The 72089-nt window shown below is 46.8% G+C and overlaps 3 protein-coding genes across 3 annotated transcripts; 1 reads left to right on the top strand and 2 right to left on the bottom strand.

The window, feature by feature from the left end:
- The first annotated feature begins 24442 nt into the window (after nucleotides 1-24442).
- On the top strand, nucleotides 24443-27097 carry LOC135899449 (uncharacterized). The gene is made up of 2 exons (XM_065428701.2): nucleotides 24443-25405; nucleotides 25824-27097. Exons 1-2 carry the CDS (start codon nucleotides 24729-24731, stop codon nucleotides 26401-26403), a joined length of 1257 nt encoding a protein of 418 aa, XP_065284773.1. The 5' UTR covers nucleotides 24443-24728; the 3' UTR covers nucleotides 26404-27097.
- On the bottom strand, nucleotides 26432-28614 carry LOC135899450 (myb/SANT-like DNA-binding domain-containing protein 1). Its single transcript, XM_065428702.2, has 3 exons — nucleotides 28000-28614; nucleotides 27112-27274; nucleotides 26432-26752 (listed from the first exon to the last, which is right to left on the bottom strand). The coding sequence occupies exons 1-3, from the start codon at nucleotides 28242-28244 to the stop codon at nucleotides 26447-26449; spliced, it is 714 nt and encodes a 237-aa protein (XP_065284774.2). The 5' UTR covers nucleotides 28245-28614; the 3' UTR covers nucleotides 26432-26446.
- A 14192-nt stretch (nucleotides 28615-42806) lies between these two features.
- On the bottom strand, nucleotides 42807-45939 carry LOC135901839 (uncharacterized; the record flags this gene model as incomplete). Its single annotated transcript, XM_070522929.1, has 1 exon — nucleotides 42807-45939. A coding segment is annotated over exon 1 (2838 nt), but the record flags the coding sequence as incomplete, so codon positions are not given.
- Nucleotides 45940-72089: the final 26150 nt, after the last annotated feature.

The raw sequence follows: 72089 nt of genomic DNA, 5'->3' as shown, positions 1-72089 counted from the left end.
CAGACAACTTGGCCATCGGGTACATATGTGCATGTGACATTAAGTGTGTGAAACTGGGAATGTGACGCCAAGTATTTGAATACATTCTTGGCCAATCCTCCAGAACGATTGAGTCCCACTTGGTAGGTGCCAGAACAGAAAAGTGAACGCGAGGCAACGAGTGAAGAATTCGGAAACACGTTGTCTCGCTACATTGCTTCAATGCTAATCGCGTCGACTTCGACATCCACAGTGCTATGGGTTCTGGCAAAACCTCTCACTTTCTTTTCCTGCTTTTTCAAGTATGTGTCGTACTTCTCTATGCACGTACTTCTCGTCAACTTTTGATCGTCTCTTGACAAGCGTCATACATGGACTTGATCCTCGCGACACACACACGACACGCACTATGGTCGTACTATCCGCTTCTGCTGCAACTTTGCCTAAAACCAAACAAGCTTCACGAACCAGCTTCACGTCATTCAGATTCCGATTCCATTCAGATTCCTTGCGTCGGATCAGCGTGTTTGGTTTGTTTTCTGCACGTTACAGGCAAGCATAGCTGTAGGACACCCAGAAGGGGTACAGCAAAATGCGCCCATCACGAGGCGTCCACCTTCGTGCGAAATTTGAAATGCAAACGAGCCAGTGGTTTTCTGCGGAGGTGTCACTTATATACGTCTCACCACTATTTACGCAACCTATCAAAATTACGTTGATGTGACCCTAATTTCCCTTAATTATTACTGAATAGTTTCAATCAATGTAAGTACAATGAATCAAAATTAGGCTAAGTTAATATTAGGTACCATTAAAATTTTGATTAGGCTAACAAAATCAAGCTGTATTCGTTTAATTAGTCTCAGATTGCATAATTACGCTAAGTTATTGTCATTACCGTAGGTAACCTTATTGTAATTGATCTTCATTATGTTTCCTTACGCTTCTATAGATTTAAAGAGTATTATTTAGTTTGATTATTTCGCCGTAATTAATTTCCTTAGTCTTTCATTATTCCTAATTGCTCATAATATTCTCAAGTACTCACTCTTCAGTACTCTTCAGTATTCACTTTATACAGGGTAACCTTTCTTACGTTCTATGGAATTTTTAAAAATATCCCTTTGCAGAAAACATAATTTTAGTCCTTGAGCCATGGATTATTCAAAGAGGCGGCCGCCTACGGGCACGAGAAATCGCAACACGTATTGAACAAATTAACAAAGATCCACTAATTATATTTTGAATAATTTATTTACGGCACACACCGGATTATAGCCGGCGAGTTTACATGGTGTATCTATCCACTTAGAATGAATTCCCAGAATGCTGCCAGTTTGGAGAAACGCTCCATCGAACTTGGCGTGACAACGCAGAGTAATTGCCACATACTAATTAATTGGGAATTACTTAGCGGATTCGCATTAATTAGCTGAATATCTGTTTCGATTTCTCGGGCTGGAAATGTCCACCTCTTGGAGTAATCGAGCTTAAGAGGAAGCTTTAGCTCGGGTGCTCCTATCTAAATACATGTAAAAGGAGAATTCGCTTTTCTCGGCAACCACTGCACCAAATTTGACGAGGTTTGTTGCCTTTAAAAGAAAACCTTAAAATCTAGTGACTGTTGGTTTCTAATTTTCGATTTACGTCTTTAATTTTTATTAAAAATTTACAAAAATTGGAAATTTTCAAAAAAAGGGACTATCAACTTTACAACTGTGTAACTCAGAAACGAAAAATGATAATGCAATTCTGTGAAATGCGTATAATAGTACATCTAAAGCGGACAAAATTAATGTGCTATACATGAATTTCAAGAAATTTAGTAATGTGGATATACAGCTTTTGCAGAACGTTTGTAAACAACGTAACAAATTCACGTAAGGTATAAAATTACACATCAAATTTGTCCGCTTTCAATGGTCTAATGGATGCCGTTTACAGAACTGCGATATCTGTTTTTGATGCAGAGTTATGCGTTTGTAAACTTCGTTCTTCTATTTTTTTCGAACTTCCGAATTTTGGAAAATTCTTTGAACAAAATTCAAGACCTAAATCGAAATTACGCTTCCAACAGTCACTAGAAGTTAACTTTCTCTCTGAAGTGCAACAAATTTCATTAAAATCGGTCCAGGGGTTATCTCAGAAAAACGTTTTTGCGTTTTACATGTATTTGAATAGGCCGCGTCGGAGTTGGGCCCGAGCTAAAGCTTCCTCTTAAGGACAAGAATTACGCTATCTGCTACAGGCGATTCCTTTTTTTTTAGTATTCCGCAAAACTTAAAAAAAATGAAATGATCCCCCTGCATACACATAATCATAAATCTCAGAAGTCATACGCGGTCACAAGGCATTCTCGTGCATGCCTACGGAGCGCGTTGTGTCACGGCGTTACAGACGGACGGACAGATTTCCCGAGGGAAGCATTACAGCCCTACAGAATGCTCGCGCATCGAGACCTCACCAGAGGGCGCCCAATGCGAAATGAGTAAACGGGATCACGTGCTGTGTCCCGACCCGTAGGCTTATTGATGCCTAGTAACAACGTAGGCCACAACGAAGTCGTTCGCAATGACCGAGTCAAAACTTCCACGAGGGCGCGCGCCCACTACGCGCGACTACATACGGTACCCGCGCCGCTCCCGAACTCGTCCCGGTGGCTTAAAGGTTTCGACGATCGCGGAGCACAGCCACAGCTGGCGCGTTCAATACTTGCCCTCCGAGATCCGCCCGCGGCTGAGTTTTGCCTTTGAGGGCTCTGGTGCAGGAGGAAGCCTCATCATCATCAGCCTGGTTATGCCCACTGCAAGGCAAAGGCCTCTCCCATACTTGCCCAACTACCCCGGTCACTGTTGTGCTCATATAGGAGGTTGCGGCCAAGTACTGCACCAAGGTGGCCAATCCTACTCTGGTGAGGGAGTGCGTTACCGGTCCTGGTCACCGGGATCAGGCCACACTCCAGGCCTGTTTATGCAATTTTATCAACACGCGGATTTTTTTCCTTGTTTTTATTCCGATGGATAATTGCGCGGCACCGGGATTCGAACCACGGACCTCTCGCACACGAGGCGGGTGTTCTACCTCTACGCCACCGCTGCACCAGGAGGAAGCGGCGGAACATAATTACGGCCCACGCAACGTGGCAAGACCGAGAACGTCTTGGGAGAGATTTACGCGCGGAACGGTTTATAAATTGAAAAGCGTGGTGCTTAAAAGACCCTCCGTGAGACTGTGACGGTAGCCGCGCAGGAGTGGGGGAAGGTGCAGGGTAGGAGGAGGGGGGAGGGAATGCGAGGGAGGTGAGAAAAGAAATACCGCGGGGTCATTAACGTGTTGTATCTTAGCGCCCGCGTCGTTACGCTAACGACCTCGGCTTTTACAGCTGCCCTCAACAACGCCCGTGTCCGAAAGAATTATGACCGGCTCATTTCGCGCTTCGGCTGTTTCCTGTTGATTCGGCGCGATGAGAATTTCCGGGTTCCGCAAATTCATTTGGGCGCGTTTTTTTTTTGTATTGTTTTGTTTTGTTGTTTTTCGCGGGCAAGGAATTTAATGCGTGTAAATCAGGCGGAGGCCCTAAAGATTCCGCGAACAAAGGCACGTGCGTTTGCCGCAACTTGACTTTTTTTTTCTTTAGTGCGTTAGCAATAGCAGAGTCGAAGTAGAAAAAAGTGTATACGTGTGTAGTGAGGGTTATCGATCTCGTGGTGGTAGAGGTAGAGAAGGGATTGGAGAGCTTAGAAAAGCATATCTATCTATCTATCTATCTATCTATCTATCTATCTATCTATCTATCTATCTATCTATCTATCTATCTATCTATCTATCTATCTATCTATCTATCTATCTATCTATCTATCTATCTATCTATCTATCTATCTATCTATCTATCTATCTATCTATCTATCTATCTATCTATCTATCTATCTATCTATCTATCTATCTATCTATCTATCTATCTATCTATCTATCTATCTATCTATCTATCTATCTATCTATCTATCTATCTGCATGAGACAGACAGACAGACAGACAGACAGACAGACAGACAGACAGACAGACAGACACATAGATAGATAGATAGATAGATAGATAGATAGATAGATAGATAGATAGATAGATAGATAGATAGATAGATAGATAGATAGATAGATAGATAGATAGATAGATAGATAGATTTTTTCTTTTACTAAAGGAAACGAAGAGGAACGGCACGAATTATCGTGCCTTGTGACCGGGACGCCTCCGTCTTCTTCTGCAAGCTGGCCTCCGCGGCAGTATTTTATCAAGCAACTGTCGCTGGGCAGAAAATGAAAGATGCAATAGAACACCCTACTGGCACATATTACGAAAAGTAGAAGATTTTGATACAACTTCGAGACCCCTGTCAGGGGCCCAGATTAACAGAATCCTTTTTTCTTCGTTGAACTCACGGGCAATACAGCCCTAGTTGATGGCACATGCAGTATTGAACATGATCCCGTAGGGCAAACCTTCAACAACAAAAGAAATACTAATTAGTGCCGCGAGCCCGTCCCAATTAGGTATACAGTGCCCCTTCAGCCTTTAATTACTTTCAAGCTATTAGGTGTGAAAGATATATGAGGGCAATGTGCAATCTCCGGGAAGACTCGCTTCGGCGTCCGTCCGGCGGTAGGAAGTGGCCGTGCAAGGAGGCAGCCAATTAATTGTAACCTCCGGGAATGCTCGCCTATAGGGAGCGAACACGGCTGTAATTAATTCTCGGGTAGAAGTATATATATGTATATATATATATATATATATATATATATATATATATATATATATATATATATATATATATATATATATATATATATATATATATATATATATATATATATCGTTCCAAATGCTGCACTTCCGCTCTCTAGGCGAGCACTAGTATGGCGACGACGCAAAAAAGAGCTGCTATAAGGCATCTCGTCTGGCATCCTTATGCCAGCCTTGGGACCTGTATACACGGCTCAAGCGAGCTTACTCAAGCGAACTTTAGGTTTTGTTGACAGACAGACGGACAAGAAAGAAAGAAAGAAAGAAAGAAAGAAAGAAAGAAAGAAAGAAAGAAAGAAAGAAAGAAAGAAAGACAGACAGACAGACAGACAGACAGACAGACAGACAGACAGACAGACAGACAGACAGACAGACAGACAGACAGACAGACAGACAGACAGACAGACAGACAGATAGATAGATAGATAGATAGATAGATAGATAGATAGATAGATAGATAGATAGATAGATAGATAGATAGATAGATAGACAGACAGACAGACAGACAGACAGACAGACAGACAGACAGACAGACAGACAGACAGACAGACAGATAGATAGATAGATAGATAGATAGATAGATAGATAGATAGATAGATAGATAGATAGATAGATAGATAGATAGATAGATAGATAGATAGATAGACAGACAGACAGACAGACAGACAGACAGACAGACAGACAGACAGACAGACAGACAGACAGATAGATAGATAGATAGATAGATAGATAGATAGATAGATAGATAGATAGATAGATAGATAGATAGATAGATAGATAGATAGATAGATAGATAGATAGATAGATAGATAGATAGATAGATAGATAGATAGATAGACGGGCGGACGCAACCCTCTATAGTGGGGCGTGAAGTGTCCTCTTGGAGGGATCAGCAAAACGAAAACAAGATAAAAGCTTCGTTTCGCCAAGTGGACTTGTCTTTTTCAAGGCGCTTTTTTTTACCTTATTCTCGTTTTGCTCATGGCCTTGAATTTCAATCTCCCGCTTTAATTCCCCATGTTTTTATCTTGGAGGGAGGTGCATAGGTATTAATTTCTTGCTCAGACGGATTGAATCCGTTTCTACGCATGAAATCGCCAGGGAAGAGGGAGTTATCTAGATCTCCTGCGTATTAATCCCCACTTCGCAAACTGCTTCATAATACAGACAAAACATGGAGTAAGAAACGCGGCAAACACAACTAGCCGTACACTGCAAGCACCATAAAAGCAATAACCGGCTTCCTGCTGTAAGTGTATCTAACAAATTAAGCACGAGTCATAAGTTTCACGCGAGGTCTACGATCAATTGTTCCTGTCTGCACAGCCTGCTTCGGTCCGAGAAAAAAAGGTAATTTACGGTAGACTTAGGATATTTCCAACATTGCGTCGTTTGCTGCAATGAAAAGTTAACTTACCTTTCAATTTGTCAAAGAGAAAAGAAAGAAAGAAAGAAAGAAAGAAAGAAAGAAAGAAAGAAAGAAAGAGAGAAAGAAAGAAAGAAAGAAAGAAAGAAAGAAAGAAAGAAAGAAAGAAAGAAAGACTTGTTCTCTCACGCTGGGTTTTGTTTTCACGGTGACGTTCTTGAGACGCTCTTACTTTATCTTTCTCGCATTGTTTCTTTCAACGTCTGCACGAGCCTTGCCTCAACCCAGACTTTAATTACGTTCTTTCGTTTGTTGCAGTTAATTACGGTCGTTTCAATCTTTTCTTGTCCTCAGATATAAAAATTTCATATCTTTAGACGTTCGAGTCCAATTTCACCTCTGTGTGTCTTCCTGTTCGAGTCTTCCGACCTCTAGGAAGCTGGTAAAATTAGCTTTACGTAATAAGTGCTATATTGGACATTTAGGTGCAGCAAGTAGCACTCTATCGAGTTATGTAAAAAAAAAGTTTACTATTCGTGCTTTCAAAGTCACCACCTTCTCTTAATTCCGACTCTTATTTCTTCGTATTTCTTCCCGTTCTAATGTAAAGACCAGTCAAGTCAAAGCTGGCGAAATGAGCACGGCGTCACTTTAAGCTACGTACGTACCAAAGAAAACATGGGGAATGCCGGAGATGGAAATTCAAGACGACGAGCGATATGTGAACAAGACGAAAGCAGGAGTCAAGGTTTTGACAAGTGGACTTGTCTTTTTCAAGGCGACATATACTTAAAACGGGCGTTACGGAAATTAGTGATATGTCCCTGAACTAACAGTAGCTCATCTTACTAGTTCGCTGAAATTAGTAGCAATCTATCGCTTATCTTAAATGCAAGTGCGGACCCTCGCGAAAGACTTCGGCCACCCTAGCTGTAGGATGTGGCTCCAAAGTGACAGGCCGCGTGATGCAAGTGTCGCTGCGCCTGTCTGAATCGTTACTGAGTACATTTGGGCGGGGGCCGTGTTTTCTATCAGTTTTATATTCCAATATTCTGGGTATTCGTGAGAGCGAGAAAGAGTCAGCAGAAATTAGGGACAGTAAGGTTAAGCGTTGGGGAAACGGGGATATAGGGACGAAAAGAGAGAAAGAAGGAGAGACAAAAATCATCAGTACACGCTCACGTGAAGGCGACGATTGAGTCTAAAAATGGCCGCATAAACCTCTTGACCTCTTAAACCTCTTGAAATCATGATGATGATTTTTCCATGAGAAAATTTTGATGCGGAAATTCATAGGCATCCAATGAAGATTCGTGAAAGTTACTTGCCGCTCCGAAGATTTTTTCTGAAACGCGTTGCTGAGATGAACGAGGACTTTGGTAACACAGTGATTACAGGGCCGTCGTGGGCAGCTACGGCGAGTTCATCAGCATATTCATTTAGCACTAAACCTGTGTGGCCTGGCACGCACATCGAACGAACGACGCTTTACTGTCGCTAAGTATGGACAGCTGGGCTAGTTGGTTATGATTAGCATTATGAAACATCGTTCCAGCGCATGTGTTGTCTTTCTCTCCTCGTCCGTGTTCAATTGTGCGCTGGAACGATGTTTCATAATGCTTTACTGTCAATGAATTACGCTCAATAAACTGCCAGGTACTGGACAAGGAGCCAGCGGTATATTGGGTGCATGGTTGAGGGGGAAGGGTGCAGTCGTATAATGTTGTATAATTTGAAGTAAAATTTTGAAAAATGGTTAAATTATAGTTAAATGATCGTTAGAAATTGTGTGATGTTACAGAAAGAAAGATGTGGGTTGGATAAACAAGTGTTGAGTCTATCTTCTTTGCAGTGTGCGCAACTTCCGTTCTCGATTCCATAGTAATGCATGCTCTGAATTTGGAAATACATACATGGAAAGAGAGAAATGAACACTCAGCATCCCATCTCAAAGCAGGCCAGATATATTTTGCTGAAATCTATCGCTTTATGGAACTTTCCTTCTTCTAGCTCTATGGCCAATGGCTCACGCTAACGTTCTTTTCTTTTTCTTTTTTTCCTTTTGTTCACTGCGGTTCAACATTTCACTACCCAAACATATTTAATTCTGATAGTCGTGATGCATCATGATTATTTTCGTTTTTATCATGAATTACTATGGTGAGGTTGCGTTGTAGTCGGCGTATTGAGTTTGGAGAGCTTGTGAACACAGTCACATTATCTGTTCGTATCTGTTATCTATATCTGTTATCTGTTCGTTATCTGTTCACTAGGACAACGAACAGGCTCCTATCAAACGACGTATCGGGAGCGCGCCGTATGAGATTACCTTCAATCGTAAAGTTTCCTTGTACCATCTTTATATTCGGTGTTTGTGTAAATGAATTTTTAAGTGTCCCGAGTTGAGCAGGTTGCTGTGTTAATTAAAGGCTACTTGGCCTCCAGGCTCCAAGAGTCCCTTTGAAGGTAGTTCACGTGATTTTCTCTGAATATGTATTCACACACAGGCCAAGCGTATATATTGTGCGCGTGCGACTGGTCAAATAGAATCGAAGCTGCAGCATCTCAAGTAGGACCGGATCCGTTAGAGGCGCAGGTAACTGTATAAGGCAGACGACAGAGGTTTTAAGGAATATAGAAACGATTAAGGAGATGAAGGCAAGGAGCTAGACTTACAAGCGTTTATATGTTACCAATAGTTCAATCAGGCTAAGTGACTATTGGCCACCACTCCGTTTCAAAGGAGACGACAATGAATTATCGCCATCAGCATCGTCATTGGAAGCGCGAGAAATAAGGCCGGTGGCGCACGCGTATCGTACATGACACGTTTCGACGTTGGCAAAACGGTACGTCGCTATACGTTGATTCAATGCTAATTAACGTCGATTTATCGTGAAGTGGGTTCTGCCGCAATGGTTTCTTTCTTGTATTTGAAGTCTGCGAACATCGCATTTTGAGCACATCCTCAAAGGAATCAATCCTTGTGCTCCGAAATTCTTGAGAAAAAGAAAAAAAGGGTACACGGGCTCTGCAAGGCTACGCGCTCGCGTCGGTGTCCCCGCTAATCAGCTTTCGACGCCTTGACCCGCAATCGTGGACGACGGGCAGGCGTTCGCGCGGCACAAATTCGCTTCCCTGGCCTCTAATGGCCTCCGCATCTGTGGCCGAGGGCAATCGCCTGCAGCGAGGAAATGAGTCGTCTGCACAAAGAACTTCCTCCCTCGCTGAAATGGGGCAGAGAAGGGATATTAAGGGATGTGGCTCGGCGGTGCAGCTTTCGTGCCATACATACATACATACATACATACATACATACATACATACATACATACATACATACATACACACATACATACATACATACATACATACATACATACATACATACATACATACATACATACATACATACATACATACATACATACATACATACATACATACATACATACATACATACATACATACATACATACATACATACATACATACATTTCCGTTGAATAATGCGACGCGCGCGGGCGGAGCGGTAAGCGAAACGCCTTCGAGGAAACAGACGGCTTCCCGGCTCGAGCTCGGGAGAAATAATTATTAGTGACGTCTGCTCGTTCGCTAGCTGAAATGGGGCAGAGAAGGGATATTTAGGGATGTGCCTTGGCGGTGCAGCTTTCGTGCCATACATACATACATACATACATACATACATACATACATACATACATACATACATACATACATACATACATACATGCATACATACATACATACATACATACATACATACATACATACATACATACATACATACATACATGCATACAAACATACAAACATACATACATACATACATACATTTCCGTTGAATAATGCGACGCACGCAGGCGGAGCGGTAAGCGAAACGCCTTCGAGGAAACAGACGGCTTCCCGGCTCGAGCTCGGGAGAAATAATTATTAGTGACGTCTGCTCGCTCGCTCGCTCGGGGCTCCATGGGAGCGTGCAAGCGAGCGATGGAGCGGACGAGTTTACGGGCGAGGCGATCAGCGCGCCACCTTTCGACGCCGCCGTGCGTCTCTCCCGGGCCACGTTTACGGGCCTTTCATTCCCTGACGTGAATGGTCGCCGACGCGAGTCGCTGCGTTTCCCGGACGATTTCGTCGGAGTGCAAACTGAACCCGAAAGTGAGCGAAAGTGCGGTAAATTAATGCAGTTGGAAATGCGGAGGTTTGACGAGACTGAGTTAAGCGAGTTAGTGAGTTATTCGCTCAGTCAGTCAGTCTGTCGGTCAGTTAATAGCCAGTTAATTTTTTTTTCTTCAGCAGTTTGTTTGGTCTTAGTTTGTCGGTAAGTTATTCAGTCAGTTGGTTCATCTTTTTGTAGGTTGTAGTGAGTGCGTTGATTGTAAATGAATGCAGTTGGAAATGCGGAGGTTTGACGAGACTGAGTTAAGCGAGTTAGTGAGTTATTCGCTCAGTCAGTCAGTATGTCGGTCAGTTAATAGCCAGTTAATCCTTTTTTCTCTTCAGCAGTTTGCTTGGTCGCTCATTTGGTCGGTAAGTTATTCAGTCAGTTGGTTCATCTGTTTGTAGGTTGTAGTGAGTGAGTTGATTGTTTGGTTGGTTTTCGGTCGATAGTTTGGTCGGTTGGTCGGTCAGTCAGTCAGTAAGCCAATTAGTTAGCGATTAAGATAGTTGGTTGGTGAATAAGTTAGTTAGTCGTTGTGTCTGTCGCTCAGTCGGTAAGCATGTAATCAGCATGTCAGTCAGTCAGTTAGTTGTAAAGGGTGTTTCAGCGAACACTTTCAATTTTCGTTTAGAATGGCCTGTGGCAGATGGCACAATTGTAGTCCATGAGCTGCTGTACTAGAAGAGGCGCACATTACTTGCACAAAACATTGAAATACATAATTAAATAAATAACGAAAATGCTCTAATTAGGTTTCTGTTTAATTACCTTATGGTATACATTGCAATTTACAAATTCTAGTGGGTGAAACTGCAAAGTATTTCCAGTTGAAAAGAATTGTGTGCACGGCATCATATACGAGATATGCGTCGCCAAACTTGCGTTAAAATGCCCTGTCGTTCCTCTCACCTTTTTAACAAAACGTCGTTTTATGCATTGAGACACAAAAGTAACTGGAATGCCAGGATGTTTCTCCGCAAAGTTCGGGAATTAATATCTCGAAACTGGTTAGCTCATCAACTGGTTAGGTCATCCCGAGAATTCCTTCCAACTGGATCGGCGTTGCGAACTCCCCAGCTAGAATTTATAGATTACAATATGTGCCATAAGGTGATTAGTTCAAGAAATTGATTGTTGTTGTTTCTTTTTGTTGATTAGTCCATTATGCATTTCAATTTCTTTTCGTGCAAGTAAAGTGCACCCCTTCGAGTAGTCCAGCTCTTGAACTTTGCTGCCACACAGCCAATAAGAGATATTTTAAAAGTATTCCCTGAAACACCCGATATAGCTAGGATCGCTGGATGGTCGGTGATTCACCAAGTAAGTGAACTACTTTGTTGGCTGATTAGTAAGCTTGCTGTTAATGCGCGGACAGTTCAGCTTCATAAAAAGTACCGGAATGGTTCCACCGCCTCAATGTTGGCTACGGTGTATTTTTTCGTAAAGTGAAGGGATGTAAAAAAAATATATCACAATGAAATTAGGTTAGGATGGCCCATAAAGCTTCAGGCACAATTCTGGCTTTATTCACCTGTGCGACGGGAGCGTACTTTAAGCAGAGTATCGGCATTCAAGCACGGTTTTCGTGGGCTCTGCCACACCGGACGAAGTGCGGTTTCCGTGAGTACTTTATTCGTTGTGATTTTTTGGAAAGGCGTCAAGGCTTTCTTTTCGCTAATTCCAGCCGCTGTCCACGATAAATGTGCGGCAATCCCTACGTTGACTTCTTGTTGACTGCGATCAATGAAGTGTTGCTCTCTGTTGATGACAACTGTCAATGGAAACTAAAGAGATACTTTTGGCAGGATAGGGCTACGCTTTGGGCATCGGAGTGCAGTGAAAAAAACTGCAATGAAAAGTGCACTCATAGAAATTGCTCCTCTGCGTAGGAAAGTTTAGTTGTCAAAGGGCAAATAATTTTGAAAAGATAACCCCAATCTTCAGCAAGAAGTTTTAAGCATTTCTAAAACCATTTTTTAGGCAACAGTTTTTATACCGTAGTGCTCAGGAATAAAAAAAAAACATGTTCCTCACTGCTACGGAGGAACTAAGTCAATGTATGCTTTATTATAATGAATGAATGAACTTTATTCCCCTTTTAAGAGAGGGGAGGGGCCGAGGGGGAGGGAGGGAGGTCTATGTACTCCAGTACCAGCAGGCGTCCGTCACCGCATTATGCTGCTAGACGTCCGTCTACCAGTCGTGGTAGGCCTCCGCTACCTCCACTTTTACTCGCTTTTGAGAATTTAAAGCCAGACAAAGCTGTTTCCAATCGGTTTACATGGGAATGATGCGATGTGGTCGCCTGGTTACTGCCGACTGGGCTCAGATGCGTTTTTAGTCATAGAACTGAAGAGAACTGGAATTTAGAATTTATTAACAGGAATGACAAGCTGGGGAATTTAAGACAGCGTGTTTTCACCTTATACTCATATTCCACGGAGGGCGTGGGAAATGGGGGGAGACAAAATGGGGAATAAAAATACGAGAGAAATGGGATCAGAACCCAAGTTAAAAGGGCAAAAGAAATAGAAGGAAGGGATGATCAAAGGATGAAGGACTGGCGATAAAGTGAGAAGAAAAAGGGACCGAAGAGGGGATAAAGGAGGAGCAGATAAAGGAGGAGCAGATAAAAGAGGAGCAAAAGGCGGACCATATTGGAAAAAGTGGACGAGATGGAGTGAAGAAGGGAATAAATTAGGATAACTAACAAAACTGGGAAATGGGAATGTATTATAAGGAAATTGGGATGCGCAGGGTAGGGAGATGCGAGAAAATTAGAATGAAATCAGGATGAAAATGGGAGAAAGCGGAACAGAACTCGAACCACACATGGGAAAGAAAACGAAATGATGCGAAGGAAAAGCTGCGGCAACTTGCAATGAAACGGAAAACCGGAAGCGAGACATAAGGAAGCGGGTAAAAAGGTTTAGGTGCGTATAATGAGAGAAAAGGGAGTTGTGCGAGAATAAATCGAAGAGCAGAAGTGGATCAAGTGGGAAGAAACGAGGAACAGAGGATGAAGCAAAAGGGAAAAAATTAAGGGGAACATGGTCGAAAAGAGAGAGCGTAGTGAAAAAAGAAGAAAGCGGGGGAGAAAGGAAGAGGAACAGCGGAGAAAATTGACAGGTGCCCTTTGTGAAGAAATCGCGTTTCTTTTTCCGCGGGTAGTGGGTCGAGTACGAAAAAGATAAAAAACACGCGCATTGTTGAGAAGGTGCACGCCTGGATAGGGCGGGACACGGTAAATCCCCCATATTGAAAGGCGACGTTCGTGCGTGTGTAATATGAGACGCCAAAGTGGATTCGACGGTGACGATGTATACAAGCGTAGGAGGTGGTGACGTTGAGGTTCGACGGCCGTCGAAATCTAGCAATCTACGATGAGTTGCGCCACTTCATGCCTGCGGTTTTATTTCTCGCTTCACCGAACTTTGCAGGGCTGGCCTGCTTGAACACTGCGTTGCGAAGAGCTTGGCCGGGCTCGGGAAGATGGTTGAAACAAGTGACAAAAGCGCAAGACGGGCGCAGGCAGAAATGGAGCATAGCATGGAGAGATATTAAACGCGCGATGTTCAACGTATCGCTTACGCTATACTGAGTTTGATACCTCTAAGTTTAGAGCATGGTAAACGCTTACTCGAGCAGAACTTTTGGTACGCTTCAGAGAGTTTCCATTTATGGACAGTGTAAAAATGTAATTAATGTTTAAAGAATTATTTACTTAAAATACTCATAATTACGTTTCACCTAAAATTACGTTTCACTGTCTTTTTTTACGACGAATGCACTCTCCATAGCCAGCAATTAAGGCGGACAAACTCGTATATCTTTGTTTGATGTGGAACATTGTATTTAAGCATCACAAGGTTAAAGAAAGAACGCGCGGTAAAGCTAAATAAGCCTTCTGAGGAAGCAGAAGATTACGCGGGCTAGTAAAGATTATCGATCGATCACTTTCGCTGAAACGAATTACAACACGCTGCGTTGCTCGTTGCCAAAGCCCGCGGCAATCAACTGGATAAAAAAAATTGGCACGCGCCACTAGATCAGCGCTATTTCGACGTCGCACAGTTTCGTATAAGGCATTGACACTAAGCGCGTCGCTCGCGTGGGGCGTAGCGCTAAAGGTTACTTCACACTGAGAACGAAAGTATGCCTCCAAAGTTGCATATTTCTGTACTCGAATGCTCTTGTCCTTTCCGCAGCAGTGCCTGACAAGTCCATTGCGATGTCGCGGAAAACGGTGTCTTGAGGACACTTCGAGGATATGATGTTTGAGGCAAGCACAACAACACTGGCAACAGCGACGCGCAGCAGCCTTCTGCTCATTTATTCAGATGGCACCTCTTTAGTATTCAAGGACTGCGGCTCTGCCACCGTGCCCCAGAGCGCCTGTAGCAGACGACGCGCGTGGAATCTTGCAGAAGGCGTCAGGGCAGCTCGCGGACGTTAGGCGCCCAAACGATGACTTAATCTCCTCGAGTCTCGTCGAAGATGCAGTTCGCGTACGTCAAAGGTACTCGGAGAATCCGTTACAAACGCTTCGGATTGCCATGACGGTCGTTCTGTTGGACTTACTGCGCCGGCTGTACTCACAGATGCCACAGGCGAGGTGCGGATAAGTGGATTGGCGACTGCCGGCGAGGTTGGCACATATAGCGGAAGTTTTAAGGCCTGAACTGTACGGCGGAAGCTTTGCCCTAAAGTAGTTCCGTTTGCACGAGGTCGCTTTTAAACACTTCTGCAGTGAACGCCACTAGCTCACGTTTCACCGCCCAACACGACAAGGCCGTTTAAGGCAGGTCACCGCGCGTGCTATGCCCGTCGGCAGTGTGCAGGCAAAGAGCAAAGTTTTCGGAGGAGAAACTCCTTGACAGACGGGCTAAGAACGTGACCATTAGTATAGCCGCGAGCAAGGTTAGTTGAACCAAGGTTCTAGTAACGTCGGTCGCGATCCTGCATGCAGCCATCGTGTTTCCCTTTCCTTATTACTGCTTTTGTTTTATTTTGGTGGGAAGCTTTCCTTGCGTAGCAGCTGCTGTGGTCTGTTCCTGAGTAGGTGATATGTATGTATGTATGTATGTATGTATGTATGTATGTATGTATGTATGTATGTATGTATGTATGTATGTATGTATGTGTGTATGTGTGTATGTATGTATGTATGTATGTATGTATGTATGTATGTATGTATGTATGTATGTATGTATGTATGTATGTATGTATGTATGTATGTATGTATGTATGTATGTATGTATGTATGTATGTATGTATGTATGTATGTATGTATGTATGTATGTATGTATGTATGTATGTATGTATGTATGTATGTATGTATGTATGTATGTATGTATGTATGTATGTATGTATGTATGTGTGTGTGTATGTGTGTGTGTGTGTGTGTATGTATGTATGTATGTATGTATGTATGTATGTATGTATGTATGTATGTATGTATGTATGTATGTATGTATGTATGTATGTATTTGTTACGTTGCAGCAGTCACATATAAAGATGTATTTACAATGTCTTCAAATCAGACGACGATGCATAAACAGGATGGCCGTCGAGACCGATTCCACCTCTACACGTCAAATCATCTTCTGAATGGCGAGGTTTTGCCGTAGCATAACCCCCGCCTGTAAAGGCGCCGTCTCGACACTAACTATAAGGGATGTGAACTCGCGGCAAAGTAAGGCTTCAGCCGGGGCACACGCACAACCTCTGCGGGGACACGCGAGTCCAGCGGAGCGATCTCGTAGTTGACATCGGCAAGCTGACGCAATATCGTGTATAGGGCCCTGTGTAGCGCGGTAGCAGGTTTTCAGACAAGCCGACGCGGCGACATGGTCTCCGCAGGAGGACAACGGAGCTAGGAGAAAATGGAACGTCTCCTTTTGTTGGAGACGTTCTCCAGTCTGCTTCAAATAGACTGGATGACAGGCCATTTACGGAAGCGAAGATCTTGGGAGCCTGGCCTCACAGTTCATTAGCCCAGAAAGCAGTTCGAGCGCTTTTTCGCTACCTGAGGGCAACAGACTTGAGTGCCCGACTATGGACATCCTACACCTAAGTTCTCTCTCTCTCTCTTTCATTCCCCATTCCCCTCCCCACGCGTAGGGTATCAAACTGGACTCAGTCTGGTTAACCTCCCTGACTTTCTGTCTTCCCCCTCTCTCTCTCTCTCTCTCTCTCTCTCTTTCTCTCTGGAACGTCGCGATGTCTACTGTCGTGCCGGATCTTCAGCGTGGCCTGAGACTCAGTGAGGCGGGAGCGGGCAATCCGGCCTGCCGTGCGAGCCCGGGCGAAGACGACTTGAGCAAATTCAGTGAAAGTGTTCGTAGAGGAAGGAAGCAGTGTGTCAGAGGGCAAAGAAGGGTCGCGACCGAACAGAAGGTAAAACGGGCGAAAAGCCAGCGGTCTCGTGACGGGACGAGCTATAGGAGAAGGTCACGAAGGGTAACGTTGATGTCCCAATCACTGTGGCCGTCGGAAACGTATAGACAGCATCTGTGTCAGCGTACGATTGAACCGCTGCGTCAGTCCATTTGTCTGCGGGTGGTAGGCGGCGGAAAGCTCGTGCTCGGCAGAACAGGAGCGAAGTAGGTCTTTAACTACTTGGGACAAGAAGGTGCGGCCGCGATCAGTGAGGAGCTGCGGGGTTGCGTCGTGGTGGAGGACGACGTCATGTAAAAGGTAATCTGCCGCCTTAGTCGCGCAGCTTGTGCGCAAAGCTCGCGTGATAGCGTACCGGGTCGCGTAATCAGTGGCGAGAACGACCCACTCATTGCCAGATTGCAACATCGAAAAAGGGCCGAGCCGATGGAGACCGACGCGAAAGAATCGGTCTGAGGGCGCAACATGGATATATATATATATATATATATATATATATATATATATATATATATATATATATATATATATATATATAGAAACCGCATAGATATTGGAGCTCACTCCGGGCACATGACCACGTACAGTCGCGGACAGAATAAAATGGGCCACGGGTTCTCCGAAAACGTTCAATTCCCGAGCAGCCTGTAGCAGTAACCAGTAAAACTGCCCACGACAACGTTGTTAGCATATTCTAGTCGAGGTCCAAACTGCAAATACCAGATTGCGTTGTGAGGTTGCGGAAATATTCAGCTTATTCTTAGATTTCATGGTCCGTAATATTCTGTCCACGACTGCACATTGCCTCCGTTCATATACAAAACAAGTTTAGAGGTAGAATAGTCATCACGTTGTCATCGTCAGCCAGCAGACCACTGCAGGACGAAGGCCTCTCCCAGCGATCTCCAATTAACCCGGTCTGGCGCCAGCTGATTGCGTCTTATGGCTGCAGACTGCGAACATTGCACGAAAGTCCTTTCACTCAATAAAAGTCTCTCTCTCTTTCTCTCTCTGGACTGCGCTTCCCTTCCCTTGGCACCCATTACGTAACTTTAATAATCCGCTGGTTATCTGCCCCACGCATTACACGGGCTGCCAGCTCCATTTTTTTCTCGCTCTTAATGTCAGCTTGAACATCGGCTATCCCTGTTTGCTCTTTTATCCACGCCATCCTCTTCCCGTCTCTTAACGTTACGGCTAAAAAATTTTTTGTTTCGTTCCATCGCTCCTTGCGCAGTTCATAACTTCTCAAGCTTCTTTGCTAACCTCCAAGTTTCTGCCCCATATGCTAGCACCGGTAGAATGCGAACACAGCACTTTCGCAACACACTGTATCCGGTAACCAGAATAGACTGCAAAAGTGATTAACGTACTTTAGCGTGCCCCTAGGCATGAAGAGGTAAATCCCGTCCATCGCGACATATGAAAGCCCGCAAAGTGCTCTGAAACGACCAGACCGAATATGCCCTTAGTATAGGTGATCGTGTTGGACGTGCCTTTCCTACGCGAATGAGGCCACGTGATTTGGGCCCGCGACCTCTTGCTCGGGAGCAGGACGCAGTTGCCACTTTAGCCAACGGCGACAGGAAGGCCTGGGAGAAAAAAAATGACTTTGCAATACGACATGTGTGAAGTCCCTGACAAAGCTTTCTTTAGAAACTCTATGGAAAATATGTAGATGCTTCTCTGTGACATCAGCTGTCCTACTAGACCCTGTTAATGCAAGGGTACCGACCTACAAAATTTTCCCATCCAGCCGGAGCTGCGGAGACCGATGAACTGTAACGCTCTCATGTAGATACTGTACACAAATCTCATATTTCTCGTTCTCGATGAGAACAAGTCCTTCCCTTCAACAGCGTTCTCAGCGTGGATGAGTTGGACGACGGCATGAGCCAACTACCATTTAATTCATTCTCGACCCCAACCATTACAGCCCATAAATTTATGCCACGTGCTGAACAGAGACGCGCCATGACAACATCGCGATTTCCCCTATCATTTCCCAATGGAATGAATACGATTTGAATTTTAGATTCACGCTAGCTCCACGTCGACATTGCCATTTGTCAAAGAAGTAACTTCTGCCCCCTTCAGTTTGTCCGAAGGGAACAGGTCGGATTGTGCTGAATGCACAATAAAATCTATCGAAATTTTCGATTAATGCGAAACAATCAAAGAACAATCAAACATACAAAGAAGCGAGTAAATGTCATTAAGTGAATAAGTGTACTGCCTGCGTAAGAGCGGGCCAGTCGCGGGCGTCACCCACGATACCAGCCTCCGACGCGCACGCGTTTAAAAAAGAATTAAAAAAAAAACAACGAAATGAGCAAATATTTTAACCAGCCGCCACCACGTGCCGTGCCCAGAAATCCACCTTGAAAGGCAGAGCAGCACTGCTCGTAAAAATAAGATTACTTAAGCTATCTGTGCGAACTCAACAATTAAAGAAGCCAGAAAGAACAAAAAAAAGAAAAGAAAGTGGGCAGTAAAGCTGCAATCTGTCGAGCTAGTCTTCAGGAAGGCGACGGGCCCACGCCTTTGTGCATTGAGCCACGTGTGGCGAGAAAAAAAATAAAATATATGGAACGGGAGAAGCAGCCATTAGGCTTCTGAAGCATAGCAGGCAACGCGTGGCGAGAAAAAAAATTAAAATAAATAGAGCGGCAGAAACAGCCATTAGGCTTCTGAAGTATAGCAGGCTCGATGGCTGCATGAAGAATGAGGAAAACCGGCTTCCTGATACGCGCGAAGAGGAAACCGAATTAAAATGTGGCTTTATCAATTTGGGCGGGACGAAAGAAAGAAAAAATATGTGTGCGCGTTCCTTGCCTACGGTATGTATAAGCTAAGAGGAGACGAGAAACGAACCAAGAGAAAGATATGGTTCGACACCAAGGCTAGATGGACTGTAAGGACGTTGGCAGTTTCGCATCGGATAGCGCTCCTACAGGTCTGCATGCTGAGTGATTTTCGCCCCCCCCGGTAGCTTTCGCTTCGAAAAGACGTGTGCTGCGACTACACGCGGGTTTAGCCGAGTTCCACTTCCTAGTTTTGCCACCCGCCGCGGTTGCTCAGTGGCTATGGTGTCGGGCTGCTGAGCACGAAGGTCGCGGGATTGAATCCCGGCCACGGCGGCCGCATTTCGATGGGGGCGAAATGCGAAAACACCCGTGTACTTAGATTTAGGTGCACGTTAAGGAACCCCAGGTGGTCGAAATTTCCCGAGTCCTCCACTACGGCGTGCCTCACAATCAGATGGTGGTTTTGGCACGTTAAACCCCCTAATTTAATATTTTTTTGCTGGTTTTGTATGTGAATGCGAAAAAAAAACAGGAAAAGAAAGCGGTAATCATCTTGAGGAAACTCTGACGCTTCGACCCACGGGAACCGTGGGTATATAGTGCGCGTCGATTTGTCTAATCTTCCGGCCGGTGGTCTTCAAGCGCTCTCGCGTAGTTATGCGAGGCTTCATCCGTCCAAACGTAGCACCCGGCTGTATACCTCGAAGCTACAAAGGAAAGCCACGTGGTTCTCTCTCAAAGAAAGCTTCGAAGCTGAAGGGAAAATTCGTATCTGTCAGGGAGGGGGTTATCGAAACCGGTATCAATGTTCTTTCTCGCAAGGGGGGGGGGGGGGGGCGTCGCTCCATACCGTCTGGGCCAACCAAAAGGCTATAGCAGGCGGGAAGCTTTCTCAATTTCGGCGCAACCATGTTTTCTTATTCTTCTTTTTTAAATGCACGAATGCAAAAAAAACAAGTCTCTGCACACGTGCACTGGTCATTGCGAAGCTAGTACGCTGAATTCGTTGTCTGTTCCGAGAAACAGAGATAGGGATCGTCGTCAAACTGAAGCGTCTTACAAAAAACACTAGGGGGCAACTCTGGCGCTATGGTGGGTGCGGCTAATTGAACTACGATGGTGTAGCGAGCACCCCCCCCCCCTTTTTTTTTTACTTCAAACGGCTTTGAGAATCCGCCAGTCAATCATGTGTTAAAGAACCAATGGGCTTATGTTAAACGCATCGACGAACGACGATTGCATGTGTGCGGCCATGACTCATCGCAGGCAGTGCTGTATCCCATATTGAAGAGTGGTGCATTCAGCTGACATGGGCCTTACGATTGTAAAAATAATCATCCTAAAAAATAAAAGAACTGCCTATGCTTATAGAGCGAAAGAAGCCTCCTAGTTTTTTTTAATTATTATTATTTACACATACTCCAGACCGTGGTTGAGCCAAAAGCAGGAGTGAACAAGTGTGCACAGAATGCAACAAACGGCATGCAAAGCGTACAAGGTTGACAACATCAAGAATACTTAGATGTCAGTAAGTAGGAAGTACAAATTTTGGGTTGCCCAGTGATGCAATATCAGCATGTTACATACCAAGGTTGGTGTGCGTAATAGCATCGACAAAAGGTTGAACCGAAGAAGATCAGCTCGTTCCGATAGGCCAATGCGTTTGGAAATAAAAAAAATACCTATGAATACTTATGATAGTTAATGGTAGTTATGGTTAGTTTGACCATTTTTTTTTAGTGTGAGATTTTTACTGTGCCAAGTGAACTCCATGCAAGATGGTGTAAAGAAACAGAGTTACTTATCTCCAAGTGGCCATAATAGATCTCATAGATAAATTTCAGCCTTGATATAACTCTACGATGTGCTAGTGGTTTCGGCTTAGCCTTCATAATTAACTGGCCAACGCCTGTCCACTTTTGAATGATCTGAAAATACCAAGCGGACTGGTAATCGACGTATTCGTTCTAATTTGTCAGCTAAGCATTTCTGATACGGGCTCCGAATTATGTCAGCGTATTCTAAGGTGGGTCTTATAAGAGATTCGCGAGCTTTCAATTTGACAGATGGTGTTGTTCCAGGCTGTTCTTGTTTTTGTTTTGTTTTCAGTAGTGACAATTTACCTTGGGATTTGCGACAAATTTCATTAATATGGAGTTCCCTGCTTAAGGTGTCCCCATCAACGATGAGGGAACTCTACGTCAGAAGTAAGAAAATACCGATACCTCGGCTATACTATTACCTATAACTTAAGCTGGTCTATCCACATATCCGACATTTGTGGGACTGCCCTTCGTAAAAGATGTTATTTAAGATAGAAAACTAAGAAAGACTCCCCACAAGTGTTAACCTACTTGCATTTAACGCATGCAAGAAGCAAGCTGTGATAACGCATGCATAAGAAGCAAGCTGGAATACGCTTCCATTCTCTGTGGGACCCGCCTGTTAAGAAAGATGTCATTAGACTGTAACGCACTAATAGAAAGGGCGTTAGATTCATCTTTGGTAAGTACAAAGGAGAGGACTCACCATACCATTTAATGCAAACAGATTGCATCCAAACGGTGGAAGCTCGACCTAAAGTTAGTAGTCTTACATGTCTTCAAAATTATCAGGTAAAATTAATATAGTAACCCCTTGATATATGAAACCTCTTAGAAACCGATGAACTCGTAACTGACACAGCCGCTTTTTTCAAAACAAGTTTGTCGTAAGAATATCGAACAGTGATTAAGCCTCGTGTTTTCTTTTTTTTGCAAGTTCTAGAAGAGTAGAATTTTCTACCGCTGGATATTTTCAAGTTACCAACTTTGTATGTGCACTGAAATGTCACTTTTCTCAATAATTATGTTAATAGTAAGTGCTTGATAATAGTTAATTAGTAGTAATTATTAATCAATAATTCATATCTTACTGACCGCAGATCTCGTTTGCTACTGTTTATTTTTTTCGGTTTGAATCACTCGTAATCTGGCGGGGTGTAATCCCGCGAGCTCCTGCTCGAGTCAACTTCCGGGTTGCAGTATTTCGAAACAAAAATAAATAAACTTCATAAATGAAGCTCGTTTGCCTACGAGAGTTTAGACAAAATATGATTTTGATCGAGAAATTCAGAAAGACTAGCAACATTCGTAAAATTTACCAGAAGACAACGTTTGCGCGACATTCGCGAAATCGTAATAGGAAGTCCAAATTCGTGAACTTCACGAAACGTTCTGGAGTGTTGGTAGCGCGGCAAAACTCACCCACAGGCACATGCCTAAAAAAAATAACTTCATCTTGGCCCAGCTGGTTTTAGCCGAGTGACGTAACTGCCACACACACACAAAAAAACGCACACAATAAGCAAATGAAACACACGCGCTTCTGCACGGGTGGCATACCCAGCTGATTTATTTCAGGTGTCAACGCCGGAATAAATACACACAAAGGCGCATGCGCAGGAAGCATCATTCACGCGTACCGGGACGACCAGCTTTCAAAGAAACTAACCTAGCTCCGAGTTCTACAACTGCATTGATGCATCACTAATGCTAGCACATACTCAGGGGCCGAATTTGTTTATACCAGGCAGCAAAGCGCCCGCCCAGTGGAGGCAAGAGACATGGTAAGCTACGGCTTAAAGTGCAAGTGCACGCAAATTGGGAAGAAGAAAGAAAGGGGATCAGTCTGTGCTTTCAGTCAGCGGTGCATTCTGGGATTTACTTATGTTACCTTCAGAAGCGATGCAGGACGGCGGTATACCGTATATGATCGCCTGCTCATGCGTTCATTAAAGACGACAAAAATCAGAACGATTCATTCACGGCAAAGCAGCACCAAGGCGTGCCCAAGAGAAACTCATTGAAACTTAACACTAATCAACGACTAATCCATCCTGTCCACACAGCTACGAGCTGTAGCTGATGCTCATGATAAGCGCCGTAGTTTGCGAAAACAGTGAGGAACGAAAAACAAAAAGGGCGATTTTTCAAAGCGTTCGCTACGGCGTCGTTATAGGGTGGAAAAAGTGCGTCGGCCCGTTATCTGCCGGTTTATAATTTGTAGAAACCGATATGGTTGCGGGCACACAGAAACAGAGAGAAACAGAAATGTAACGGCAAACGTAGGGAGTTTTACCCGAAAGAGAATTTTTCAGTTTGCAACCCTACACTGGGGAAATTGAGACGGCGTCGAAGAGGGAAAGAGGGACGGAGAGAGAAAGCAAGCGCGTAAAATATAAATATAGGGACTGGAAGAACGCCTGGGGACAATCATGGTCTTTCCTTCTTTCTACAAGCCGTTCGATGTTATAGAACTTGAATAGCGCGCATTGACCCATCTCGAAGAACCGGCCGTGCTTTTCGGAGCACACATTCCTGGAATGCCGGGCCTGCGTGGGTGTTTTCGCAACCGTAGAAGTCGGTCAAGGAACAGAGAGAACGGTGGGGCGGTTATGGATAATCTATTTGGCTAGCTCTTTCTTTCTACATTTTGTTTTACTTTTTGTGTGCCGCTACGAAATGCGAAAATGCGTGCAAGCTTTGCTACAATAGATATCCCCACTAGGCGGTGTATAAAACACTGCCTGGGTTCTTGGAGGAACAAATATTGGCGTTAGCTTCGAGCATCGTTGCGTATAGGGCATGCCGGCCAACTTTGGCCAAGCTGCTAAGACAAATAGACAACTTAAAGTATACGTTGCAAGATACGGCTGTAAGACCTCGAATTCTTGGTCGTCAGGCCTTTGACGACCGAGCACCGAAAGTCTTACAATCGTCTTTTCCACCTTGTTTCTGAAAAAAACACCTCCGCCGCGGTATACACTGTAAGATAATTTATACCTCTGTCACACAAGCACGCAAAAACTCTTTTACCTAAGCGGTCCTTTACCGAGTTGAAAGACCTCTAATTAAAAGGAGTTGCGCTGCAGACACACGGCGCGGGCGATCTCCTTTTATCGTTTCCTTCCGAACACGCTATGGAAAGCATGGCGCTAGATTCTGAAACAAAACCAGTTAGAATAAACCAACGTATTTCAATATAGAAATTAGAAACGTACTATAATATGCTTGTTTTAGTGAATTTAGATACAGTTTATTCGAAAAGGTTAAATTAAAGAAGATTTAATAAGGTAGCTTCAAGAGTCTTCGCAGAAGTAGCAAATTTTACATGTTCGTCTAGCAACCTTGGGCCACTGTTTACATCGGAGTCAACATGGAGGTCGAGAATATGGGGGACTGCACGGACACGAAGGAAAAAGTCGAAATAGCATGCATTTTGGCAAGGATTCTTGCTGCAGAGAGCGAAGCAGACGCCGCAAAGGCAGTCAAAGACCGTATTAAGCGGCAGTTGCTACTCAACGGGTGTACATTTTATGCCTTGGCGCTTCCCACGAGAGTCTGCAACCGATCGACGTGGGCTTTCATCCGCCACGAAAAGTGGTTCGAGGAGACTGTGCCTCACCTCGGTGGCCACAACTTCAAGCAGTCGTTTCGAGTGAACCCCTCAACGTTCCGGTTTCTCGTGGAAAGTCTGCGCCATGTGCTCGAAAAACAAGTTACCAACATGCGTGACCCGATCACTGCGGAAAAGCGTGTCGCCATTGGCCTCTACAAATTGTGCTCTTCTGCCGAAGATAGAACTGTGGCAAACCTCTTCGGCGTTGGGCGCTCATCCGTCAACGTCATTTACAGAGAGTTTTGCGCAGCTGTTGTCTCTGTGCTCGAAAGTGACTGGATCAGAATGATTACTGAAGAGGAAATGCCTAGGCACATCCAAGAGTTCGAAGCCGTGTGCGATTTCCCTCAAGCTGTCGGTGCCCTTGATGGCTGCCATTTCCCTATTTCGCCTCCAAAGAAGTACGCCACCGACTACTACAACTACAAGGGTTGGTAAGTGGCCACGATTTAACTTATTTCATGTAAGTGTTCTGTTTGGGCCCATTTTTATAGTAGTAAAAAAAAGTAACTGACTGACCCATATTTTATTGCTAAGTAAAATGTTATTCAATTTTACCAGCAGCTCTTAAGAAAACGCGTAATTTGGTTCGCAGTCTTGCAGTGTTTAGCAGCGACAATTTTAATGCGACGACGAAAAGAGTTCTCCGCAGGACTGCAACTCCTATACGATGTAGAGTACGCTAACAGCGACCGGTTGTGGCATTATGTGAAATAATGTAATCCGAGCTGCACTCACAGCTATTAATAAAAGCAAACTGTAAAATCGCATCACAGTAACTAAAGGCAGTGAACTCAGCAGTGCCATGCTGCACTAACCTTTATTCACTTTGCACTTTGTTTTTTCTTGCAGGCACAGTATTATCCTACTAGCATTGGTCGACCACAAGTATCGATTCAGATACTGCAATGTCGGTGCCCCAGGACGCTGCCACGACGCACATGTGTTTGGTGTTTCACGGCTGTCGAAGATTGTCAACAGTCCCCTTTTCAAAGCACCTGTTGCCGCAGTGGGTACCACAGCAGTCCCACCGATAATATTATGCGATCAAGCATTTCCACTAACCCCAAACCTCATGAAGCCATTTGGACACCGAACTGTCATCAGTGAAGCTGAAAGGAATTTCAACTGTCATTTATCTGGAGCAAGGAGGATAGTTGAAAACGCATTCGGAAGGCTAAAGGCCCGGTTCCGTTTCATTGCGAAAAGAATGGAGTGTTCTGTTGGCAATGCCCGTTTGGCTATACGAGCATGCTGCGTGCTCAATAACATTTGCGAGCACTTCAACGACAGTGTCCACCCACAGTGGTTAAGTGAGGTGCAGCAGTCCAATGCTACATTTCCACAGCCATCACGCAGAACAGAAGCTGAAATTGGAAATGCATCCGCCATCAGGACAGCACTTGTGGAATATTACAAGCGAAGGAACTGAACGCAAGAGTCCCAAGAATCAGCAACAATTGTGGAACACCATGTCAGTTTTTACTAAAAAACTTCAACATTGCATCTACAAGTTTCTCTTGCAACTTGAGCCCCTCTTTACGGAGATCCATTTCCATTTTGTGCGCATCAGCAAACTGCTCTCTCTGCCGTCGCTGCTCCTCAAGCATCCTTTCTTGAAAGTCGCCAGCCGGTTGCCTTCTCTTCCTGCGGGCACATTCGGAACTGCCACTTGCGAGGTTCCTGGATTCAACCCGTTGTACTGGCGACTCGGAAGGTGAACAATCTTCGGCGACGTCTTCACAAGAAGCAGAGCCGGAATCAAGCATGTCGAAGATCAGCTGCGTTTGAAGAAGGGATCCGAAATACATTGACCACATTAGTTGATGTGTGAAGCGGTAAACAATTAGTTCAGGGTTTTTACTTGCAAGAGAGCTGCCTCTCCTTGCGTGTATGTATTCACGTTTTTTTATTTTAGAGTCTGCATTTTTTTTATTCTCCAAACAGCGCACTGCCAAGCTTGCAAAATGAACAGCGCGTGAGCACAAGCAGAAATGAACCACAGTATTAACAAGAGCAGTCCGCTACACTGCAGGGTTGTGCAGATTATGGGCTTGGCAGCACAGCTGATGCTACATTATGTCTTGAAATTTAGTTGACTGTAATAAAGCATATATAGTCTCCACTATGCATTTCTTACTTCTTCGACGGAGGCAGTGCTGCTTGTTGTGCTCTCGCTGCACCCAGCCTCTTCCATTAAAGATGTATCGTGAACAGGCAGGGATCCTAGAAACCTATGGACTTCGGAGAAGAATGGCCAGCTCGGCGGTGATGACCCTGTTGTCATGTGTTTCAGGCAGCTCCTGGATAAGAAAACGAAAGAACTAAAATTTTATATACTCAAAATGTAAAGATATACACAGAGCAAAACGTTTGCCGATAGATACAAACGCGACTTGATGGTACAGAAAGCCTGAGAAGCGAAGGTAACCCTTTTTACTCGAAAAAATTTAAAGTTTCTCATGTTTTCTTGTCTGAGAACAACGCTTGCGCATGGTCCGAGAAAAATGCAAACCGTAGTCACATCTGCAGAAATGAAAACATGCAGACGACTTCCTGCTTCGTATTATATGTTGCCGTGAGAAGGCGTACAATATAATGTGAAATGCGCCTGTCCATAAGTTAAGGTTCCCGTTATCTTGTGACGAACGAAATCATGCTATTGACGACCTGCGCGGGTTGTCATTCTTCGCCGCATGTGAAGGCGAATTTGCGTTTACTCAGACCGACTCGCACTGTAAAGGAATTGCAGAAACAGCCTTTAGCGCGTCGTCGACTTTCGTGTGTGCAGGGCGCAGTTCAGCCCTGCAAAATTCGACGCTAGCTGAAATGAAGGGTCTCTGCCTTAAAACCTTCGTTACTACGGCTCCGTCCGCTAGATTAGGGTTCCGTCGCTGCCTACTACGGAAACAACGTTCGATGCTGAGGTCGCGACACCACAAACGAGAGCTTGCAGCTTGCGACCACAGCCTGAAGCCGCTTCAAGGTAAATTTAGCGCTCACAGCTTACTGCTGTGCTTTGTCTTACCTGTAGGTCTGTCCCAGGTTCTCTATCTTGCTGTGCACTTGCGCCTTTGTGCGAGGTACACCCATGCTCGTCAATGCTTGTGCAATGCCATCGTAAACGCCTCCGTTGTGCTTCTGCGCACGCAGCGAGGGCAGGTTGTCTTCCCATAACTTGATTAACGCCCAGGTGTCTCTCTCCGACCACTGTACCCGCGGTTTTCTTTGGCGTGCCGGAGGCTGTTCGTCGGTACCGCTCGCCGTAGCCATGGTCGCAGAAAATGGCGCGAATTTGCATCGTCTGTTAGCGTCACGTGATATTTTCGAACTGCTTACGAGAGTGCCGTGCAAAAAGTGCAAAACTGCGCCTACTTAAGGTTCAACGAAAGACAAAACCCTTTTTTGTGATGTGTACACTTGAAATAAAAATGCACTTTTGCTTCGTTTCTTTATTGCATGATAATTACTGGTGCCCACTGCGTTGGAGGCTACGCCTTTCCAGCCGTAAAAGAGATCGGTGATCTCCGGTTTCGGAAAAGACCGCTTCTGAAAAAGAGATTAAACTTTGGCGTGTGTCTGCGGATGCAACTCCTTTGTGTGAGATGTCTTTTTCTTCAAATGCCTTTAAAGTGCTCGTGTGACAGGGGTATTATAGCCTAAAAAGCGAAAAAGGTGTAAATGTGTCCATAACTCCCGCCCTTGGGGTGTTATCTTTAAAACGTACACCTTAAGGGTGTGAGTTATAGACACATTTACACCCTTTTTAACTTTTTAGGGTGTAATTAAATTATTTTACAGTGTAGAGCTCACTGTCTACGGCGTTACGCTGCTGAGTTGGAGGTCGCGGGTTGGATCACTGACGCGGGGGCAGCATTCCGATGAGGGTGAAATTTAGAATAAATCAATAAAACGCTAGTGCACAGGGCACTGCGTGCGCAGGTGAAATTACCGCGCGCGGTGAAAATTAGTCCGCATTCCCGACCACACTGTAAAATAATTTACACCCTGAAGAGTGAAAAAGGGGTAAATGTGTCTATAACTGACACCCTTAGGGTGTTATCTACATAAAGGACACCCGATGGGTGTGAGTTATAGACACATTTACACCATTTTTTGCTTTTTGGGGTGTAAATTATTTTACAGAGTTCCCGACCACTACGGGGCGCCTCATAAGATCGTCGCTTCTGGCGCGGAGGAGCCTCAAAATTCGTATAAATCCTCATAAACATTGCAACAATTTCACGTGAGCTGTACATATATAAATCCACTTGCTACCCTTCAGGTGCTCTAAGGAATGCACTTTACAGAACTGCGAGATGTGATTTTGCTGGAAAGGTAAGAATATAGAAACTTCCTGCTTTCTTCGTTTTTGTCTTGTTTATTTTTCTTTCTTGTAAGCTTATAACGATTTGCGGCAATTTTTTAGAGAAACTATGAGGCCGTAGAACAAAATACTGCTCGGTACGCTCTGCAGTGTTCTTTTTCTTTTAAATGGAACAAACTTCAATCGAAACTGGTTTAACGGTTGTCTAATGAAAACGTATCTGAAACTATGAACGCAGCGTTTCACACTACTTCGGCAGTTAAACCGGAGTTATTTCCTCGGTAAAGCCTCCAGTTAACAAGCTGGCGGAAATTGGTCTTTCATATGGGCATAATACTCAACTGAATCGGCCGCCTACATGTGCGTTGGATTTGCGAAATAGAGGCCTCTTTCAGCTCGGCGTCGTAATCCTCTTAACCTCCCACACTTAAACACAAGTCAGAAAAAAAACTACTATTATCCAATAACCTCTGCGCCTATTTTAATGAACGTGGCAGCGTTTTGATTACGGTGAGTCACACCCTACGGATTCTTGGGAGAACATTTTTCTCGGAAGCCCCGACATCCTTCTACACGAACCAACTTAGAGCGTATTTGTGCACGGAAGAAATTACGTTGGAAAACCAGCGTAACACCGATACCAACATACTATCGACACTGTAAACCATGTTTGCAACGCAGCTCAACTTTGACCCCACAAACTTGGTCAGAGCGTTTGTGAGAGTGACCCGACAGTTACTCAGCCAGACAAGAACCCTTTGAAAACGACGCTTGCGATACCGTTCTCCTACACTTACTGTCGCAACCGCCGGCTACACGTTTGTAATGACTTACTATTGCACGGAGTGATTCATCCCACCTTTTGCAACGGCTTTTCCAAAGAGTGTCTCTAATAACCTCCGCCTTTGGAACGACGCCAATGATTGCTTCCCAAAGTAACTTGAACCACTCTATAGACGACTCGAACAAGACGAGTGTGTCGTTTACATAAGCGAACTTTGCTCAAGCAGTTAGCCATCCTCAGAGCGCTCGAATCTCGGAACCACTCAAAATCCCATCGCTCAGAACAGAGTCCCGCACTCGATCATCGCTGTGCGTTGAGAGCCTCCACCAGTTGCGGCAAAAGAAAGCAACGTCTAGCTCAGACACCTTTTCCAGGAACAGCTCTAGTCTGCAAGCTCCCACGAATGCCAATGCTTGGTTAGGCTGCGTCTGCTACAGCGCGGGTTCGGCTGGTGTAGTCTCGGTTGGCAACTGCTTAGTTTTGTTCAGTTACTTTTATAACTCGTATAGCACACTATACTGAACAGAAGTTAAATAGAGTGACGCGAGGTACACGCTTCGAACCTCTCCACGAAATTCTATTTTCCAGTGGGTACCTGACCATCGAGGATATCAGTGCAAACGACCACGCAGAACAAGGCAGCCCGAGCATCGCACCAAGAGGAACGCAGCGTTCTCATTCCTCTTTCCTGCAGTGCGCCCCAAATGTAAGGCGCGCCAGGTTACGCGAACCGAGCCCTTTGCTCCAGCTCACACTCTCACCCGGGCTTCATCGACGCGAAGCATTGCTTTTTGCTCCGGCTGTGTTTGGGAGTGGCCTTCGCAGAATGCTTACGCGGCATTGATAAAAATGACCGACAGCGCTGCAGTCGACGTCTGCGGCAGCGAAAAGAGAGAGGACATCGAGCATTTATCGTGCCCCCTGTCCTCGATTTCAGTCAGGGCGACAAACACTGCCTGTCGCATTGCAACGACTCGACGATCTGTCGTTGTTCGTCGAGACGCTACCCTTGCCGCTCCGAGAGGCAGTGAAGGCACTTTTGTATTTCTTGAAGGCGACGGGCCTGCTGAACGTCTCTGACTTGGTGGCGCCCACAACGCGCATGCGCGAATTCATCACGCCTTTCCTCTCTCTCTCTCTCTCTCTGTCTCTCTCTCTAATCTTTTCTGTTCCCCTTCCCTTCCCTCAGCGTAGGGCGGTCTGCCATACACATTTCTGGTCAACATCCCTACCTTCTCTGTTTCTTTAAGCTTCCTCCTCCTCCTCCACCTGATCACTTTGTTAGGCCTGTCACTTTGCGTCCGTCTGTCTGTCTGCCTGTGTGTCTGTATGTATGTGTCTGTCTGTCTGTCTGCTTGCTTTATCCGCCCGTGCTTCTCTATTGATTGTTCATAAACGTGTTACCACATGTCCACAGGTTGCTAGTAGACGGCACCACAAGACGTTTTTACACACTATCCGTTGACACTTCGGGGAGCGTTATCTGTTGCAGACACGTGCCTTGAATGCTGCTTGCTTGCAATGTGCCGTGCAACGTCCTCCTTTCGACACAGACGCACAGGCCGGACCAAATGAAGTGTTCCGCTTGGCCAATTCCTTGGCATTTCTTGTCCTTAATACGGGGTGACAGCGCGCCTCGTTTTGCTGACAGTGATCGATTCATGAGGTTCGACGGCCCAAGGCGACACTGCGGCTACGAGAGGCGCCGTGGGTAGTGACGGGCTCTGCAGTAATTTTGACCGCTGTGGTTCTCCAAGGTGCGCCTAAATGTTAGTACACGAATGTTTTTTTTTTTATTTCACCTTCATCGAAACACGGTTACCGTGGTTGGGAATCGAACCCAGGACCTCGAGCTCAGCAGAAGAGCTCCAATGCCGTGCACTGCGCAACTCCGGGTGCGCTGTTTTGCCGAGTGTGAATGCCGGAATAGCTAGAGAAACAGGCTCTAATGAGACTTTCATTCGACGTATCGAAAAAGTAATCGAAAAGGAGCGGCGGTAAAGATGTATTGGTGATGGCACGTCGCTTTGACATCCGTTAGGCCTGTCGTGCCAGGCCGGAAACTGTTCCGCGCGAGCGACTCCAAGGCGAGAGCGAAGAAAGAAACCGTCGCGCGTCTTGTGACGAACTAACCAGTACCGCAGAAAACGGGCAAGCGGATGGCGTATTAGACTTCCCGTCTCAAACGCCTCGGGCGACTTCTTCCGGGAACACAAAAACACTCAAAGAACGCTCCGGGAAGGCTTGCGTTCTGTAATCTTTCGAGCGAAGAGTGCTAACGACGTGCTTCGGTACCCGTAGATCATCTTTTGATTGAAGCGACAAGGCGGAAAGAAGGCGTGGAAGATTACCGGTGGGCGCTCGAGATTCCTTGTATACAGTTAGTTCTCCCACGCGGTGGCAATGAGGTGGTCGAGCGTACAACAAATGAGCAACCAAGACGACTGTGTGTGTGTTGCGACAATGCCAGCAGACGTGCTTGCTACTTATACCGACAACTTTCTAATCCATTTATCGTAAGCTTTCGTATTTTTTGTATCTTGTTCGTGGACAACAACTCCGTCTTGCCCTGTCGACGCGCAAGCTACAGCAACGCCCCTTCACCGACGATTATTGATTACTGCTACACGGGGATGTGCGCTTACATCTAAGCTCTGAAATCGAGAATGGCTCGGAGCTGACACCTGCGGCAGTTGACCAACGCGGTAACGTGGCAAGGCTTTCGAGAAATACAGTTACCCGGATGAGGTCTCTGCCGGTTTTCAATAGCGTTAAAGCAATGTTGGGTGCAATGTCGGTGTGCTCTGTTCGGGATCGTCGAATACTGCTTCAACCTCGGTGCGGGGAAACCGCGTGCGGCGTGAATAGCAGAGGAATTGTGGTCCACCTGTGAAACGGTCGTAGTGTGTCAAGCTGTTGTATCTGACTGTGCGGGGAGAACCCAGAATCACACTGCATAAGAGGAAGCCTCACCTCAGCAGCTTTTACATAAAATGCGCGGCAACGCGGCCATCCTTCTGCGCGCTATTCACTGCGCCGAATGCGATGATGACAGTTGCATTCTTCGTTTCTTGGAGATGCAAAATTTCTTCTCCCACACACAGTTTGGATTTCACCCCCATTTGTCCGCTCACGATATTCTTCTCCAGATAAAAGAGGACCTCATTGACCCTCCCCCCCCCCCCCCCCCCATCAGGGCTCACACTAGAGCTCTTTTGGCACTTGATGTCAAGGGAGCTTTCGATAACGTTTCCCATGGTCTCATCCTTGAGAACCTGGCCCACTCCCACATGGATCTCGCATGTACAATTACGTGCGAGCCTTTATCAAGGACCGTGTAGCCACTGTGGGAATGGGCCTATATCGATCACCAGAGATTAAAGTTACCGGAGCGGGGACACCTCAGGGGTCGGTGCTCTCGCCGACGCTTTTCAACATAGCTATGGCGAGGCTACCCCAGTTACTGGAGAAGGTGGAGGGGATGTACCACGCGATGTATGCTGACGATCTGACTATCTGGACGTGCACCGGCTGGGATGGAGACATTCAGGACCGCCTACAGAAGGCGGTGGATATAGTGCAGGCGTACCTCGCGACTGGAGACGTCGAATGTGCGCCACATAAATCAGAACTGTAACTGATCCGACCCAAAAGCAATGAAACGCCGATTTCAGTGATTGAAGGGAAAATACAAGGCATACCAAGTCCCACTGCACAAAGGGTCCGAATCCTTGGTTATCACCTACAATCCAATGCCAAAGCTCACTTCACGGCAGATCTCCTTGGCCGACAGTGCGAGCAAATCATCGGTATGATGAGGCGTGTTAGTAACCGCCGCTCAGGACTCAAGGAAGGCGACATGCTGCGGTTGGTCAAGGCATGCATTATCAGCCGGCTAACCTATCACCTCCCATACCACAATCTGACGCTCTCCCAGACCAACCGTATCAACACAATTGTTAGAAGAGCCTATAAACAAGCACTCGAAATTTCTGTATATGCTTCCACGGAATGACTACCTGCTCTTGGGGTACACAATACCATCGAGGAACACATCGAAGCACACAGAACGGCGCAACTCGAGCGATTGAGACTGACCCCCACAGGCAGGCATTTGCTCTCACGGCTGGGATACCCACAGCATTCACCCTCTACGCGAGAGCATGTCCCAGTCCCATCAAACATCCGAACCTTACTCACCATAGCGCCCATACCGCGCAATATGCATCCAGAGCACCATATTGGTGGCCGGGATGCACGTGTTAGATACCTTCGGAAACTCCTCAACGCCCAGCCGGAGGGCACCGTCTATTATACCGACGCTGCCCACTATGCTCTTGCGATCAGAAATAAAGAACAAGTGTCGGTGGTGGCGGACGATCAGGGTAATATCGTCACCTCGTGTAGCGTCCAAACCCAGGCTACGCTCACAGGGGAAACGTTGAACATAGCACTCGCCATCAATCACATCGTCAGTGACATGAAAAAGTCACCAAAACACGACCACATCATCATGACAGACTCCCAAGACGCATGTCGAGCCTACCTCAGGGGTCATATACCTCAGGAAGCCGATCGCGCTCTCACCAGCACACGTAAGCTCCCCGCCATTCCAGATCCCAGAATACCACGCATCAGGCTCATTTGGACACCTGCTCATGCCCGACTGTCGGGCAATGACAGAGCTCATGCGGCTGCCCGAGAGCCAACCTGCCGGCCACCGGGCAGTGAGGCGAGCAACCCATATCAAGCCGCCAAGAATTTGCCCAACACATGCCGTGACACTCTAGACTTTTACAGACTAGGGCGCTTGCGATATCACCCTCCACCCAAATCATTCTCCCAAAATGAAGCCGTATCCCTGAGACGGCTTCAAACCAACTTATATCCGAACCCCCTCCTTCTCAACAAGCTCTCCCCAACCTTATATCCCACCACCTGCCCGGGATGAGGAGCACCACCAAAGACGTTCCACGACACGATCGAGTTCGAAAAACTACCTAAGGATATCCCTCTTCTACAGTCCCCCCAACCAACACATGCGCAGTCGGAGGCGAAACTCCGTCGCTCCGAGTCTCAGGTCTGCCTGGCGCTGATACGACGAGCACGAGCGGTAGCGACAGCCATTGGGGCCCTGGACTGAGGGCCCCAACCACATAAACCCTTTCACTTTATAATAATGTTTCTCCTCTCTCTCTCTCTCTCTCTCTCCACAAGGAAAAGTTTACCCTTTTTGTAACAAGCAACTGTTAAGGGGAAGCTTTAGCTCGGGCCCAACTCCGACGCGGCCTATTCAAATACATGTAAAACGCAAAAACGTTTTTATGAGATAACTCCTCGACCGATTTTGATGAAATTTGTTGCATTTGAAAGAGAAAGTTAAATTCTAGTGACTGTTGGAAGCGGAATTTCGATTTAGGGCTTGAATTATTTTTAATCGATTTTCAAATATTTGACCGTTTGAAAAAAAATAGAAGCACGAAGTTTACAAAGTCATAGCTCTGCATCAAGAACTGATATTGCGGTTCTGTAAACGGCATCCATTAGATCATTCAAAGCGGACAAATTAAATGTGTCATTTTACATCTTACGTGACTTTGGTACGTTGGTTACAACGGTTTTGCAAAAGTTGTATTTCCCTATGATTAAATTTTTTTATATTCATGTGTAACATATCAATTTTGTCCGCTTTAGATGTACTATTATATGCTATTCACAGAATTGTATTATCGTTTTTAGTGGTTGAGTTACAGAGTTGTAAACTTGATAGTTTCGTTTTTAGAAAATGTTTGATTTTTGCCAATTTTTAATAAAAAAAATGATGACCTAACTCATGAAATTTGAAACCAACAGTCACTATATTTTAACTTTGTCTTTTAAATGCAACAAACGTTGTCAAATTTAGTGCAGTGGTTGCCGAGAAAAACGAATTCCCCTTTTACATGTATTTAGATAGGAGCACTGGAGCTAAAGTTTCCTCTTAAGAGGAGTTACGTAGACATCTTCGTATGGCGGGGGCATGGCGTTGCTCGGTTACCAGCGACAACGCAACATGCGCCAGAGCTCCTAATTTCTTGCTTAAAAATGTGATTTTTTAAAATTGCAAATAAAAGCTGCATTGGTTGTACATTATTCAAATAGACAGCTTTTATTGCGTGGGTACTTTAACCAGCAATTACTTTATTTTTCTACTTCTCGAGAGCGTCTAACCGGCTCCACGTCGGTGGTCAGCTGGGAGTTTGAAAGAAGCCGTGACATCACTGCAGTGTCTAAAGGTACGAATTCGCAGCCAACGACCACTTTTAAGAATTTTTGAAACCGTGCTGTGGATACAATGCTTCGTATTTTATAGTCATTATCGCCCTGGTGTAATTTTGTCTTTATTGTCACTCAGTTTTCTTACAGTCTCTTGTTGAAACAAACTTTTTCTAAACACACCGAAGTGTACGTTATTGCCCTGGTGCAATTTTGCCGTTATTGTCACTCAGTTTTCGTATAGTCTCTTGTTGAAACAAACTTTTTCTAAACACACTGAAGAATCTAAGGGTGGTATCGCCCCCCTGACTCCGGGTGCAGTAGACGCCCAGATTTTGGAACTTCTTGTAGTAATTGTGAGGCCCTGAGCCTAAATCCCGATTACTCCCTGCGGAGCCACAGCCGCCAGATATGAATAATCATTATGGTACAATGTTACGAATTCCTACCCAAATATGACAATCTTGAAGCATCTGTGTGCATGTTTGTCTTCTGTGTGTCGCTTAAAAATGTTGCCCAATCCAACATTCTTTATACTGTCACGGAAAATCGTCAACCTTAACCCGGTATGGACTTTCCCAGTCTCAGCACGTGTCCTGGAGCCTCCGCACAGACGATCTCGGCTCCACACTTGCCGGCAGTCTTAATACGGCCACATGGATTCGAGATGGCGCTCATTAGAGAGCCGTATTCATAAATGTGCCTTAATTTGAAGCCCATTACTTGACTTGATCTCCAGGACGCCTGCAGTGAAAGTGCCCAGAACGCTAATTGCGATTGAGTTTCCTTGGGCTTGTTCACGACAGGCGTCGTTTAGATCAAGTCAAGCACGGGCTTCTAGTCAAGATGCATTTGTGAATGCGAGTGTCAAAGGGCTTTTCTCTCTGCACGATGCCAAGTTTGACCTTTTTTGTGCGCCGCATCTGTTAAGAGGAGTTACGTGGTCGTCTTCCTATGGCGGGGGCATAGCGTTGCTCGGTTACCGCCGACAGCGCAACATGCGACAGAATCCATAGTTTTTCGCTTAGAAAGGTGACTTTCAATATTCAAAATAAAAGCCGCATTGGCTATACATTATTCGACTAGACAGCGCCTCCCTGCGCGGATCTTTTAGCGAGTGATTTCTTCCTTTTTTCTTCTCTCGAGCGTCTAACCGGCTTCATGTTGGTGGTCAGCTGGGAGTTTGTAAAAAGCCGTGACGTGCATATAGTGGTACAACGTTACCGTCCAGATAGACATTTTAACTTGCGCGGGTCTATTTGGTTATGCGCTAGTGAGTGAGGACTCGGACACTTCTTTGAGAACGCGCCGTGTATACAGGGCTTCGTACTTTGCATGTGTGATCGTCCTAGCGGAATTGTGCCGTGATTGTGACGCCGTGTTCGTATCGTCTCTTGTTGAAATAACTTTTTTCTAAACACATTCTTTGAAAACGTGCCGTGTATACAATGCTTCGTTTTTTTATATCTTATCGTCCTGGTAGACTTACTCCATGATTGTGACTCGTTAAAATAAACTTTTTTTCTAAACGCACTGAAGGATCGGAGGGTAGTATCGCTCCCCTGATTCTGGCTGCAACGTACGTGCAGATTTTTGCAAATCCTTCTAGTAACTGTGAGGCACTGAGCCTAAATCCCGTTTACTCTCTGTAGAGCCATAGCCACCAGATATCAAAATTTATTAAGAAAAATGATTCTCCCCTGTCACGCGCATCGTCAACGGCATGATACACCCGCGGTGCCACCGGTCGTTCCATTAAGGCTTCGAAAAAAATTCCTCGCATTCACCAGGACAACGCCTCCTATAATATACAATGCCTGGAACGTGAGCCGCAAACGCGCTGCCCTGCCCTCGACTGTACTCTCCTCCTTTTGGTACGGTGGCGAGCGCCTCTTGCGGCCAGCCCTTGTAAACACGCCGGTGGCACGGCTACCGGGAGCCAGCCGGGAGCGACGTCGGCAGCCAAGTGGCTGGCGCGTCGTGAGCTTTCGGCGGCGGCGACAGTGGTTGCCATGGGGACCGGTACGGTGGCGCGCGCCGTCCTGCGGCGCATGGTCGCAAAACTCGGCAGAGAGCTCCCTATGGAAAAGAGAGCGACGTTCCAGGCATATAGCTATAGGAGGCGTTGACCAGGATCTTAGAAATAATGTTACTAAATAGCTGGTAAATACACGCGTTCACTCGATTATCAAGTACCTTTCTAATTTACTAGCTCTGTACTCACCAGCGGCTAGTAAAGCTTACTTAGTAAGTGCTGCCATTACTATCCAGAAAGGCTTCGACACGGGAGTCACTCCTATCGACGACTGACTACCACATTCAGGAAGATGTAACTGACTGGGCCGAAACTGTCTCTGCAAGCAGTTGGCCGCCACCTCTCGCACCATAGGCAAAGTAATCAACTTCCTCGTTATGCCGCAAATAATGTTGTTTCTCTCTCTCTCTTCTCAGTAGTTTTTCATGAGTAAATCCTACGCTACTACTACCTCGTCTGGCTATCTCGTCAATTATGCTTTTATTGCGCATTGTTAACCGGAGTCCGTCAGCCGTAATGTCACTGGTAAGTATTATGTATAGCAACAATTGCTGCTTGTTGCGTAGCGAAAGGACAAGGTTCTGGCTTTTATTACGTAATATTTTCACTCCTGAAGGCTTTACAATACTATGGCAATGCGCGCGGCACTTATAGATCCAATGGTCGGGCCACGTTGTATTGCTGATAATTACATCTCAATTCTATTAGTAATTGCACTATCGAGGTAGCACTATGTTAATGCTAGGCCACTGGCTATTTCCTAGCTTCAGAAGGTAACGAAAAGTACAATCATTTTATTACCTTCACTTACCTAGAAGGTAGTGTTATTTGCGACAGTAACGCGTTAGTATTAACGCGGTAACATGAAGTGCCCCGTGTCGCAGGTAACCGGCGTCGGCGTCCCGCGACCCGCGTCCAGCGTCGACAGTCGTTTCGACAAAAATAATTCCGAACGATGGAAACCCAACAACACATACCTAACCACCCAGGCCCTCCATCTACCTAAAGAACTAACTGAACAAATTGAATTTTTAGTATGTGAATTTATCAAGATCCCCCCCCCCCACCCATTTCATTCAGAGTGCAAGAACACCATCGCCGGCGGAAGCAGACGTGTCTCATTCTAGTCAGGTAGCGGCGTGAATGGAACTAAGGTGGTCACACTCACTGGCATTGCATCCATCCTGACGCAGCACGCATCAACTTCTTAATTTTTATATTTTGATACAACGGCCACGCTACAACCTAGCTGATCTCTTATCTCTTAACTTATTTCTTAGCCAATCTCTTATGCGCATAATTGCTTCATCGGTTGTCCAACAAAAGCATTTATGGGTTTTACATGCGCCTGAACATGAAGATCAGAAGTTTTTTTTTTTTTTTCTTGCGCTTGGGTTGCTACGCGGCATAGCGTCATAACGAAGCTAAATATACACATGCAGGCATGTTCCCAAGAGATACTGCTACAGCGACTTATGAATCGCGTAAATCATAATCCATCTTTAGTAGTCTTGGCAGTGACTGAAGCTTCCTCTTAACATGCAAATGTAGCGCTGTAGTGCCTGAGAGACGCGACAACTCCATCGGTGTTGTGGTTCGACCTGAGCAGTTGTTACGATAGGTGATCATCTTGAAAGGTGAGCGTTCTGACTCAGCTGGAACTTGGCGAAGAAAAAAATGAAGATGTTACCGAACCTTGTCCTAGAATGTCATAGCGGGTCAGCTGAAAAATTGAAGCGATAAGCCCGTGCCTAAGATCGTGATTCCTTGAATGCAGTCACGTCCTCTCACACGGTGGCGATGAGGTGGTCCGGAAGACATAAGTGTGCAGCCAAGACGAGTATCTGTATGTAGTGACGGCGCCAGCAGACGTGCTGGCTACTTACACCTACAAATTTCTTACCTATTTATGGTAAGGTTTCGTATTCCTTTTATTTTGTTTGTAGACAACTTCTTCTTCCCCTGCTGAAGCGTCAGCTACAGCGACTTCCCTAGACAGACGATTATTGATTATTACTATACATGGATACGCGCCTACATCTCGAGCTCTAAAATCGTCAATGGCTCGGAGCTGATTGGCGGCAGTCGACCAACGCGGTGACGTAACAACGTTTTTGCGGAACACAGTTGCCCGGATGAGGTACTTGCCGGTTTTCAGCAGTGTTAAAGCAATGTTCTGTGCAATGTGGGTGTACTGTGTTCGGGATGGTCGAATATTGCTGAAGGCTTGGTGCGGCGAAATTATGTGCGGAGTGAATAGCAGAGAAATAACCCGCCGTGGTTGCTCAGTGGCTATGGTGTTAGGATGCTGAGCACGAGGTCGCGGGATCGAATCCCGGCCACGGCGGCCGCATTTCGATGGGGGCGAAATGCGAAAACACCCGTGTACTTAGATTTAGGTGCACGTTAAAGAACCCCAGGTGGTCGAAATTTCCGGAGTCCTCCACTACGGCGTGCCTCATAATCAGAAAGTGGTTTTGGCACGTAAAACCCCACAATTTAATAGCAGAGAAATTGTGGACAATATTTGAAATGGTCGTAATGTGTCAAAATGTTATATCTGCTAAAGCGGAGAGAACCCAGAATCGCCTTGCCTAAGAGGAAGCCTTACCTCAGCAGCTCTTACATAAGACGTGCGGGAACTCGCTAATCGCTCTGCCCGGCTGTCACTGCGCCGAATGCGATGATGACAGGTGCATTTAAAGGAAACAGCACAAGTATTTCGACTGCCGTGAGCTATTTTACTTAGTCCATCAGTATTTCTTTACAACAATCGTTGAAAATAACAAAACGAAATATATGAAACCAGAGCATATTAATTTGAAAACGTTAAATCGGAAATTACAAAGAAAAGTGATATCACGAGTATATAGAATTCTTGAAGTAGAGAAAATTTAAGGAATATACGCGACTTTTAGATTGACCACTAACCGGGAGTAAGAACCTCGCAGAATCCTCGGTAACCACTGCAATAATTTCATGTAAACTGTAAACTCACCCGTCACGTTTGTCCGGTTGGCAGAATTGAGGCATGGAAGGAGTGAAAATACGAATTAACGTACGATACAGAATTACATATCAAATTTGTCCGCTGTAATGTTCTAATAGATGCCATTTACAGAACCGCGATAGCTGTTCTTGTTGTACAGCTTCGTGCGTCTAATTTTTTTCAATCTTTCGGATCGCCGAAAATCCTTGTAAGAAAATTCAGGCCCTAAATCAAATTCTAGTGACTGTTGGAAGCGGAATTTCTACTTTCCCTGTCAACTGCAACAAATTTCACTGAAATCAGTCCAGGCGTTATCTCGGAAAAGCGTTTTCGCGTTTTACATGTATTTGAATAGGCCGCGTTGGAGTTGGGACCGAGCTAAAGCTTCCCCTTAACTTGAAGCCCATTGCTTGACTTGATCTCGACGATGCCTGAAGGGCCCAGAACGCTAATTGCGATTGCGTTTCCTTTCGGCGCTTTCACGGCAGGTATCGTTTAGATTGAGTCAAGAATATGTGTCGATCAAACTTATTCCTAATAAAGCTTACACTATTAGTGCGAGGACTGTTCTCAAAGCAAAGTGAAACTGGGAAATGATCTGTAATATCGCTTTGAAGAACGAGAGAAGGTTCGAGAGCGCATGGTCAATAAGTGTTCCCAAACCATTATTAGTGCAACGGGTGCGAAGGGACAGTTTAGATTCAAGATCATAACCTTGGAAACAACTGACATGCTGAGTTAGATAAGAGGAGGAAGCGTCAAGTAAATTAATGTTAACGTCAGCCAAGATTCCTTTGAAAGAATGTCAAGAATAGTGTCAAGTGCTTCACAAGAAGCAGGAATTGGCGAATGTGGTGATCGATAAATGGTATGAAAGACAATATTACTATCTATGCCTATTACAGAATGGTCAACCTCAATCCAAACCGACTAACAATCACAGATATTTAGGTGAAGATCAAGCCTACGCTTGTATCTAATGTCGGATCGAATAAACATAGCTGAGCCACCATGTTGTAATGAAATGCGATTTCAATATTCTCAATTGTACGATGGAAAACCATAAAGATTTTTATCGAAATCACTCAGCCATGTCTCAGAAACACATATTATTGAGAAAGAATGAAGACAAGAAGACAATAGACTCTGATAATCGCGAAAATGTTTCCGAAGACTACGTGAATTCAAATGAATCGCTGAATGATAGTTATCCGCAAAATAGGATTGAATATCATTAACGGAAGTGTACGACATGCAATGAGATCTGAATAAGAGAGAGAGAGACAACTTCATGTAGTCGCCTGCAGAACGACACCACGACTAAATGGCACCGTGACGCGGGCCCTGACGTCTTCTCAGCGGGCGGTCTCTACTCAACTCCAGCGCGTGTTACTCCCGCGGTTGGTCGCCCTGGGGGGCAACGTTCCGTCGGTTTCGCTCGGCCTTTGTCTTTCAAGAGCCGCCGAGACCTGCTGGACGGCCCAGGTTTGGCTTTCGTGGTCGTAGCATTCCGCCGCAGCCGCGAGTCGCGGAGGAATCGCTGTACTTGTCGAAGCCTCATTGGGAAACTTGGTGCAGTCCCATAGGATGTGCGTCAGGGTGGCCCTCTCCCGCTGGCACATGCGGCACACATCACTCACATATAATTTAGGGTATAGATGAGTCATTAATACTGGGGTGGGTAAAGAACCAGTTTGTAATTGTCTGAACAGCACCGCCTCCGCTCGGCTCAGCCCCGGGTGCGGGGGTGGGAAAGTCCTTCGACCCAGGCGGTGGAACTGGGTAAGTTCGTTGAACGTCGTCATGCGGTCCTTGGCACTACACCACGTTGGACGGTCGGTTGCAGCGGCGCGGTTGGTTAGCGCTCGCGCCACTGCGTGTGCCGTCTCGTTGTGGTTATCGTGCTTCTCGGACGCATCGTTGCCCGCGTGCGCCGGGAACCACTTGATTCTAACACACCGATTCTGTCGTTGCAGGTCAGCCGAGCACAGAACGCGCACAGCCTCACCACACACTTTGCCCTTTGCATAATTCCGCACTGCACTTCGGGAATCGCACAACACCGTCTGGCACCCGGGGTCGGCAATGGCCAGGGCAATGGCCACCTCCTCCGCCTGACACGCCTCGCGGACCCGTAAGCTCGCCGCTGCCCTCGTCGCGCCGGACGAAGCCTCGATGACGGTAGCTACGAACGCCGCGCAGTCTCCCTGGTATTCTGCCGCATCTACAAACCTTGCGTGCTCGTCCTTGGCGTGAAAGTCGATGAGGGCCTTGGCCCTCGCCGCTCTTCTCTCCTTGTTGTACTTCGGGTTCATGTTTCTCGGGATGAGGTCCACCCGAATCCGGCGCCGGGTTCCGTCCGGGACAGAAACGTCGCTACTCGCCGCTTTCGCTCCGGGCGTGAAGCCCAAGTATTGAAGTATGCGCCTGCCGGCTTCGGTCATAGAGAGCCGCTCCAGCTGGGCGGTCCGTTGCGCTTCCGCAATTTCGTCGAGGGTATTGTGTACCCCCAGGCTCAGGAGCTTGTTGGTGCTCGTACACTCGAATAGTCCGAGCGCCGCCTTGTAAGCTCGGCGTATCAGGGCGTCGATTTTATTCCTTTCACATTGCATCCAGTTGTGGAAGGCTGCAACGTAGGTGACGTGGCTGATTACGAAGGAGTGCACAAGCCGAGTCAAGCTTTCCTCCTTCATCCCGGCCTTGCGGTTGGCGACCCGTCTGATGAGACGTATTGCGTTGGTAATCTTGGCTGTAAGGCGGGAAATAGTCTCGCCGTTGCCTCGTCGCTTGTCTATGATCATGCCGAGCACCCGGATTTTGTCGACCTCCGGGATCACGTGGCCGTTCCTCGTCACGATCTTGATGGCCTCGTAATTCCTCGCTTCGCTCTTCTTACGTCTGACGTATTTCGGTGGCAACACCAGCAGTTCTGACTTGCTCGGTGAGCAGATCAAACCGGAACCGTTCAGCTGGTCTTCAATCGCATCGACGGCTTCTTGCAGCGTGCTCTCAATGTGACCATCGCTGCCTCCCGGAACCCACAGCGTGATGTCATCGGCGTAGATGGTGTGCCGGACGCCCTCGACGCGAGAGAGTCGCTTGGCCACCCCGATCATGACGAGGTTGAATAACAACGGCGAGATGACCGAGCCTTGGGGGGTCCCGACACTGCCGAGCCTCTTCTCTTGGAGCCGTAGATCGCCGGCGCAGAGCTCGGTAGTCCGTCCCGTCAGAAAGTCCTTGATATAATTGTATGTTCTTGCGCCCATGTTGAGTCTGGACACCTGGGCTAGGATTGCAGAGTGCTTCACCTTGTCGAAGGCGCTCTGCAGGTCCAGCCCCAGAATGGCCTTGTTGTCTTTCGTTAGGGTATCTTCGTCAATTATATCTTTCTTCAACAGAATCATCGCGTCTTGGGTGCCGAGGGAACGCCGAAACCCGATGATCGTGGTGGGGTATAGTCCCGACTCCTCCAGGTAATCCTGCCACCTACACATGAGGACGTGCTCCAACACCTTGCCCACGCAGGACGTGAGCGAGATGGGCCGGAGGTTGTCCGTGTTCGGCGGCTTGCCTGGTTTGGGGATGAGTATGGTCTTGGCACTCTTCCACTGCTGGGGCAGTGACCCCGCACTCCAGCACTTGTTGTAGTAACCGGTGAGGTTTTCGATGGCCACATCGCTGAGGTTCTTGAGAGCTCTGTTCGAGATGTGATCCGGGCCGGCCGCTGACTTGCTGTTTAGTTCGTGCAGGGCCGCTCGCACCTCCTCGACGCTGATGTCGCGGTCAAGCTTCTCGTTGGCTTGACCGCCGTACTCAGGATGCCTTTCCGTGGGTGTAACCGGAAGAAACTTGCTGTTTATGCGTCTGATTACTTCAGTTTCCCCGTTTTCCTTGACTGCTCTGTGAATGATCTTTGCGAGGCGGTCGCGTTGGTGGGACTTTGTTTTAGTCTCGTCGAGCAGATGCCGCATCAAGTTCCAGGTTTTGCCGCTATGCATCTGCCCGTCCGCAGCATTACAGATTTCGTTCCATTGTTGCGTGCAGAGCAGCCGACAATGAACTTCGATGGCGCGATTCAGCTCCGCCACCTTCTTCCTTAGGCGCCGATTTAGTCGTTGCTTCTTCCACCTGTTTAGGATAGATTGCTTTGCTTCGAATAAGTGCGCGAGGCGGCTGTCAACCTTGTCGACCTGCTCATCCGTTTCTATGATTTTGGTCGCCTCCTTGACCTTCCCCGCGATGTGAGCTGACCATTCTTCTATGTTATTGATTTCCTCCATCTCCGTTGGTAACAGGCTACGGAAGGCATCCCAATCCGTAAAATAATGTTTTCTGGTGTCCTCCGAGGCCTTGACCTCTTCCGGTATGATGACCTCTACGATGTAGTGGTCGCTGCCGAGCTCTGACCCCGTGTTGCGCCAGGAGATATTCCCCTTCTCGTCGTTCTTCACGAACGTGAGGTCCGGCGTCGTATCCCTGGACACAGAGTTCCCAATCCTTGTAGGATCAGTCGGGTCTGTGATGAGGGTGAAGCCCAGGTCTAATGTGTCTTGGAACAGGTCTCGCCCCTTGGCCAATTGCTTGTTATATCCCCATGCCGGGTGTGCCGCGTTGAAGTCCCCGCAGGCGACGAGCCTGTGAGTTCCCGCCACGGTGCTGGCTCTGTGAAGGAGCGTCTTGAATTTTTGCTTCCAGTGTGAAGGGCTACTGTAGACGTTAAGCAGAAAAGAGGAATCTGAATAAGAGGAATCGAGGGAAAAAAGAGAGAGAGATTAGTCAGTTTAATTCAATATCGCAAGGTCCGAGTCACTCCTCATGCGAAAAACTTTGCTATCAGTAGATGGCCTCGCCTTGATGACGCAGTCGTCGGTCCACAAATAAAGCCACTTTTTTATTTCTTCAATTGCAAGGCCTTGCTGAATAATTGCTTATTCTGTAGAGTGAGGTGGTCATTTATGAAAACAGCTTTGCGTCGTGCTTTGCTGAATCCGCTGTCACTAGTGTAAAGGCGTGTCTTTCGGGCTTTGCCGATGAACTCGGTTTTCAAGGTTCGGGAGTGAAATCGCACAAGCAAGTGCTTTGTCCCAGAAGCAGAAGTAACACGAGGAATGACATCAATATCATTAACAGACACAGGGCATTTCATTTCAGAGGCAATAGTTTGAAGAATTGTCATGCAGCCTTCAGCCTGGGTAACCGGAACGCCTTTGATTTCCAGGTTGTTTTTTCGTGAGTACTGTTCCGTATCACCAATTCGTCTTTCCAAACACTCGTTATGCGCAATCAAGGATTTGTTCGTTGCAGTTTGTTCTTCCTTTTCAGATTTGAGCGATTCAACCGTCCTGTTCAGAAAATCAAGCCTGCTTGTTAGGCCCTATATCTCGTCCTTTAGGCCATTAATGATCAAGGAAGGCTGGGAATCAAGCTTGGATGCTACAGTTGTCGTTATCTTGTCAAGCAGCTTATAAAGTTTGTATTCAAAGGTATTTTCTAGCTGTTCCACGCGTTTGGATAGTTCGGCGACAGTTGGCATGGTTAAATGACAACACCGGAAGCACCAGAAGCAGTGGCACTAAATTATAAACTAAACGAATAGCAATATATAGCCTGGGAAAACGTGCACGAACCTGTGAAGCCGAGACGAAAGAGTCAAGCATGCATACACTGCTACACCGCCACTGCTGCTGCTGCTGAATGGGCTTTCGCAGGCTCACAAAGCATCCGGATACTCTCCTCAGACGGTCTCGACTCCGCAGTTGCCGGCATCCTTAGTCCAGCCACGTGGATTCAAGATGACGCTCATTAGAGAGCCGCATTCAGAAATGTGCCTTAATATGAAGCCCATTACATGACTTGATCTCGAAGACGCCTGGAGTGAAAATGCCCAAAACGCCAATTGAGATTGCGTTTCCTTCGGGGCGTTCACGACAGGCGTCGTTTATATCAGGTCAAGCATGGGCTTCCAGTCAACATGTATTTCTGAATGTGAGTGTCAAAGGGCTTTTCTCTCTCCACAATGCCAAGTGTGGCCCTTTTTGTAACAGCGCAGCTGCTAACAGGAGTTACGTAGAGGTCTTCGTATGGCGGGGGCATGGCGTTGCTCGGTTACCGGCGACGACGCAACATACGTCAGAGTCCCTAATTTATTGCTTAAAAACGTGATCATCAAAATTTGCAAATAAAAGCTGCATTGGCTATACATTATTCGAACTGACAGCCCCTCTTTGCGCGGGTCTTTTAGCCTGAACTTCCGTTCGTTTCATCTTTTCTAGAGCGTCCAACCGGCTCTCTTTTGGAGGTCAGCTGTGAGTTTGAAAAAAGCCGTGACATCCCCTTCGTGTACAGAGTTGCAAATTCTTCACCGATGAAGACTTTGATGGATGTTTGAAAACGTGCCTGTATAGAATGCTTCGTATTTTGTATGTGTTATCGTCCTCGTGGAATTGTGCCGTTATTGTGACTCAGTGTCATACTACACGGTCGGTCGACGACGGGCCACGCGGGTCGCGTCGATCATCGTTGCGGCAAACATCATACCGAACGATGGAAACCCAACAACACATACCTAGCCACCAAAACCCTCTGTCTAGCGTAAGAAACTAACTGAACTAATTGAACTTTTAACGCGACAACGTTAAGGAGCTCGTGTCGCAGAAAAGCCGGTGTCGTCGGCGTTGGTGTCGGCGTCAGCGGCGTTGGCCGTGAGCGATAAATCCCAGCAGGCCCTTCATGAATAAAAAACAACTTGCAAGATGGGCTGGGTGGGAATCGAACCAGGGTCTCCGGAGTGTGAGACGGAGGCGCTACCGCTGAGCCACGAGTTTCATGCTTCAAAGCGGTACAAACGCGCCTCTAGTGAATGCGGTGTGGCCTTAGAAACGAGCTCTTCTAAGGCTCAGGCGTGCGTCGCTTGCTCGGGCGCACATTTCGTTGCCGCGCCGAACGCTGCGTTGCTCGACGCTCACCGCGTCCGATGCGGGGCGCGTAGTCGCTGCGCCGTAGCCCATTGTCTTACATCCCTTGGCGGGTCGACGGGAACGCTGTCGCGTTCCACTCTTGAAGGCGAAGCTTAAGCGTCCTCCAGTTTTTTTTAATTTGTGGCGCAGGACAGGGGTAATTGGAGATCGCTGGGGGAGACCTTCGTCCTGCAGAGGACAAAAAGAGGCAGCGGCGGCGCCGCTTGCTGCCGCCGATGATAATTATGATGATGATGATGATGTTGATGATCATTTTGTGAATTGATGATGACCCCCTCCACCTTCCAGCCACCACCATTTTTTAAGAGTGCAAAAACGACAACACCCGTCGAAGTAGACGCCTCTCATTCTAGTCAGGTAGCGACGTGAATAAGGCGGTCACACTCGCTGCTATTTATTCCCGCTGACGCAGCAGGCAGCAACTTCTTATTCTTTACATTTTTATCCAACCACCGTGCTAGAATGTAGCTGGTCTCTCATCTCTTAACTTGTTAGCTAATCTGTCATGCGGGTAATTGGTTCATCGGTCGTCCAACAAAAGAAACAATGGGTTTTACATGCGCTTGAATATGAAAATCGAGGTTTTCTTTTTCATTGCGCTTGGTGATCCGCGCGGCATAATCTCACAACGAAGCTAAATATAAGCATGCAGGTACGTTTCATAGTGATGCTGCTACAGCGACTTATAAAACATGTTCGTAATCCATCTGTCGTAGTGTGGGCAGTGAATGAAGCTTTCTCTTAACATGCAAATGTAGCGCTGTAGTGCCTGAGAGTAGCGACAACTCCATCGGTGTTGTGGTTCAACCTCCGCAGTTATTGCGATGGGAAGTCTTCAAGGATACGCGTTCCGACTCAGCTGGAATGGAGGAGAAAAAAGAAGATTTTGCCGAACCTTGTTTTAGACCGTGACACCTGATAAGCTGAAAAATTGAAGCGATAATTACCGGTGAGAGGTCGTGATTCCTTGATGACCATCAGTCTTCTCCCGCGCTGGCGACGAGGTAATCGGGGAGACAATAAACGTGCAGCCAAGACGAGTATATGTGCGTAGTGATAGAGAGAGCAGCTGTGCTTGCTACTTACACCTGCACGTTTTTATGCGAAGCATACTAGCCGCACAACCACGCTCTTCCTTGCTGCGCCGAGCCAACACCACCTAGATAGCACAAGGCCTTTTCACTCCGATCCATGACGTCATGCTACCTGGCCCGACTGCCATAGAATCTAATGGGGATGCTCCCGAGTAGGCAACAGTGATTTTGACGTCACCGCTTTCATCACGCCAGCCTTGTCAATAGAAATTTCGGGCCAGGTAGCGTGACGTCATGGATCGGAGTGAAAAGGCCTTGTGCTATCTAGGTGGTGTTGCCCGAGCGCGGCCGCGTAGCTACCATTGAGGGTATGAGCCATTGTTCATTGCTGCGCGTCTCGTGTGTGGGACTATTCTCTTTTAAGTTTGCTATGTTTGTTATTAAGTTGCTTCTATTTTTAAGCTGGGCCCCAACTCGCGCAATATGCAACGCATTCTTGGCTTAACCAAGCTAAGCCTGGCCATTTTTATGCGAAGCATACTAGCCGCGCAACCACGCTCTTCCTTGCTGCGCCGCGCGCGGCCGCCTAGCTACCATATGACGTCATAACAGCTGCAAAAGTGGAGGCTCAACTCGTGCGCTCGCTTGCGGCCGCGTAGCTACACAGCCGGATCTCAGCTCGTGCGCTCGCCTGCATGAGTTGTTTCTTCGTCTAGCCGAACCAAATATAGCCAAGCAACAGCAGTTCACCAGGCTAAGCAGTGGTGCAACAACTAAAATAAAGGCTGGTATGCTTCGCTTCCTGGGCTTAACCTCAGCTAAGCCACAGCCAATTTTTTTTACACATAGACCGAAAGATTTCGTGTTGTATGTAGCTTGTGGATGACTGCTCCTTCTTGCCCTGTTGAAGCTTTAGCTACGGCGACATCCATTGACCAGCGATTATTGGTTATTGCTTCAAATGGATATGCGCCTACACCTTGAGCTCAAAAATAATGAATGGCTCGGGGCTGACTGGCGGCAGTGGACCAACGCTTTGCCGTGACAACGCTTTTGCGGAACACAGTGGCCCGGATGAGGCCCCCACCGGTTTCCACCAGCGTTAAAGTAGTGTTCGGGGCAATGTCGGTGTGATTCGTTCGGGATGGTGGAATATTACTTCAGGCTCAGTGCGGCGGAATCGTGTGCGGCGTAAATAGCAGAGGAGTTGTGGAGAATCCTTGAAACCGTCGTGGTGTGCCAAGCTGCTGTATCTACTGTAGCGGAGAGAACCCAGAACTACATTGCCTAAGCGGAAGCGTTACCTCAACAGCTCTTACATAAGATGTGCGGGGACCCGCTCATCGCTCTGCCCGACTTACACTGCACCGAATGCGATGATGACTGCTGCGTTTAACGGACAGAGAACAAATTCAGCGATTGTTGCGAGTTTTTTTTTTTTAATTAGACCATTAGCATTTTTTACGAGATTTGTTTAAAATAACAAAGATATATAAAAAACATATCAATTTGATAAGACTGAATCGGCAATTACAAAGAAAAGTCATATCAAGAGTAATAAAAATTGTTGAAGGATTAAGGATTATATGCGGTAGTAAAAGAATTTAAGAATGACACGCGGCTCTTAAATTTACCACTAACTCGGAGTAATAATCTCGCAGAACCCTTTGCAATCATTGCAGTAATTACACGTAAACTTAAACTCACAAGTCATGTATCTCCGGTATGCAGAATTCAGACGCGGTAAGAGTGGATGAGAGCGACGCCATCTGCAATAACTGTGTACGACCCTGGTACAAAAAAGCCCTGTGTGGCACGTTTTACTCTAGACAATTGGGTTGCGGGACACTTTGAGAGGGCACACACGGAAAAGAAAAAAAAAAGACACACAACGTTGTATGTTTTCGCACACAACATGCACAAAACATGCACACAAGATTGTGTGCATGTTTATCTTCTGTGTGCCCAGCAAGAATGTTGCGCAATCCAACATTTTTTTATATTACCACTGAAAGTCGTCAACCTCAACCCGGTATGGACTTTCCCAGGCTCCCGACGTGTCCGGGAGCCTCTGCTTACACTGTCTCGAATCTGCAATTACCGCCGCATCCTTAATCCAGCCACTTTGGATTCTAGTTGACGCTCATTAGAGATCAGTCAGATCAGTCGTTAGAGATCAAGTCAAGCCCCTTGCTTGACTTGATCTCGACGACGCTTGCAGTGCAAATGCTCAAAACGGTAATTGCGATTTCGTTTCCTCCTTCGGGGCGTTCACGACCGACGTCGTTTAGATCAAGTCAGGCATGGGCTTCCAGTCAAGATGCATTTCTCAATGCCAGTGTCAAAGGGCCTTTCTATCAGCACGATCCCAAGTTTGACCAGTTTTTGTACAGCGCACTTCTTAAGAGCAGTTACGTAGACGTTTTTCTGTGGCGGGCACATGGCGTTGCTCGGTTGCCGCCCGAGACGCAACATGCGTCGGAGTCACTAATTTCTTGCTTAGGAACGTGATTATCAAAAATTGCAAATAAAAGCCGCGTTGTCTACACATCATGTGAATAGATAACACCTTTCGGTGGGAGTCTTTTAGCCAGCGATTCCTTCCTTTTTTTGTTCCCGCGAGCACCTGACTTGCTTCACGTCGGAGGTCAGCTGGAAGGTTGTAAAAAGCCGTGACAAGCGCTTAGTGCTTGAAAGTTACCGATTTTAGTCATGCAACGAGCAGGTTCGAGGATTGATGGGTGATATCGCTGCCCTGACTCTGGTTGAAGCATACCTGCAGATTTTCGTCAATTTCTGTAGTAACTATGAAGCCCTGAGCCCATATCCGGGTTACTTTCTGCAGAACCACAGCGGTCAGATACCAATAACCATTGAAGAAGATGATGAGGCCTACCACGTGCATCGACAACGGCGTGAAACAACCGCCGTATGACCGGTGGTTCGACTACAGCTTCGAAAAAGCGTCTCGAATTAGCCAGAATCTTAAAAGTAAATTTAATGTAATTATGGGGTTTTACGTGCCAAAACCACTTTCTGATTATGAGGCACGCCGTAGTGGGGGACTCCGGAAATTTCGACCTCCTGGGGTTCTTTAACGTGCACCTAAATCTAAGTACACGGGTGTTTTCGCATTTCGCCCCCATCGAAATGCGGCCGCCGTGGCCGGGATTCGATCCCGCGACCTCGTGCTCAGCAGCCTAACACCATAGGCACTGAGCAACCACGGTGGGTATTACCATGTATTTTACTAATTTACTAGTTCTGTACAGACGCACTAAATAAATTTACGATCTCAGAGACGCGCGACGCATTCAGAAGAAAAATCAGCTTCGCGTAGACAAACTAGAGAGTGAGCGATGAAAGAGATTCTGTGAGTCACCGGACTCTTGGAAGCCGCTGTTGAAAGTCGCAAACGAGCAGCTAACATTGTTGCACCTGTGGTTGGGAGACCGACGACACAAGAGAAAGAGGGAGCCGGCGAACGGACGAGAGGCGCCCCACTGCAGCACGTGCCGGCCGGCGCATCTACCACAACCTGATCCGTTCCACCGCCTTTTCGGCGAACCGCCCACTCAGTACGAGGCGCAGGCGCCCCCGACAAGGACGAAGGCCTCGGTGCGGCCAAAAGAGAACGTGGACTTTGGGTTTCTTCTCCCTTTCCCATCTCCTTTCTTCAATATCTTTTGTAAATAAACCAGTCTCGAAACGGATCCCAACGAGTGAAGTTCCTTCCTTCGAGGCTCCTGCATGCACGGCCGACGCCGTCCACCTTAGTTAACACGCAGCAAAAGTTAGCGGAGTCGTCCAAGAGCGACAGCAATTAGAGTCAGCCCAAAGGCGCGAGCATTCATTTACAGCCGCCTTCACATATCTGGAGAACAGTCCGCGGTCTTCGTTCCTCCCCGCAACTACGACACCCATTTGCAGCGTTGGCCCTCCGTCATGGCCGAACTGAGCTTGGTGTGACGGAGGAATTCTGCGCGAGAGTCGATGGCGAGCCTTCCAACACAAATATTGATGTGACTGACCTCCTTGTGGCTCGGGTACCAGAAATGGACGTCTCGTTTACCGTGGAAGTACTCGAAGCTGCCCTGGCTATTTGGAAACGATCATCCTCTCCAGGCTCCGACGGCGTCACCTATGATGCCCTGGGACACTTTGGACAAGGTTGTTGAAAATAACAAAAGTATACGAAAACAAAGCAGATAAATTTGGAAACATTTAAGTGGGCAATTACATAGAAAAGAGATATCACGAGTATTAAGCATTTTTGAAAGATTAAGGATTATATGCAGCTAATACAAGAATTTAAGAATTATATGCGGCTCTTAAGTTTGCCACTAAGTGGGAGTAAGAATCTCGCAGAACCCTTCGCAATCATTCCAATAATTCCACGTGAACTGTAAACTCACCCGTCACGTTTGTCCGGTTGGCAGAATTCAGACGCGGAAGGAGTGGAACTGGGCGACGCCATCTGCAATAACTGTATACGACTCTGGCACAAAACACACACGCCTGGCACCTTTTACTCTAGACAGATTGGGTTGCGCGACATTTTGACAGCACACACGCGAAACAGAAAAAAAATACACACAACGTTTTGTGTTTTTGCACACAACATGCACACAACGTTGCCTGCGCATGTTTCTCTTCTGTGTATCCCGTAAAAAATGTAACGCAATCCAACATCTTTTATATTGCCACGCCCAGTCGTCAACCTTAACCAGGTACGGACTTTCCCAGGCTCACGACATGTCCGGCAGCCTCTGCTCACACGGTCTCGACTCCGCAGTTGCCGGCATCCTTCATCCAGCCACGTAAGATCGAGATGACGCTCATTAGAGAGCCGTACTCAGAAATGTGCCCTAATTCGAAGCCCGTTACTTGACTTGAACTCCAGGACGCCTGTAGTGAAAGTGCCCAGAACGCTATATGCGATTGAGTTTCCTTCGGAGCGCACACGACAGGCGTCTTTTAGGTCAAGTCAAGCATGGGCTTCGAGTCAAGATGCATTTGTGAGTACGAGTGTCAAAGGGCGTTTCTCTCTACACGATGCCAAGTTTGACCTGTTTCTGTACAGCGCAGCTGTTTAGAGAAGTTACGTGGACGTCTCCCTATCGCGGGGGCATTGCGTTGCTCGGTTACCGCCGACAGCGCAACTTGCGTCAGAGTCGCTAATTTCTTGCTTTTAAACAAGACTATCAAAAACTGGAAATAAAAGAAGCATTGGCTATATATTATTCGAATAGACAGAACCTTCTCGCACGGGTCTTTTAACCAGCAATTCCTTTTCTTTTTTCTTCTCACGAACGTCTAGCCGGCTCGATATCGGCGGTCAGCTGGGTGTTTGTGAAAAGCCGTGACATCACCTCAGTGGTTCAAAGTTACGAATTCCATGCCTTAAACTATGTTCTTCAAAGATCTTTGCAAACGTGCCGTGTAAAGGATGCTTGATTTTTATGTATATGTTATCGTCCTGGTCGAATTGCGCCGTGGTTGTGATTCAGTGTTCGTTTAGTCTTTCGTTGAAATAAAGCTTTTCTTCTAAACACACTGAAGGATCGAAGGGTGGTATCGCTCCCCTGACTTTGGCTGCAGCAGACGTGCAGATTTTTGGGAAATTCTTCTAGTAACTGTGAGGCCCTGAGTGTAAATTCTGACTACTCCCTGTCGAGTCACAGCACCAGATATGAAAAGTCATTAATAAAAATGATGTGGCCCGTCACGTGCATCGTCAACGGCGTGATACATCCGCGGTGTCACCGGTCGTTTCACCAAGACTTCGAAAAACATTCCTCGAATGCGCCAGAATCTTAAAAATAAGCTCAGTAAATAGCTGGTAAATACATGCGTTCACTATATTATTACGTATTTTACTAATTTACTAGTTCTGTACTCGCCAGACAGATGGACGGACGGACGGACGGACGGACGGACGGACGGACGGACGGACGGACGGACGGACAGACAGACAGACAGACAGACAGACAGACAGACAGACAGACAGACAGGCACAGACAGACAGGCACAGACAGACAGACAGACAGACAGACAGACAGACAGACAGACAGACAGACAGACAGACAGACAGACAGACAGACAGACGGACGGACGGACGGACGGACGGACGGACGGACGGACGGACGGACGGACGGACGGACGGACGGACGGACAGACGGACAGACAGACAGACAGACAGACAGACAGACAGACAGACAGACAGACAGACAGACAGACAGACAGACAGACAGACAGACAGACAGACAGACAGACAGACAGACAGACAGACAGACAGACAGACAGACAGACAGACAGACAGACAGACAGACAGACAGACAGACAGACAGACAGACAGACAGACAGACAGACAGACAGACAGACAGACAGACAGACAGACAGACAGACAGACAGACAGACAGACAGACAGACAGACAGACAGACAGACAGACAGACAGACAGACAGACAGACAGACAGACAGACAGACAGACAGACAGACAGACAGACAGACAGACAGACAGACAGACAGACAGACAGACAGACAGACAGACAGACAGACAGACAGACAGACAGACAGACAGACAGACAGACAGACAGACACACAGACAGACAGACAGACAGACAGACAGACAGACAGACAGACAGACAGACAGACAGACAGACAGACAGACGCAGGCAAGGAATGCAATAATCATGTACACAAAAAGTGCTTCAACGCTACACTACAATTTGAATTCTTGAATGCAGGTGCTTCACGAAAGTTGAAGCACTCGGTGCTTTAATTTTGGGAGTTAAGATTCGATTCAATGGGAAAGAGAAACTTGCTCAAAAGTATTTTTTTTTTGTAATTCTAAAGTGGGAAAGACGGCTGCTGAAACTTAAGAAGTGACGAAACAAGCTCTCGAAACCGAAGCTGCTATTCATTAGCCGGAAGCCGCGACTACAGAAACGGCGCAAGCCCATTTCGACATACTCGCTGTGACTTACAGCAACGGACAAAAAGAAGTCTCGCAAAACTCACTACCAGGATGGACAAACAACAGCTGAGACGAAGAAGTATTTTGCAACAACCGAAATTAGAGCGCAGCTATATTTCGCTCTTAATCCATGGCATACTTACAGAGCGATAAAAAGGTCTTTCGCTGCAGGCGTTCTTAACGACTTCAATGGAAACAGAGAAATTGTGCAAGTCCTCGTACAGAGGCCGGAATAGAAGATCGCTGGAATCCTCACAAACGTTGAAGCGATTCGCTGGGGTTTGACAATTTTGCGTCAAAGGGAAGCTAGAGACTGCTTGAGTAGCTCCAAAAATGGCATTGCACTTGTATGCCGGGCGATTTATTTCTTAGAAATATAGGTTTAGACCGCCTCTTAAACCGCTAGGAGGATTATTTCTTATTCGCCACCCTTTATAAAGGTCGCCATAGCTACGCTGTCGCTTTTCAGTTGACTTTATGTTGATATGCGATATAATGTCGTGAATTATTTACGATGGCCTAACGTCAGTTCGATGGAGAATAGGAAAGCGCTCGTCCTGTGTTTCTTTCACCCAGTCTCTCGGGTTTTTTCGCGCTGTTACCATTATGAAGAAAGAAGATGGGCCAGCAGGCCCCACCGCAGTGTGCCGTTTAATTAAGTAACAAATTGTTCATTGCCTTGTCATCTATTGCCTTGTCATCTATTGCTTTGTCATCTATTACCTTGTCATCTATTACCTTGTCACCCATTGCCTTGTCACCCATTGCCTTGTCATCTGTTACCTTGTCATCTATCAGCTTGTCATCCATTGCCTTGTCATCTATTGCCTTGTCATCTATTGCATTGTCATCTATTGCCTTGTCATCTATTACCTTGTCATCTATTACCTTGTCATCCATTGCCTTGTCATCCATTGCCTTGTCATCTGTTACCTTGTCATCTATTACCTTGTCATCCATTGCCTTGTCATCCATTGCCTTGTCATCTATTACCTTGTCATCTATTGCCTTGTCATCTATTACCTTGTCATCCATTGCCTTGTCATCTGTTACCTTGTCATCTGTTACCTTGTCATCTATTCCCTTGTCATCTATTTCCTTGTCATCTATTACCTTGTCATCCATTGCCTTGTCATCTATTACCTTGTCATCTATTGCCTCGTCATCTATTACCTTGTCATTCATTGCCCTTGACCTGGTTGCATAGCAGAGCTTCGGGAGAGTCGCCTGAAGTGGATGAAGTAATCTCCGCGTTTATGAGACAACGAAGCGCCGTCATGGTTGTGTTTGTCGACATCTTGTTTTAGTTTCTTTCGTCTCTCTCCACTTCGACTTCGAAAATGGGCGCGCAAAGGTTGCCGGAAGCAGCGGCCAGGCGACGTTTCACGTCCTGTTTGGTTTGTTTTAAGCTATACCGGAATCCCCTATTGCGTGTGTCTCTTAATTAGCATCTATTAAGTAAGGGCGATGACAGGGAAACCAGGCCACTCAAAGGGGTCCCGAACCGCTCCTCGGGTGTGGTGAAAATACGAAGTCCGCGGATAGCACGTGCTGCTGTGAATACCTGCAGTCAAACTTTGCAGTCGTGCACGGAGGGCGAAGTTGTTGCCTTTTCTCTCACGCTCACCCGTTTCAAACGAGACCTTCTCCTCACCCGTTTAGAAGCTGCCGGCGGCTTGTGTACGTGGGCATATGCGTTATTGCCAAAGACGGCTGCGATTTGCTGATGGCTGACATCATTCATGAAGGGCGATTCGGATCAGTGCACTTCTTCTGACTGTTACAATGAAGAATTACTGCTTCCAGCTACAGCTCCTACTCCTATTACTGCTCCTACAGCTATCGTATTGGAATGGCGGATTCACCAATGTGCGCTAAGTGCAAGTGTGAAGAGACCATCAGTCACCTTCTGTGCCACTGTTCTCGCTTCGATAATCAACGTGAGACTCTCCAGTGTGCCTTAAATAGGCTGGATGACGGGCCAATTACGGAAGCGAACATCTTGTGAGCCTGGCCTCACAGTTCATTGGCCCAGAAAGCAGTTCGAGCGCTTTTTCGCTACCTGAGGGCCACAGACTTGAGTGCCCGACTATAGACATCCTACACCAAAGTTCTCTCTCTCTCCCTCTTTCACTCCCCATTTCCCTCCCCACGTGTAGGGTAGCAAACTGGACTCAGTCTGGTTAACCTCCCTGCCTTTCCGTCTTCCCTTCTCTCTCTCTCTCTCTCTCTACTGCTTCCAGCCAGACAACTATGGATTTATACGTCGGGAACGCACACACTACTGTCGAATGGGCTGGTACATTGTCGTCCGACCTTAGCGACCACTGTGCAATTTTTGGGTCGCTCCCACGAAGACTTCCTACTTTCACTAGAAAAGCCCTTGCTACCTGTCAGTCAATTAATGACACAAATCTTAATAGATTTAGAGAAATGAGAAGCAGTGCTGACTGGTCCAAACTTCATACTTATAGCAGTGCAGATGAAGCGTACAATATATTTATGAACAAATTTCGTGAAACATGCATGTTTCCCGTGGTCCACAAAGCGTAAATCTAAATAGAATGAGAAAACCATGGATTACGCCGTCTGTTCTTAAACAGATAAAAAAGAAAGACAAGATGCATCAAAAATTTTTATCCAGGCGAGATTTGGCCGACCTGACTGCCTTCAAACAGTTCAGAAATAAATTAAACAGCGAATTGCGTCAGGCGCGTAAGGAATATTATACGAATATATTTGAAAAAGACGGCCGCTGGGATGCGAAATTAGTTTGGAAAACAATAAACGCAATCACTAACATACCCAAGCCCTCCAATTCTATAGCAGGTCTTACAATAAACGGTGTAACCTTAATGGCGACTGAACTAGCGAATAGCGGTAATAAACACTTTATTGGTCTCCCTAAAACAGACTACAACAAAGATGCTACCTGCCTCCTTTCTGTACAGACACCTGACTCCTTTTTTCTCCACCCTACCCACCCATTCAAAGTTTTTGCTACACCGATGGCTCTGAAGAGTAGCTCCAGCCTTAACGCAGAGGGTCTGTCAGTAGAACCAACTAAATTTGTAGCTGACCTTCTTGCACCTCACTTATCGTATATATTTAACCCATCGATATCCTCCGCTGCCTTCCCAGACAAACTAAAGCTAGCAAAAGTGATTGTTATCCATAAATCTGGGACGACACAAGACATCGGCAACTATCGACCAATATCGATTCTGCCAATTTTCTCGAAACCACAGAAAAACTTTGCTTAAGCGTTTGAAAATTTACTTTAATGATAATCGCCTGTTCACAGATCCCCAATTCGGTTTTATACAAGGCTTATCTACAGAATCTGCGCTACCTAAACAAAAAGAACAAATTTTGCAAAACAATGAAAATAAACTTCTAACACTGGGCATTTTTGTTGATTTCAGCAAAGCATTTGACTGTATTAATCATAACATTCTTTTAGATAAACTTTATGCATACGGTATAAGAGGCGATCCGCGTAAGCTGATAAGGTCATACCTTGAAAAACGACAGCAATCTGTATGTATAATCTCCAGTTTTGAATATATAAGATGCGGAGTACCGCAGGGCAGCAACTTCGGCCCGTTCCTCTTTAACGTGTATATAAACGATCTCGTCCATATCTCCAAGAAAGCTAAATTTATAACATACGCCGACGACACCAGTTTATTTTTATCTCGAAACTCATCGAATGAACTCCTGCTTGAAGCGAACGTCTTATTAGGAAGCCTCTATAACTGGTCACATGTAAACAGCTTAAAGAATAATTATAATAAATCAAAGGCGGTTATTTTTCGTTCGATAAATCGGAATGTTACGATATCAATCCCACTGCTTATTGGAGACTACGCTATCGAAATCGTTAGTAAAGATAAATCTCTCGGCGTAATATTTGACGAACATCTTAAATGGGCTGATCACTTCCGTTATCTTCCTTTAAACTTGTCAAAATCTGTAGGAGCTCTTTCACGAGGTAGCGACTTGTTTCCCGTGAAAGTTAAAGAATTAATATATCATTCGTTATTTCATTCTCAAATAAGCTACTGCCATCTTGTGTGGGGAACTGTGTCTCGCGTGCATTTAAACTAACTACTACTTCTGCAAAAAAAAATCTATCTGCATATTTTCTGGCTCAGATTACCTAGCTCATACCACACCATTGTTTAATAAGTATAGAATACCTCCCATTCATCATCTATTGTCATTTACCATACTTCGCGCCTTGAATAACTTCAGCTTGCCTGGGGCTAAGTTCATAATCCAACTCTCATCGGTGACACAAACGCACACTCATACAAGCACCAGATGCAAAGAGAAATGGCATCTACCCCGACTTCGCACAACGTATGGCTCCCAAATGTTGCATTTCCTGGTGCTGAAAACCCTTAACACAGACAAAGGGTGCACAGAAATTATGAAACTAGACAAAAAACAATTGTTCAGCAATTCTTTGAGCGTGTGGTGGGCTCAAACCCAAGTTAGGGGTTCTTTTTACATTTTTGCCACAGTATAAAAGGAAAAAAATACTTCTATGTATTGTGTTTAAGCTTCATTTACTGCATCGTAATGTTGAATTGCAATTATGTATCAAAGCTTCTGTTTCTCCTATACCGTTGTTTTATGCTTTTTTTTTGCTTCTCAGTGCACTGTATATTTGAATTTTACTTTTGTCTTACATTAAGTTTAATTGTAATTCTGCATTATGTACGGTTCCTCGATTCATAGTGTATGTGAAATTGTATTCTTTCGCTTCACTGCTGCCATTTGGTAAATGGGCCCCGGACCCCACCAAGCTGCTTCAAGGCAGCTTCTTGTCCCGGGCCTTTTTCTTTTGGAGAAATAAGTGAATGTTGAATCTTGAATCATAATTATCAACTCAAGCAAGCAAGCGAACAAGCAAGCGAAAATGTGCGTTTTGAATTTAGATAAGATATCGCACATACCTTCCGGAAGAAACCCACTATCGCCTGCTGGCGTTCGGCCACGACCACCCACTTAGCAATTAAACTTTGGCCACCCTCCTAATCGAAGTCGTAGCCGTCGCGTTTCTCGCTAACTGCCGATTACTTTTGAACGCTCGACTAGCCGCGAACCACGTGAAACCTGAGGTTCTGAACCTGAACACTTCACTCCAAGCCGCTCCTGGCTAGGCGCCTTGGCAAAGGCATCGCCTTCGTATTCACAGCGCTTCAAATAATACGCAGTTTGGATGTGCGTAGCTACCATCCGTCGGTCAGGCTGGTTCAGCACAAAGCCGGTCCGTACCACTAATCACGGACACACTGCAGCCCATGAACGTGAGCACGCCCTCCAGCCCGTGCACACAGCAAACGTTGCGCACTACAGTCAGTGACTACGGTGGCATGTAGCTGCGTCTGCTACGTCACGGAGGTACCGCGGCACAGTCACTCACTACAGTGGCACGTAGCTGCGTCTGCTACGTCACCGCGGCCACCGCAGGATGTGGCTCCGAGTCCGCTCACCGAGCTCACTGCGGCTCGCCGAGGACAACCGCTTGTTCCCGAGTGGTCTCTGTGGGTGACGCGGCTCCAGACGCGTGGCGAGCCGGCCCGAGCGCCGACATTCGTCTGGAACGGGTCGTTTGCATCGCGAGTTGCACACCTTCTAGGTGCGACGCCATCGTGTTCGACGTTCGTAACGAGCGTCGACCAGGATAGGAGTTTTTTTATGCGAAGCATATTACTAGAGCTCAACCCAGCTCCTCAGGCGCGGCGGTGTCGCCTTCAATACCACGTGACACCGTGACGTCACGACGGAGGAGAAACGGGGCTCCAACTCGCGCCGTCGCGGCGGTATATAAGCAGCTGCGCTTGCCTCTGCTAGACACTCACGAGGTGAGATGCCTCCTGGAGACAGAGCTGCTCGTTGGAATGAGAAGCGAAGGTTGCGGCGTGCTACAGAGACTGTTTCTAGGTGGCTTTGCTACGGCGCAGCGACTACGCGCCCCGCATCGGACGCGGTGAGCGTCGAGCAACGCAGCGTTCGGCGCGACAACGAAATGTGCGCCTGAGCAAGCGCCGCACGCCTGAGCCGACGCCGACGACACCGGCTTTTCTGCGACACGAGCTCCTTGACGCTGTCGCGTTAAAATAAAGGCTAGTATGCTTCGCATCCTGGGCTTAACCTTAGCTAAGCCACAGCCAGTTTTTTCAGCTCGAGCCTGGTGTGCAGCCTCCGTCGCTTATCCGCTGTGAGCGTTGCTAGCCTAGCGAACACAAAGACGACTGAGTGCCGCAGAGATAAGTGCGAATGTAAATGTGCCACTCGCGACACTCGGTGCGAGAAAAGAGCGATGCGCGTAGCTACCTAGTACACTGTAGCCCCGCACACGAATGAGACTCCGCGAAATCAACCGCAAGGATTAGCCTCCGAGTCTGGCGCGTCCTATAGGTGCCGAAATCGGAAGCACCGTGGCGTCTACGTGAACATCGAAAATCAATTTCGAACTGCCCGCGTGCCACCACGGAGACGTTCAGTGGGCGGAGCGTTGTGGGCCCCGTCAGCCTTCGTAGTGAAAGGTATCGAAGAAGGGAGTGGGAGCACCGCGAAGAAGGTGGTCATAGGCGATCTCTGATCGCCAATAACTCCGCTTGTGCTGAACATACTGACGTACTTTTTTTTTTTGCCGCGAAGTATTTCTGAATTAGTTTAACGTCAAATGCGTTTCTCGACTCCGATAATGTGTTTTGGGGCCCCTTTAAGACACTAACGCGTCTCACACGTGTTCTGCGAGAGCACCTAGAGAGGGCACCGGCGCCGCCAAGGAAGTAAAAGTGTGTGTCAGTCAAATTCGAACAGCAACGCCTCCCTCTGCCCCCTCAATCGCTCCTCACAGGCAGCCGCTAAAACAAAAGCACCTCTCATTCACAAATATGTTACACCTCCTTCACAAAATGTCGCCTCGTAAAGCCCTTTCCCAGGCACAAATTTCGTGCGTTCCTGCAACTCCGCCACTCCATCCACGCTTTACCTCCTATCATGTTGCTATGCTCGCCCACCAACCGCGGTCGAGCATTGTGTGTCGCTGGAGCCGGTGTTTCGACAGAGGCATGTGTCTGTCTGTCTCGTTCCGGATTTAAACTCACCGATGCGAGTTGCGCACGAAGTTAAGCGAAGGGTCGTTCCAGTCGCATTGCCAGGTGGTTAAACTAACGCCATTAAGTCATTAGGCGACGCTACCTACAGCGTAAACTGCATACCCGCGAACGACGGCTTCGCTGCAGTATCTAAAGCCCTGCCGTGAAGCCCGCAGGCGAAGTCTACCTTTTGCAAGCTCTGGCTTCGCCGCATTGAGGAGATAATTGCTAGGAAGCCTGTAGTCTCAGGGTGGTATACGTGTAACCGAAACAATGAAATGCCACGATACCATGGTTTACAGCTCGAAAAAAAAAAAAGAATGCGCTAATCACACGAACCGTGGAAATCGATGTTATGCGAAGCATTCTTGCACGTAGATGCAAATTCAGCATTGTTTGGGGTTCCGCAAAGCATAACCGGGTGGACCAACCCGTTTTCGAAAATCGAGTAGTCGTCTGCATGGCGGGGGCGTATACGCGTGTTTGTGATGACAGCAGCGAGACGACGGTGACAATGCTCGTATGACAGCAGCTTCTTGATTACGCACTGCGTTCGTCCGACGCGAATTAATTCTGCAAGTCGGTTGTAGGGCTCCGCATAGGCATTGAACGGGCTCGAAAGAGACATACACGGACTGCGACGTGATCTGCGACTAACCGTTGTACTATCGTACGTACCTATATCCATGTCGAGTAGCCTGTGTTAAAACGACAACGGCGTTTGACAACACCGGCGAATAAACTTTAAAACGTGATCGACATGGGCCCTTCACGAAGGCGGTACAACGTCGCACAGTTTCCTCGCAACTTTGGATGCTACGAGGAAAGTACTGAGAATTGTGGACCGTTCCCGTAGACGGGTGAAGTTTAACCCAGCACCTCGAAGCTCGAGGTGTCACAAGGGAAAAGAAAACATAGAAAACTGGCAGAAGACGCATGCACCAAGGAACAGCGAGAAAGAAGACATAAGGAAAAGGCAGGGAGGTTAACCATGGCTGAACCCTGTAAGCTACCCTGCACTGTGGAAGGGATAAAGGAGATTGAAAGAGTAGAAAGGAGAGTTCGCACTTTTCACCGTTACACATGCAAGCGTTCGTCGCCGAGCCAGTCACAGGCGGTCGTACAGGCTGGTGCATTTCGAGAAAAGCGGCAGCGCCTTTGTACGTGGCAAACGTCTCAAAAGACCTAGTCGTCTTTGGTAAGATAGAAGCATGCGTACGATTATAAGCTAGCTTTATTTCGAGGCAAAACTTTGTTCCGTCTTATGCACAGCTCAATAGCACATGCATGGAAACGAAGCCGACAGGGCGGGCGCTGACCCGCAACCGTGAAGTGTATTGAAATGAACACACATGTCATACCCGATCACGTCACGGGCATTCAAAGAACGTTACACAAGAACAAGTGTCGTATAATAATCGCGAGCACGCTCATGCGGGCCCACACATCGACATCATGCGCGCATGATTCTGTATAACGTCCGTCCATGTTTTGAAGGAAATTCAATTGAATCTGTGACAATGACACCGGAGGATGACTGACGCACACATATTTCGCTTTCCAGATACGGAGCGTTTCTACTGCTTCCCCTCGTGAGTTGATTTCCATAACGGTGAACGATAGTGCGTTGTTGTGAGGTCCTGATGTCGTCTTCGTTTCCGTCCGCGCGTTCTTGCGCTGCACGCATAAGCTGTGTTTTAAACCCACCTTGCCCAAATGTCACTTCTCAGAAGCGTTCATTGCCTCTCCTCCCGTGGTTTCGCCTGGGTCGGTTGCAGGTCGGTCGCTGGTCGGATTCTCGCCGAGTAGATTCAACCTCCCTCTTCTTTGAAAAGAAAAAAAAAGGGGGACCAAAAAACTGGAGAAGTGAAGCCCGTCAAGCGGCGGAATTGCTTGCAGCTCGGCCACGTCACACTCATCTGCGTACTGATTAGGCAAGGCATCCCTGTCTTGTGAATCAATCCAGCTTAACGCCGAGTGGCCACCACTCACGGGTTCAACATTCGAGCGAACTTCCCGCGAACAATCTGAGCTGTCCGAATGAACTCGCTCGGTTCTCTGGTCCTGCATAACTTTTCAGGTCTGCGAGATTAAAGGCGCGCCACTGTCATTTGAAATTCTCGCCATTCGGAACGCATTGTCTACCTACAGTAGGCACTCAGCGGGAACCAACTCTGGCCGTCCGATAATCCAATAGTCTCCCGCTGTCGCGAACCACCCTAAAGTGCACACTGCGACTTCTGACCTTCGCTGAATGACGAAAAATAAGGTAACAAAAATACAAGCCAGAACGGCGTCGCAATGAGAGCAGTTGAATAATGCGGCGGTGAAAGCAGTTGAACGCTCGCCATGGACTTTGGCGCCGTTGCTCACAACTGCAGGTAAGATTGAACAGCTTTTTTTTTTACTTCTGTAAGATCACTAGAGGCGCTGTTGTGCGGTTAGACCTGCAGGAATGAGCTAATTTCTTCATAAAGGTCGTTTCGTAAGGCGAAATGCAGCAATTGGCGGCCGAGCATTGATCAAATGGCGCACGTTCTTCTAGAACGAATCCTTCGTAAAGCGAAGTTTGCCTCTGCGTTTTCCTTCCCGCCGCTGCGGTCTCGCTGAATTGTTCGCACGTATGACGGCACTCCTGTATTTACCATGCGTCTAGTGGTGATCGTTCCGGCATTGTAATGCCGTCGCGATCGCTTCGTCGCCATCGTTCCGTCGTCGTCCCAGCGTCGTCAGGCTTAATTCCGATTCCAGATCACCGGCGCTCGGACGAAGTGCACCTTGTTAGATATGGCGCCGTTTCCTGAGGCTACTTCGAGTTCCCCAAACCACTTCGAAACGCAGCACAGCTAATTGAGGAATGCAGAAGCAGGAAAGCACATTCCAGAGGAGCGGCCGAGCAAACAAGTTTAAGGCAACAAGTTCACGTGCCAACAAGTTCGTGCGCCGCCGGGATTAGCAGGTGGGCCTCCGACAATGGAGCATGAGCAGCCCTCCCCTTCTCCTCGTTAGAAGTGCATTGCCAGTCTGCGAGGCAAGACCGCAGAGAGCCGCCAGGTGTGACACCGCGACACGGGCGCCTACCATTGGCTGAAAGTGGCGTCATCGGAGCGGACTCTCCCATTGGTCAAACATGACGTGACTTACAGTGCTCGAAGGGTTTATAAGAAGCCTTCCAGAGAGACCTGAGCATTCTGGGAGATTCCCTGATTCCCTGATTCACCTCTCTCGAACTTCTTGCCGCGGGCCGCAGTGTCCGAGTTGCTGCCGGCCCGTAATGACTGTACGACTGTCACTTGACGTCTCACCTCCTTGTATATAATGTAGAATAAATCCCTCCCAAGTTTGCGTTTTCATCCCGGAGTCCGTCCCCCAACCCCTACAACCTGCATAAAAGAGTGGCACGCACATCATGCTGACTGTCAACCGTATCCGTACCCTAGAGTTATCAACGAAAGCACAATTACTGGGGAACTGTGACGCTGGTGTAAGTATACGGGAGCTTTAAGTCAGGGCAAGAATGACGGGCATCAGTACAGTGGATTTGCCTGGACATCGTTATTTTGGCTTCAAACAGCTTTGTGACTTTGCAATTTGGTCGTTTTGAACAAAATATCGCGCTTTATATGCAATAGCCTTCGATGGTTGCGCCTGCAACGAGAACCGTATTCACTTTATGCGTTTAGATAATTATACTTTTTTCTTTTTTTTTAATTTTAGGAAATATAAATCTTCTTAATAACCACGCAAACGCTTCTGTAGCCACAAGCAGGCAAAGTAGGCAAATACATGCAGTATACACACCACCATTCTTTATGGTACCTCAACAACCGCAACGCCAGACTTTCCTCTAGTTATTTCCGCGGGAAGTTCTACGGCCGCCGCAGGAGGGCGTAGACACACACGAAGCTGGACAGGCGAAAGAAAGCAGACGACAGGTGCTGCCACCTCCAGAGAATCGGACAGCAGAAGTGCCCCACCAAGGCAGGCTGAAAGGCTGGATTAGCAAAGATGGATGACCTATACGCTGTGTACTCATACGTTCTGCGTACGAGGTATACGACAGCGCTAGCAGGTTAAGCAACAGTGACAAGGTAAGTGGGAGGGGGCAGGCGAGGTTACAGAAATGTCACATACGGTCTTTCGCGAAGCGAGGACGTGGCAGAGCTACAATGTTAGCGTCGGCCACCTGTGTATAGCGCCACGAAGATGGACGGTGTGCTATATATAGAGCAGCTCGGACAGGCTTACTTTGCCGCGCATTTGATTCGCTGAGTGCTACGACGTATACGCCCGTGCACTTACGGTCGGTTCGCCTCCGCTGTTTGCGTTTCGAAAGGCGCGACAGGTCAAGCAAACAAATCCCTTCCATACGTCCTCCTGAGCTATGTGTAACCCGGTCTTCGCTTCTATGTTATCCCTCGCGGTCCTTCTGCCTTCATCGTGGCCTGTTCGCGGATTTTGATTCTCGAACAGAAGCTCTCTCGGCCAGTCCACTGCGAAAGGCTTACATTCTTTCTTTCTTGTTTGTTTGTTTGTTTGTTTGTTTGTTTCTTTATACATATGGCTATCATTTAGTGATGACATGTGGAAAGAAAGGTCAGGCTGAGAAAAGCGCGTCGCAGCTCTTGCGTCGAAGGGACCACACCGCAGGCGTCGTTTTCAGTGCAGCGGCGAGGCGATGGCCTGTGGGATAAAGGTTGTGGAAAACGTTTATGCTATGTTAACGCTATCGTTATGTTGACATAATTGTTACGTTATGTTTACATTTTCGGCATTCGGGGAACGAGAAAGGTTAGGTTTAGAAAGGATTCGTTTATTCATTGTTTACGAGGTCTTGCGTGTCAAAACCACAATCTGATTATGGGGCGCGTCGTGGTGGGGGCTCTTGATTAATTTTTGACCACCCAGAGTCGTTTAACGGACACTTAAACAGATGTATACACGGGCGTTTTCTTTTTTCAATTTCGTGCCCCATTGAAAGGCAGTGAAAAGAGGGACCACGCTGAAACGTAAGAAGACAGCGCAAGCTGAGAATGCCGAAGCAAAGGCTTTATGAGGATAGTAGATAGGATGGCAAAGCGACAATCAATAACCCCCGTATTCAGAAATGCACCCTAAGTTCGAGCCAGGGCTTCACTTGAAGATTACGCCTGGCGCGAACGTGCCCAAGACGCTCATTGCGTTTGATTCGGCGGGGTTCGCGTCAGGCTTAATATAAGGCATGTCAAGCATGGGCTTCATGCCAAGGCGTATTTCTGAATACGAGGGTAAGATTGACAAGAAGGAGCACATAAGAGATGGCGTTTGCGGTCACTCAGTCTACCAGATAGACTTAATATGAATTCACGAGCTGTGCACAATTTGTCTTGATCCCGGGGCAAGATATACATTAGGAGCAGGATGGGGACGCTGAGGCAATGTTGGGTTACGGTAACGTGCAGATTCTTCGGAAAGTGTACCGGGTTTTCAACTGACTGTAGTACAAGTCAACAGAATGCTTGCGTGCCGTCTTCAGGCGGCTCGCCGGTAAATCACGACACGCCTTGATCAGCGCACGGGAACGGAAATAGGTCGAGAGTATTAATGTTGTAAATCAAGAGGCCACGTGCGTCGGCTAGGCATCGATAACTTTGTCGAAAGGTGCAATAACATTTAATGACTGCTGCTGGTCTACCTCCTTTTTTTTTTGCTCGCGATTTTCTTTCTTCCATGATTGTCGCGATTCCGCGATCGTTGTGCCTTCGACCACGCGCCTCCTTTTGGCACGCATTGTATCATCACTCTAGCGCATCACTGGTAATCTATACGCATCCCACGATGACCACTCCGCCAACGACAGTGCTTTAATTCGCTTAATATCCACTATAATATCAGCTACGACCGCGTTCGCTCTCTCTCCCATACATAGTATGCACGTGACGTCACATCCGCTGCTGTCGTCTGCTTCCACTACCTTCCGCCATGTTGGGGTACCTTATCAACAGGCGCGCGCATAGGCCTATAGGTTCCCCTACATGACGACATCCTGTCGACATCGGGGACGTAACCCAGCCGTCCACCTTTCAACTTGTTTTGCTGAAATACTTCACGTGCACGTGTTGTCCTAACTTGCAGCCCAGGTCCAATCAGAAGTGTCCCAAGGGGTACGCGACACGTTTTATATACGATTATATTTAGCCCTACTTTTGCTTTATATGCGCAATGTTGTCGTGCACAGATCGTCTCTAGGTGGCATCGCGCATTACGTCAGGGTGTCCGTGCCGAATAATGACTCGCTTTGAACGATACCTCCGTTTGCTCAACAAAGCAAACGAGCGCGCGCCGCTCGTACGTAGATAAACGTCGTTAAGACGTCTGTTTGCAGAGGAGTTTCGTTCTCCGCAAACGCACAAGGAAGCGGTTGCATTATACCCGACGCTTAATTACTGGCACGCCGTCCACCTTCCAACTCGTTTTGATGAAATACTTTACACGTGTTGTCTGAACTTGCAGCCCAGGTCCAATCAGAAGTGTCCCAAGGCGTACGTCACACGTTTTATATACGTTTACATTTAGCCGTGCTTTTTCTTTATATGCGCAATGTTGGCCCGCACGATCGTGCACAGATCGCCTCAAGGTGGCATCGCGCATTACGTCAGCGTGTCCGTACTGGATAATAATGATACGCTTTGAACGATACCTCCGTTTGCTCAGCAATGCAAACGAGTGCGCGCCGCTGATACGTAGATAAACGTCGTTAAGACGTCTGTTTGCAGACGAGTTTCGTCCTCCGCAAACGCGGCGGGCACAAGGAAGCGGTTACATTATACCCGACGCTTAATTACTGGCACGAGATGAAACAGAATCACGGTGCGGGCAGCGTGACCGAGATCCGCTGATTAGATAACTGCGCGCAGCTAATTAAAAGCGCGAAGAAGAGCAAGATTCCGCTCCTTAGGACAGCCGCATCGACCGAGCGTGTCGTCGCTGAGGGAGCTAACATTGACGTCCTCTTAACAAAAGGCGTGTAATTATTTGGCCCCCGCAACCACTCGGGACGGGTGATTACTTTATAGGGCCCTCTAATTAACCACCTATTATATGCTTTACAACTCGGGATGGGTGATTACATTATACGGCCCTCTAATTAGCAACCTATTGTATGCTTTACAAAGCAAACCGCTGTGGATATATCACATAGCCGTCGGCGAGATCTCTGAAATTATGCGTCCGCATTCCGGGAGCAGGACCAGCGTTTTACCGAGGAGGAAAGAGGGAGGGGGGGTATATCTGGCGGTCACGTATCACATATATGACGCTAGCACGTGTGCGAGCATTCCGAGACATAAAGCACCGTTCGCAGACGTTATAGCAGCGTTCGCCGACGTGGCAAGTATTCGCGCGTCATAATCGACGGAAATTATAACATATAAGCTAATGAATTAGTGGGGCAGTTGACGCGTTCGTCGCGATGATAGCCGCCGAGCCGCCGTGGTTTCGCAAATATAACGATTAGCGAGATTTTGCGATGAGGCGAGAAGACGTGTTACGCGTGTAATATCAGTTTTAACAGTGTATTCTTGCAGGACTACACCGTAAAATAATTTACACCCTAGAAATGTAAAAGGGCGTAAATGTGTCTATAACTCACACCATTAGGGTGTCCGTTATATAGATAACACCCTAAGGGTGTGAGTTATAGACACATTTACACCCTTTTTCACTTTTTTGGGTGTAAATTATTTTACAGTGTAGGCGGCTCGCGTTGAAAGCAACAATTAACGGGAAATTTTCTTTGTTTTTGTATTATGAACTTTCTGAACCGTTTTTCGTGGTCGTCATATTTTTCTACCGCACGGGCCGCTCACCTTCAATCACTAGAAGAAAGGACAGAGTATGAAAGGCTTAAATTACTCTTTCTGATAATTAAAGATCAAGTAAAAAATTGTCAGATCAAAGTACATAGAAATGAGAACTGGAGAAACATCAAGGCACCGGAATAACATGGACATTCATCCTCCGAGACACCACAACGATTGCTTTAAGTGCAGTTTTCTTCCGCTGGCGATCAATGAGTGGAACAGGCTGCCGAATTACACTGTTTCATCTGAATGTGTACCATCTTTCGTTAAAAAAAAGCAAATGACTTGGTGTTTAAGGATGTATAGTGTAATTTATGCATTGTTTGCGGTGCTTCAGAGTAAAGAGCTTTGGCTATTCTTTGTCAATCATTGTTGCATGTTTATAGTTGATTGTATAAAGAGTGCTTATTTGTGAGTGTGTATGCTCTTGTCCACCCCAGTTATAGCGCAAATGAGGCTGACAGCATAACAAAATGAAATGAAAGATTCAAACGCCTTATATGGACTCATTTACTGCGACAGCGCCGCAGGCGTCCACAGCGGCCGCCGCACATTTCCTGCAGAACAGATCCGCCTTGGCAATGCGGCCCCAACATCGCGCCTTCGCCCGATGTACAGGGACTCCGAAATGTGTGCCCAGATACCACCGGTCTCGGAGCCCGCATAGCGCACACAACTTCGCTAAAGCTACAGTGCCAAAGTTGTGCCATAGCTCATTGATTATCACACTCCGCTTCCGAAATGTACACTGCGACAGAATACCTAAGTTCGATCCCC

Source organism: Dermacentor albipictus, chromosome 8 (assembly GCF_038994185.2).
Source record: "Dermacentor albipictus isolate Rhodes 1998 colony chromosome 8, USDA_Dalb.pri_finalv2, whole genome shotgun sequence".
In the NCBI taxonomy this organism is placed as follows: Eukaryota; Metazoa; Arthropoda; class Arachnida; order Ixodida; family Ixodidae; genus Dermacentor; species Dermacentor albipictus.
This window is presented reverse-complemented; position numbering and strand designations above follow the sequence as displayed.

Bases quoted from the DNA above. Each gene is read 5' to 3' on its own strand.
- LOC135899449 (XM_065428701.2), top strand. From the start codon at position 24,729: ATGGAGGTCGAGAATATGGGGGACTGCACGGACACGAAGGAAAAAGTC. The intron at 25,406-25,823 runs GTAAGTGGCCAC...TTTTTCTTGCAG, and splicing joins TACTACAACTACAAGGGTTG to GCACAGTATTATCCTACTAG.
- LOC135899450 (XM_065428702.2), bottom strand. From the start codon at position 28,244: ATGGCTACGGCGAGCGGTACCGACGAACAGCCTCCGGCACGCCAAAGA. The intron at 27,275-27,999 runs GTAAGACAAAGC...TTTCTTATCCAG, and splicing joins AACCTGGGACAGACCTACAG to GAGCTGCCTGAAACACATGA. The intron at 26,753-27,111 runs GTAAGAAATGCA...CTTCAAACGCAG, and splicing joins GCACTGCCTCCGTCGAAGAA to CTGATCTTCGACATGCTTGA.